Raw genomic sequence first — 72,089 nt, 5'->3', positions numbered from 1 at the left:
ATAAAAGAAATGTTTCAAGGTGGATGAGTGGTAGCGAACTACATGCGACTAGTGGCATCTTGATTTTACACCTGCTACAGCTTTACATTAACAGGCGAAGAAAATCCCGGCTGCCGAATCTAGGTTCATCAAACCTGGAATTGTTTAGCATACGTCGAACGCCTAATATTCTTAAGTGCAGTATGTAAATACCAGGATATCATTATTTATGTACATTTTGTAGCTGACTAGACTGTTTACAAAAACAAGATGTACTTGACCTTTAATAGTATCAATTTTTTATCTGTTTTTCACAGTCTGGCAAGTCTTTTTACCCAAAGAAGTACGAATACGCTAAGTCATGATGACACAGTTTTTGGCGTAAAACAGTTTTGGAGAATCATGTCAATGCGAATTTTTTTGTTCTTTTGGCATTCGTGAATTAATTACAAATGTGTGACTGCGTTTTAACTATAATTTTAGGAGTCGTTTTTGCCAAAATTGCGTGAGAATTTTTGTGTCGGTAATCGGAAGTAAGGAGTATAAAAGTACATAATTGAAGTTCGGACCCGTTTTTCGAATCTTGTCCGTTCAACCCAAATTCCCTGTAATTAGGTACTGTAACTCAGAAAAGTAACATAGCCGATTGTCATATTATTAATAATAAACATTTCAGACAGCAATCGAACTCTCAATTCCAAAATGTTTCTGCTTACTGCGAGGCTAAGCTTAATGGCAATTTAAAAACTGATTACTGGATTGAATATTTTCTAGATATAATTGGTCTAATTACTGACATATCTGTAACAAAAATCAATGTATCATTTGTTTGACGCCAAGGTTATGCGTCATTACTGGTGGTTTTTTAATAGATGGTGTCCGTTCTTATTTCCTTGTGGCACTGTAATAAGTGTTATAATAACTGCAATTTCTGTGTCTAAGACTGTTTATGTTATTGTGTAAATAAATAAAACCTAACAACTCTTGTTTAGGGCTCCTTATTCAAGTTAATAGAGAAAAACGGTATTTTTCCGGTATCTTCATTCATCTTACATTTGGACGATAGGACCCGACAAGCTAGAATCTATAAGGACACCCAACGAACGGTTTACTAACAAAGGCGATATGAGGGTTCCAATAATTGCGCACATATTTTAGTTCTCGCACGCTTGTTGTCTTGAAAACGATCGAACGACCCAAAGGCCCTATGCAGAAACTGATGTTTAATTATTTTGACGTAGACAACAGAACCTTATGGAAGGTTTTAGAAAAATACTCCTCAGGAGTCCGCGCCGGAATAGTTTTTCATTTTCAAAACAAAATTGCTTTAGTATTTCGCGAACCCATTGTCTTCACTTTAGAAGGTTCCATCTACTTCATATGTGTACATACATACTGGTCACCTTTACGTCACGTTTTCAATCTGGTATTGAACTGACCTGTGATGTAATCGCCTGGCAGGTGCGGCTGCGTGCCGAGCCAGTCCCTCAGCTTCTGTATGTCCTGAGGAGTGATCCCTGTCTTCTTCTTCAGCTCATCCTCCAGACTTATCCCCTTGATCGACATGTTTCTGGAAAAGAAAGTTAAATACTTATTATAGTTGCTAGAGCCCTGTGCACACTGCGCCAGTAGATCTGAAGCAACCAAATAATCAATTTTCTGGCCATCTTTTCAACTAGCCAGATCTATCCTAAATATGAATCCTTCCTACTACTAATCGTCCCTCCACCGCTAGCAGCCTAGGAGGCTACCCACTGTTGATGCGGCTGACATGACTCGCCCAATGACTCGCCCAATCCCATTTGAGCCTGGCAGCCATATGCTATGCAGGGAGAATAATAGATAAAAGAATATTATCTAAACAATAAATTTAAAGAAAAAGCTGCCTAAGATGTCTTGGACTTGCTGAGACAAACGTAAAGTATCTATAAGCAAAGGATTTTTAAACGGAAATGGTTTAATGAACTTAAAGTATTTACGATTGTTATCATTGCCTCCATGTATGACGATTAATTATATTTGGGTAAAAAAGGACGTCGTCGACAGTGGGTTTGAATTTATGTTTAAAAAGTACAAACAATGGATAAAAATTTAAAGAATGTTATTATTATTTAAAAAATGCACTTAAATTACATATTTGAATTGTAAGTACAACGTGATAATTGACCCATTTTAAATGTCACTTCTGTACACGTAAACACGTAAATTAACAACTGTTTCTAAGAAAACAGTTGTCTATTCCGAATACAGACCGATTATCTCATAACGCCTACGAGTACGAGGTAAGAACCACTTTTTTACTTTTGTATGGGGTTTCATTCGTTTTTAAGAAAAGTTTATTAGAGCATTTGAAATATGCCTTATTTGCAATATGTTATTTTTTTTATTTTCCTTATATGGTAAAAATTTTTTAGCAGATCGACTTGGGTGAAAGAAATATGAGGGATATTATGTGTAAAAGGCATTTACAAATGCAAAGTACTATAAAAACATATAAACAGGTCTTGACCGACCTTCGATTATAAGCTTAATTATGTTTTTGTTGCATAGAAACAAAAAGCTCGTATTACTTGATTAGAATGTCGAGGTGAGTTAGAGGTGATGCGTTACTGCCGTAGTGCATACATTTTTTTAATGTTTATGTACTTCATGAACGATAAATATATTAAACTTTTAGCATATTACATAATATTTGTTATTACTTTTCTTTTTGGGTCTACAATGAAAATGAAATGAGTAACCGACTATTAGAACCCGCTACGAAATTAAGCAGAAATATGTACTATAATGGCGGAATACTGCAAGCGAGCGGCAAAAAAAAATAGCTAGCTGTAGCATTGAAAAATAATTTATAACTCAACTAGGCCACATTGCCAGGCTACTGAAACTAAAATTTAGCAAACAAAGGAATCATGGCGATTGGTCAATGCTTTTATCTCTACATTTTATAGACTCGAAATCTTCTCTAATCACATCGTTTTGAAAATGAGCCGGTTAGGGCCGTCTTCCAGTCTCAAGGGGAGGTTGACTGACAATCCATGATGTCACTAACAAAAAAATAATGATAGAACAAAAATGTATCGTCGTTAAGTTTGAATAGTTTTATGTAAATATTTATTTTTGCAAAATTATCTACCTACTTGACAAACTCTACTTAATGCAATACAAGACACAATAGGTGTGCCTTGGTTTTCAAAGTGATCATATTTTTTACGTATTTTGATCAGTCAAAACAACAGACTTATGGCACCATGCACACCATGTGAACTCGTTACTAATGCGAGCCACTAACCGACCTTCAGATGCCCTAAACTGGTTGCTTTTGTATGTAATATCTACCGCGGAACGAGAACAAAATATTAATGTTATAAACATAATGTTGTAATGTCTTGCATGTTCGCTTGTAACTTGTCAATCAATGTTAAAGACAAGACGAAGTAATATGAAACGTGGGGGAAATGCCATGATCATACAATTCGGTCAAGTCCATAATGACGGCACAGGTAGCCGAGATGTTGAGATCATCACGTCCAACCCACTGGACGCGATGTGCCTCGGGTTTGATCCCCACGTAGGACAGGCATTCGTGTGATCCACTAAAGCTTGGCCTGAGTTTGGGTGTCTTTGTGTAGTGACTTGAATGTTTGTGAAACCCCCGCGACACAAGGAATAAATTCCTTAATGCTTGTGTTGTTTAAAAAAATAAGTCAGCATCGTGAAATTTTTAAAGGGTGTCTACGCTAGTGGTTCAAGGACGGCTAAAACACTAACACTAGGGTGTATATAAGCCATTCAAAAATAAAAATAATGGAATGAAGTAATAACGAGAATAGTTATGTGTTCATCATAGACTTGTGTGTGTTGAAGGTGTTGAACTAAGTCGCGGTGTAAGGAATTACGCATACAGTAGACAATTAATTATTACTTATCAGAAAATTCAAAGATCTTTAATATTATGTTTATTTTATTAAGATACTCTTTTTCCGTGAGATTTTATGGCTTTGGAATATTTTAACTTTTCTTATCTTTTAATTAGGTATTTCGTACCAAGGTTATTTTTGAATTTGTGCTTCCACTTGTCTTCTGAAGCTGCGACAAGGTTGAAATCATAAATACCTATTAAACAATCTGATTGCGGTAATATAATGTCATACATTTTGCATAAAATGTATGACATTATATTATTTTTTTATTTTATGCATTATAAGTATTATCCTCTATAAAACTAAGTAATTAAGAGTAATAAAACAGCTCCTCCGTGCAGGTGAGTTAAGAGGACTATTAATATATGGACGTAATAAAATTACAAAGTGAACCACGTAAAAGAAATTGATAAATACATCAATTTCTTTTATAAATAATTTCTTATATACTTATAATATAAATATAAATATTAAAAAAGCGCTTTTCTAAAATATTGCATGTAGAGGATAATATTTTTCATCTAATTTATGTGGTATTTATAATTTGGTACTCCTCATTCTTATTGTGTACAGTTTCTACCCTATTAGTCAAGCAATTGGTTACCCGTACTCAGGGACAGGGATTTTACAAAACACATAATTATTCGTCGATATGTGATATCCATCTGGGCCAGATTTTTATTAAACATAGCAAAGAACACTCACTATTAAATTTCCTTTCAAATAAAATGAAAATCCATACTTATGTGGTGTGCAATAAAGAATATCCTATTCTATTCTATCTTTTTGAGATTTACGCAGGCGCGGATAGATACACACACATATACACAAACATCAAACTTTTTTTATAATCATAATTTTTGCTTCGGGGGTTAAAATAAGACAGGAAGCCAAAAAACTGAAGAAAAAAAATAAAAATAGTTGTATGAAATGTGTTCCTCCTACTCTACTGTATGTTAATGTTTGACTTAGAACTTAACATTGACATGTAGAAGATTATGTAATCAATAGACAGATTAGATTTAAACAGCCATGAACTTCTCAATACAAATACAGTAGGAAGCTAGCTCAATTTGATATTTATATTTTGATATTGTTTTTCATTTTAAATTGTTCCTATCTTTCTATTTATAGTGCAGGTTAAAGGAAGTGTTTGTTTAACTTATTAAATATCACATTAAATTACTATTATCTAAATTTTTTGTAATTGATCGTAGAGTCATGTATATTATGTTTCCATTTTTATTTGCTTAAAAGCATAATCTATCTTTATACTAACAAAAACAAAGGTTATAGCCGTAGGTTAAATAATAAATTAACTCTACACTAATCTTTACAGGATAATTAGCACGTGTCACGCATTAATCACTGGTTAATAATATTAATCAAAGTATAAGCTTTACATAAATAATTGCCGCATATAGGATTATCTTGAATCATGCGTCTGTTTAGATCAAGAGGCAATAGCAATACGTAAAACCGGTCTCATCATATTGAGAATCCTGTTGAACAACTCGCGATGTTTCGGCAGGTTATTGATCGATTTTCACTTGCCAACAAAATTATTGTAATTGTAATATTATTTATTAATTAGATAGTAACTTTTGATATGTTTTCTCATTTTTAAATGGTGGTATAACCACTGGATTACTAAGACAATTTCCGTAGGTTTGACCGACATTTACCAATATCTTATTTACTGTATATTTTTCAAGGGTGTGGTTAAAACCATACCTGAGACCTCTCTTTAATAAGTAAAGATAAAATCCTATAATTAAGGGATATTGTAGATACATGTTCCGGCGAAATCAGGTCGAAACCAACTTTCGCCGAAAAGAAAAAAATCCGTAATAAGAAATCAGTTGATGACGATTTCCTGCGAGCAACCCATCTAAATTTTTGAGAATTCTCTCGTTTTCATGAAATATTTTGTCCCTTTCCATTCGACGAAAGTATAATTCAAAATTACATAAATCAGTATATCCTACCTGATACCACAAACTGTTGCTTGAGTCAACTTTTTTAATTTTGTTTATGAACTTGGCTCCTTATGTATATGTTTAAAATAATTAACACAAATATAAATACTCACTAATTACGCACTTGAACTGCTTGTGACATGAACGCGTCTACTCTCTGCGCACGCGCATACGCTACTACAGATTCGTTAAATCGTCGCAAGTAGGCTTATAAGGCTTCGATCACGCACTGGGCGGGAAAAATGCAGCGGTTATATAACGGTTAGCTTGTGGAGTTACGATTTTAATACAATTGTAACAATTACCGAGCAAGTGAACAATTGTATCAATTAGTTGACTGCACGATTAGCCGATTGTCGATGGATGAGTTCACAATGCCTAACACACTGTGCGGGACAATTAAAAGAAATAAGAAATCTTCAGTATACGTTTAAATGAGCGTTTATTTTTTTATATTTCTTTCTCTATTACCTGATAACTGTCTATTACCTGTAACCTGGGGGAAAAGGCTTAGTACCTAAATATCCTCCTTCTAAGATAATAGAAAAATGTTATTTTTCTGCAGGTTGTTGGTCGGTGTCGATTAAAATATAAACTCTAAAGTTTATTTTACCCAGTGCGTTACCAGACATAAGCTTTAGTAAAGTAATTACCATATCATCGAGAATAGCGTTCCGCATTATTTAAATATACCTATTCCATACAAAAATAGCACACAGTTAAAACAACGGGGATTATATTTTATTGACATCATATTGAAGTCCATTGACTCGGCTCAAAATGAAAATACATCCGTCTCTTTTTTTCACATTATAAAAGAGAAGGATAAATAATCCGGTTTGGTTACATACGTTTTAATGGCTGAGTTATTTTTTGGGGTGTATCAACCGGTTTTTAATGACAAGACCTCTTTTTCAGGATTTTTGAGAAAAATCGCTGCCAAAGTTATTTTAATGAAAACATATTTGTTAAAACAAAAGATTAGGTAGGGTGAGGTTTCTTTGTGCTTTCAGATTTATTGGGGAGATAATAAATGTAGGTAAATACATTATTTTTTAGTATTCATTTTTCATGATTTAAGTAATATTTAAGATGTGTTTCGCTTTTCATTGTATAATATTGTTATTTTGGTGCTTAAAATTCATATTTAAAGTGGAGTCAAAACACGCATATTCGTGTGAAAAATCCTTTATGGATATACCTACTTACTATGTTAGTGTGTGTATAGTTACCGGCACGGATCTTGAGCGCTCGGCGAAAGAGTGGGGATCGCTTTGCGCATCGTAAAATAAAACGCCAATCAATTATGCGTGCTCGTCGTCTTGTGATGCATGCAACTGCAGCAAAGAACGAATTTCGACTAATCCCGAGTGACGGTTATGACGCGATGCGCTGGGGGCCAATCACTGCACTTTATCCGCCTCCGCCTCACTTCATACCGCAAAAGGGACCCAAAAAATCACTTTTGCGCAGGTGAAGGTCAGCGCTCAAAATCCGTGCTGGTAACTATACTAGCATTAAATCCTGCATGTCAGGCGGAATCGAATATTTCTTCCGTAGTTTTTGCTACAACATACCTACTTTAAACTATATAAAAAGTAACTTTTTATAAGTTATTTGGACCAGGACTTCAACTGTGACGTCTTTAAGTACCTAATTTGTTTGCTGTTGTGGAAAAGAGATGCCAATCTACGTCGCGTATTGCACTATCACTCTTTCACAACCATAATAATATTGCTAAAAGACGTGGTGGTAGCCCCTCAGCTTTTTAAAGGTTGACGCCATCTACCGCTGCTGTTAGGTAGATTTTAGCACCGCAAACTGCAAACACCAAAGAAAACAATTTAGAGTTTACAACAAAACTGTAGATAACTTCAACTCGAAGAGCTCGTGGCTAAGCTATAACCGCAGAAGTGAAACGATCACAGGTTAAGCTATGCTTGACGCGGTTGGTCCGTAGATGGGTGACCATTTTTGTCATAAGGACTTCCTCCGTGTTTCGGAAGGCATGTTAAATTGTGGGTCCCGGCTGTTATTCTTACATCTTTGACAGTCGTTACTGGTAGTCAGAAGCTTGAAAAGTCTGACAACCAGTCTAACCATCGGGTATCGTGTCGCCCAGGTAACTGAGTTGAGAGGTCAGATAGGCAGTCGCTCCTTGTAAAACACTGGTACTTAGCTGAAACTGGTAAGACTGGTAGCCGACCCCAACATAGTTGGGAAAAGGCTAGGCCAATGATGATGAGATGTAGATAACTTCAGAATACATTTTAGATATTTATCCGGATTTCAAACCGTTGAAGTCTACTACTATAAAAAATACATTCGAATCAGCTCAGCCGTGTGAACCACTGATAGACTGACTGCGGCGGGGATAAAAAACAACTATTTTGACAAATTTGTCCTACTCATACTATAAACGTAAATGTTAGTATGTATGGATGTATTTATAAATACGATGCATGGATGTATACAGTTCCTCTTTCACGCAAAAAAAACTGTACCCAAGAATTAGGACGCCCAATTGGTACCCAGATTTTATGTTCCCATGGGATCATTTTAGGTTCAAAGATGCTTTATTTCTCAAAAGAACATAGTTCACTGGATGAGATACAAAGGTGATAAAACAATAGCTAGAATCCAATGTGTGCTGCTTAATATTAAGAAAAATCGTAATGCTTAACTCATACATTCATAAAAGATTTCGAAAAGTAACGGTCATAACCGCGGGCTACTGCTAAATCATTGATTAAAATCTGCATTATGTTTATTTACCGCATCAGACGCCTGCCAAAATAATAAAAGACGAGACTTGAGAGTAAGTATATTTGCCTACTTATTTGTATCGTCATGGATTTTGTTCACTTAGCTTTCGTATTGATATTTTTGCAATATAGGTAATCGTCATCATCATGATAAAATGCTCTCATTACCTTTTTTATTAAATTAAATAGCTCACCCATTCAGTACTCAATTCTTATCTCATCATTTATGGTTGATTTTATTAAAATAAAACATTTGAAACAGCTAAAGCCAGGCAATATTTTATATTTAAAACAATACTCATACATGTTCAAACTTACACTAGTATCTTAAAATTAGAAGAACTGGTAACCTGCCTAACTGGTAACAAGAATTCAGAATTTTGAAAAACTCGTACTTATAATACAATTACAATATAAACCAATTAAATTTTTAGCTCGCATTCAAATCAAACAGCCGCCTCTAAATTAAGTAGGCGTTTGGTTTGAATGCGGTCTACTAAATTACTCCACCAAACAAACAATACATTAGTTCTAGAACTCCTAGTGGTTCGCAGCACATCAGTCGATATCGAGCTTCTTGAAGGAGCCCTCCACTCCGCCGAAGATGTCGGAGATGGTCTTCGGCTTGCCGGGCCGCTTCGCCTCCACCACTCGCTTCTTATTCTCTTCCACGAAGAACTCCTTTGTACTCGTGAATTTTTCTATTACGTCATCTGGAAAAAAGCGGTCACAGTTCAGGATTACAAGATTTAAAGGACTGACTCGAGTAGACCGTAAAAGGGCTAGTTTGACTTGATAAACCCAAAGATAAAAAGTAAAAACACATCACGATAGGAAGATACAGTGCGTTTTGTAAGTAAAGTAGTCAATAAAAAATTGCATGATTTTTGCCCAAGATTTTGAAACCTACCTCTGCATTGCTGACGGGTTTTATATTGTCCACCGGCGTCCTTGGGCAGAGCTTCAATCGGGAAGAACTTCCCGATGGTGGTGGATCCTATCTGGTGAATGCTCAGCATCTCCAGGAGCTCCTTCTTGAGAAACGGTCGCAGGATCATCATCAGCCGGTCCATGAACGACGGCGCGTTTAAGAAGTGTAAGCTTTTGATCTTTAATAACATAGCTTCCTGAAAAGATAGTATTTTCTTTTTATAAAACGTAAAATTTCCAGAACGTTTTAAATGCGCTGCTCATCGATTTGGTCTTCCTAGCCCTTTTGTTAGTAGGTACATTATTATAAGGTTGTTGACAACTTGCACCATATGCGAGAACCACAAAAAAAATACCACCAAACTTGTTTTGAATTTAAAATTCTCAAAACCTCATTACTAGTCTTCTTCAAATTGAAAATAGCTCCGAATTTTATTACCGATTACCACTAATTGTGCACCAATTTTGTTACCTGTAGGAAGTATAGAAACTGCTGAACGGACTGGACGTCTAGCCTGGTGATGTGCGATATCGTGGCGTGGTCCAGGTCGATGACGATGACGAAGCCGGGCCACGTGCCAGCAGAGTACTGCCACAAGTCTAGCACCATGAGGCATGCCCTGAAAATGTAAAAGGTTCTTCTTTAAACAACTGTCACTGTTAGAAAATTTAACATTTCGGTCACGGGGAGCAAGCGTGATACCGCAAGTTGTGCTCGTCAAGGTCAAAAATAAGATCAAAATCTCTTTTAGCGCAAAGTTTTTTTGTCTAAAGTGAATTCAAAATGATTTAATATTTTGAAGGCCGTTTGGTTTCTAAAGTGGTATTTTGATTCTCAGCGGCAATGTCTCAAGACTAATTAAATTTTGATTAAGAATATACAATTTAATTGAACTATCTCATTTAGGAGAAAATCTTGTTAAGATGTAATACATTTGTTTCGTTATCCTGATATGTGGCTCTGCAGCTAAGACGTTATATGATTGCTCTTGTGGAAAAATAGAAATATTAAAGTATAAAGAGGCGGCGAGGGAACTTGATAAGTATCCTCACGAATACGGGTAGAGAAAAAAAGGAAAGACAAAACCAATTTTCGGGAAAGGCAGAAGTGACAATACACAAAGAAGTAAAAGAGATGAGCCCACGTGTGCCGGCACTTAAATGTGGAAGAATGACGTCACGTACCTAACAGCATCAGCGAAGACAAAGTTCTTAGGGTCGTAGTCCACCAGCCCGCAGTATATGATGGCTGAGTCGTCGTACGCCCTGGTCTCTAGTGGAGTGAGGGCACTGGAAATATAATGCAATTTGTTAGTATTAAGATAAATTTGTGCACTTGAATGAAAATAAGTATGGTGTAGCTACATAGGTTTTGTACGAATTTGAGGATAGGTAGGTACTGACATCATTTTCTTTAGTCAGCGAACGAGACAAGGTTCAAAGATACTCTTTTACATCCTTTAGTTTTGTTGCTGCTTTGTTATTAGTTCTGGGTATTTTTAATGTAACTGTTTATTTTTTTGAGAAACGACTCCCGCATAAAGGAATTTAATCCTTTTGTCGCGGTAGGTTTCACAAACATTCATGCCACATGCACGAATACACCCAGACTCAGGACAAGCTTTCGTGGATCACACATATGCATACCCTACGCGGGGATCAAACCCGCCTCACGACACGCTCAGCGGGTTTGGCGTAGTGACCTCAACCACTCGGGTATACGTGAACTGTTAATAAAAAGCTTCCTTAGTTGTTTCATATCATTTTAGTTACATCCACTGAAAACGTAAGCCCATGGTGTTTCCAAGAACCACAAAATAAAAGAATTGCGAGTCTGAAAATTTACGAAACGTTTCAGTTTGGAAGTAAGTTTTGAGGTGAGCCTAATAAAAGAATTTAATTCACGTTGAATGAAAAGAAACTCACTAAGTGCTCATGGTCTTCAATATCTTGTCATCGACTTTCCTATCTTTAAAGAAGGATGTGAAGAGAGTCTTGAGCGTGTAGTGCAGGTCCAGGACTTGCTTCGCCACTTCTGCGCTCCGGTTCACGCAGTGGAATGTCAGGATGAGGTCCAAATCTGAAAATTAACAAATCCATACTTTATTATAAATATTTCAGGTTTAAGATGGATACGAAAAGCAGTGGAAATTAGAATCGGTAAACTGGAAGACTATGCACAATAGTGTAGGTAGTGTAATATGGTCAAAAGATATTCTGTTTTGACTTTTACCATCCCGTAAATGTAGCTGAAATTGTTTTAAGTACAGTTGTACCTTCATAGCGATTCTAGACATACGATTAACGATGTCATAGCAACAGTGAATCTTGTAGCTTATTATAAAAATACATGTCACGTACCGAAATAAACGTGGTTTCTTTTTTGCTAACCATTACGAAAAACACAACAAGTTACATTCCAAGGTTATGTCATAACAACCATTATAAATAATTATTTAATTATTAGATACGTGTACCTACCATCCTACCACTCTCATGTAATTTCATGTCAGCCAAAATAATGATTTACTGATCCTATCGTGCAAAAATGGAAGGTCATTTATATTGCTACATGGCTTTTAGTGTGTGGTTGAAAATATGGTCCTCAAAAGACTCAAAAGAATTTTAAACGCCTTAATTTTTGGGGTGTATGTTGAACACAAAAGTTTTTGTTTTCGACCCTATAACATATGACTGGTCTCTTTATAAATGACTAAACGCACGAGATTTCAAAATAATGTTTCACATTGTTTTTTTGTAAGAAAAAACATGTATAAAATATTTTTAGTCAAATAATATTCATAAAGACAAGTCATCAAGTAGAGTCCCGCCAAACCCCCAGTGCGCGTCGTATCGCTCGGGTTTCGAATCCACGAATACACGAGACGTGGTGACTCTGTGCATGTGATTGGTATATTTGTGATACTCCCGCGACACAAAGACTAAACTCCATACTGTGGATGTCACTTTTTTTTTATAAAAAAATGCTTAATTATCAATTCACTAAATGGCTATAACTTTTTTCCTACTCGATGTAATTCTTTTACTACATGAATGCAATTCTACAGAAAAACACTTCTCACAAAGAAAAAAATATGTATTTACGTTTACACAAAACACCTACAACACGGCGACCAGTCACAGGTTTAATAGCTGCATGTTATGGCCATTTAATTGTCGTTTAGTGGCGGCACCTTGTTACTCGGATAACCAGCTCTCATTACCTCAAGGACTCTCGTGTCACGTCACGTCACTACCGCGGTGCTCGCGTGCCTCATCTTATTTGAACTTCAAACTGGACTTATAACCCGACTTTGTCTTGCATCACGAATATAATTTTGTCTGTGATCCGATTCTTATCAACCGGCTAATTAATTATAAGACACTCATAATTAATTAACCGCTTAAGGTTTAAATTACTGAATAAGATATTACTGTAAATTTTTGCTTTGACATTTTGTGAACATATTTATCAAACATGTCTAAGAAAACTCTCACATAATATAATTCAACTCAAATAAAAAAAAAAATGAAATCGCTCTATCCGGTCGGGAGCTACGATGCCAATCGTCAAACGTCTTTTGGTGTTGGGACTTGAAAAGATTTACATTACAATATACAATGAGATCATGTATTTGATGGCTTTTAGACTTTATAATAAGCAGGAGCAGGAAATGAATACTAATGTCGTTTAGCTCACCGAGCTTTGCCAAATAAGAACTATAAAAAGAAAGAAAAAGCTTGGTACATGCACAACTAACTCGTGGTTATTACAATCAATGGCGCCATTTTGTCGTAATTGAGGAAGCATCTAATTACTAACAACAACCACTGCGCCATTGACTTCTGTACAACATCTAATTAAACAAATCGTCACCCCGCCATTGTGGGAAATATGAATCACGGTCACGCAATGAAAGAAGATTAGTTCATGTGATTAAATCCAATTAATCGTTGATAATTCTGGATAATTCACTGGATTCGATTTCAGTCTATCGTTGTGTATTGTTTTTGGATTAATTATTTCTAAATATTTAGATAGATAGAGGTTATGGGGCAAGAGATAATCACACATACTTCCAATTATTGTTATTCAGCATAATGGTGAGGTTACACTTGTAGATTTCCTTATAACGTGCAATATCTCGGCAAAGGCTTGCAGCTAGTGAGTGTTTCTCTATATCATTCCGCGGTCTCTATTAAAATACTAGCTATGTCCCGCTATTTCATCCGCGTGGTTACATAGGTCCCGTTCTGAATGCTTTTGGATCGAACAAATTGCTATCGTAACAAAGGTCAGGATTACTTAATATGGTGGTGCAGTATTCTTAAGTTTTCTAATTTTCCGTGCTATTTTTTTTTCTTTCAGAGGACGTTCTCCTGACAATTGCAAATACAAGAAAAAAATAATAAGCGAATTCGGTCGAGTAGTTCGCGCGGGATGCCGTGACCAAGGGAAATAGGTATTTATTTTTATATGTATAGATCAAACGAGTTTGCTTATCGCACCGCCCGCGCTCCGGCGAAATCTCAACGAAATGTTCGGTATTTAAAAGGTATACAAAGAGTGATATGTTACCAGGTGCTGGATTAACTTCTTATAATGCCTCCACATTTTTTGAGATTTTGGACTGTTTTCAATATATTTCTTCAGTTATTTCATAAATGCTAGTTACTAACCAGTGATATGTTCCGCGGGCAGATGCGGTTGCGTGTCCAGCCATTGTCGCAGCTTTCTGATGTCCTCCGGGGTTACTTTGGTGTTCTTCTTGTACTCCTCCTCCAGGGGAAAGGGTTTTACGGGACCTGATGCTGCACTGGGAAGTAAATAGAGGCCAGATTATAACAAGTAGTTACTTTACTGTGTTTCAAATGTTAATTAGTCGATAGGTCAGGTAATGAATAAGGAAGTTTGGTACTAAGGTCCAAATTAAATGGGACAGAGTGACGGTTTGTTACAAATGTACCGGTGTAGAACCTATAGTTTAGTTATTTCTATAAATAAATAGTTCATATTTGGGATTAAATATACAGATTTTTTTGTTAGTGCTATATTACCTACTTATATTACATACACTTGACCTCGAGTTTTTGCTACAATATGATTGTGTGTTGTTGTTAAGATAAATTTTACGAAAAAAAAACGAAACATTAAAATATGCCATTAACATATGTTTTAAATAATCAATCAATTTTAGAGTCCCGTATGCAAAAAAAGGCAAAAACAACCCTAATATTAAAGTTCTGCGGTCTGTTTATCCGTCTATTACCAGACTGTATCTAGCAAGACATATTAGATATCACAGATAACATAATGACGTCGCACCTAGAAAAAAAATAGGTAAAGTAACGGTACAAATATGTTCCTTTTATTAATTTGTTTTCTTCATTTCATTTGTACGGAACCGCACGCTACGGACACGAACTTGACCGGTTTGTTTATTAAGACATAACATTTGTTGGTGTTGCAATGCCATATGTCAGTTAAATAATATGTAAGTTATGTAAATATATTCATCTTGTTAGGATGTCCATATAACATATTATATAACAATTAATAATAAACATTGTGTGGTACTTAGTTGAATAACTTTATTTGAAGAGTTTAGATTTCTTACGATGTTAAAATAACCTTTAGATTTTTATTTATTCTTTAAATAAGTTCGTAGCATCCTATTTTTTATAAGTTTTGTTAACTTTCACCTGTCCCTATGTTTGTAGTCCAATCTTTGTTAAATTTGACTCTCTTCTCGGTTTCCGATTGAGCTTAAGCAAAGAAAAAAACTTGAGTTGATTTTAAATATTATCTTGTTTATGGTTTAATAGCTGATGCCTGTGACTTTGTCCGTCTTGTAAAAATTAACATTATATCATAAAAATACCTCCGAAAATAACCGTTCAAAATCAAAACCATAAAGTTTTTACTTCAAATAGGCCGTTTCTCAGGCACTTTTGAAACGTTAAATTACTGACTCTAGTTGCACGGTTCCAAAGTGTCATTCTTATGGAGAAGAACCGGCAAGAAACTCCATGACTCCAACTCCGTTGTTTTAGAACTAAAAATCTTTATACTAATTTAACCTTTCGCTTTTATAGCGATAAGACTTCCTTTTGTACTCGTCACATTTGTTTGTATTGTGTGCAATAAATAGTATTCTATTCTATTCTAAAGAGAAAGAAACATGGTGTCGCGGACTTTATCGCCCGCACCGCCCGCACCGGTCCGACAAACACCGTTTGCGTCATACATCTTTTTTATTTAACTTAAACCGTGTCATGCACGAAATTAATTATTTCCTCTTATTGATAGCGTGATGGTATATCACCTATGACTTTCCCAGAGAACCAAGCTTTATATTGGATAAAAAAAATCGGTCGACTAGCTTACGAGCTTATTCGTTACAAAAAATATTTTTGTCTTCACAATATTAGTATAGATTATTTGGGTTTCCTATTATATATCCGCATATTGTTATATTTGCCTGTATTCAAATCCTATCTTCACTATTTAAATTAAAACATATTAATAAGTAAAGGGCACACACTTGTTATTTTGACATTCAAATGCATAAAATCGCGAAGTCACCTATTCCACCTATTCGATCTTTTTGCTGGTAGCAAGTTTTGCGTTTGAAGATATGTTTTTTGTGACAATTTAGAGGAACAACTTAATAACCGTTAATGGTACGTAATTTAAACGCTGGCAAATTACTGTAATGCTACCTAAATGACATTCGCATAACTATTTATTTTCATATAATATGTAAGTATATCTATCTTATACATAAAATTCCCGTGTCACGATGTTAGTTACAATAATCCTCCGAAACGGCTTCACCGATTTTTACCAAATTTTATATGCGTGTTCGGTAGGTCTGAGATTCGGCTACTATCTATTTTTAATAACCCTAAGTGATAAGGGTTGTCCACTCCTAATATTTTGTCTCCATCGTAATCATCGACTTTCAAGCGGTACGTAGTTCGCCGGGTCTCTTTGTAATATTTAAATAACCGTTTTTACTGCATGTATATGTTTGAATATATTATATTCGGTAAATACACTAAACTCTTATTTTATCCGTCTGTCTGTTTGTTCTAGCTAACCTCTGAAAAGACTAGACCGATTTTATGGGGCTTTGGTGGGCAGGTGCTGATTTATATTTTAGAAAAATTAAGTATTTTTAATTCATGCAGACGACGTCCGCTGGTCACCTAGTATCTAATAAAATAATTTATGTGTGATCTGTGTTAATATACTCGAACACAGGCAAAAAAGGAATTAAGATAATTAATTATTAGGAAAAAAATAATATAAGTGATTAATTGCGTCTAAAGAAATTAGCATGAAGTGACTTAAAATAAATACAATCTTCGATTAGTAACACGGACCTGCGTCTAGCATTCGGTTAATGAACAGCTTAGTTTTTATGGAATGATGTATTTTTATCGTAACTCTAGTACTTAGCTAAAACCTATCGATGCGAAGTAATCGCATTGCGTAAACTGGCCGGCTGGGCGGCCATGTTACAGATACTTCAACAGTTTTCCTGCAGTGTTTTATACCCGGTGTCTGCGCCTGCGCAGTTGAGGAAGCGGAGGGCGACTTTTTATAATTTTAATGAATCGAGTTCTTTGTAGTATTGTGATAATTACTTTTGCTTAACTAGGTATTTGGGCCTGGTTTTACTGGTTCAGCGGTTTTCGAGGGAATATCTAGGTTACGACATCCCATCCAAACGTCCAAAACAGTTGTTAAATAGTTTATTTTAATGAAATACTTTTCTTATAAATTTGTTTGTTTTCAAAAGTTATTAGTGAATGATAATTAAAAAAAAATGTTGTTGATTTTATGACCAACCTTGCAACTTACAACTCTTTTAAAATACGCATACTAGATTTATTAATTGTTAAAAATTTAATTAAAGCAATAAATGGTATGACTTATTCAATGTACGTATTTGACGTCATTCTTGAATATACAATTTCTAAATTTTTTAACATACTTGCACTATTCGAATATTTCTACATTTCTAAATAATAATAAATACTTACAACATTTTTCTGAATAAAACACAACACCTCACTAATATATTAGATCTTGGTTTAATAAACTGGATATTATATTTTATCTTTATAATGTAAGATTACATATAAAATATAGATAGATATATAAGTATACGTCCGCCTGGTACCGGATCGCAGCACAACTGTCTATGCGACTGGTACAAGCGGTACTCCATGCAGTAGTTGGAATTACATCAAGAAATTATATGAGTGGACTTTACACAGGGTGGAGATTTGCAAACTATACATTATACGAATCTAGTGTTAAATGAAGCAACCCCAAAAAGCATACTTTCCTGAAACTTGGGGTCATACGGTTGATTCTTTAGACGGACAGAAATTATTAAAATCTGAAGCTGTCCTTGCTTTTCTGATTAAATCTCTGTTATTATACAAGTCATAAACATTATGCAATCGTGAGGATAATATATTTTTTCATTGACTGCTACGCCATGTCCCCATGGCGGTTAATGGTTAGAGGAAGGAAGAATTCAAAGCATATTTTTCATATTTAGTAAAACGCAAGCTTAGCTGCTTTGGGCTGGGAAGTAGTGTAATATGACGTAGTAGGTACTCGTTGAGTCTTGTAATGAAAGGGCCAGCGATATCATTGTCAAAATAAAATTTGCACAAAGAAAATAATGAAATTATTACAGCTACCTACTTATACACAGCCAAGCTAAGCTTAACTTTGATCTAGACCGGAACTACGGGTAGGTATCAGGAGGATAGAGGTGAGAGGATAGTTGTGTTGAGCCCATCAGTGAACCGAGAAAAACTGACTTCCATAATTGATCCACTCGTCTATTGCTAATTCTTTTCGCACAAAAGATTAGATTAGATTTTTTTTCATATTATTAGTAAAATACACAACAGACTAGACCGTCTGCTCTTTTTTTCTATTTTCTGGACGGGAAATCACCAAATACTTTTCTCACTTAAGAAGTGGAGGGAATCTCTGACTTCTGACCAAAACCCACCCATATTCCTTCCTTCAACTTTTGTGTACCGGGGCCGCCGTAACCCTTCCGGACAATGCCGCTGGCCTGGCAGTGCCGCAATGAGCCCTGAGCTTGCTGACAACCGTCTTGACCCCTGATCTTGACTTGACCGTAACACAGAACATATATTTTATGTTCCCTGCATACGCCGTGACGTGCAAGCTTGATGATATAAAACAGAGTTAAATAAACACTCGTGTAATACAACAATTGCGTAATATGTTCTCCGCTAAACAGGTTTTCTTGTAACGGTTCTTAGAATTTACATAATTGCCGTCCCTTTAAGAAGCAGGGACAAGTAGCTGACGACTGCCTGACAGGTATGAGATCAAGCAAGTTTGAAGAGCCCTACATTACTTATTAATATTATGACTAAGCCTGGTAAATAAGATACATTTATCGGAGCGCTTATGCGCGTTGTTACTTTTTTATATTTTTTGCTAGTAACATTCTTATATTCAAACAAAAAACCTACAAAAAGCGTCTTACATTGACCTAGATGAAATCGTATTTAAAAGAAAAATATATTTGAAATCGCCTCCTGATAAACAAAACTAGACTTTGTTCAATGCCATTACATACATTACATTTCTATGCAAGGAAAACGGTTTATAATAATACTAAATAGCCAATAACGATTGAGTAAGTAAGCAATTATCACAGATTATAACAACCTGAAGAACTACCACCACCTTATATAGAAAGAGTGCAGCAGCTGTGGAAGCAGGACAGCGCACTCTGCGTTGTAGAGCGGCATCTCACTTACACGATGGCAGACATCTTACTTTGAGAGATATTGTCAAGTCTCCTACACCTGTCCTGTTCAATGACTTCGATCTGTTAAACATTAATAGATAAGTGTGCATCAATACACAATTAGTCATTAACCGTTTTATAGTTATAATTGTCTGTAATCGAAGGTAATGCCTGTAATAATATGTGTTTATGTAAATTGTTTCGGCGAATCCCTGTCAATTGACACAGCTCCTGTACATGCAAATAACATCCTAGATCCAAGTCCTATCAACTGAGTCTGTCTCAGTCTACTGCTAAACATAGGCCTACTCCAAGTCGCAGCACATCACTCGGTCCTCCGCCTTTCGCTCTAAATAGGTATATTTTTAACGAAGAATGCAAGAATTCGAAAATTAATTTTAATTTTCGAAAATTAGTTTACACCGGGCTTAGGTATAACTTTCGTATTTGCGAAAAGAAATTGAAGTTCAGGGCTGGGTTTACGAAGACCCGTAGGCAACATCTAGTTAAGCGAGTAGTGCCGAGCTCGGTAGGTACACTACATACCTATTTTGACAGATTACTATGAACACGCTAATTTATTGAACTTCAGAATACAATAAAGATTTGTCAAAGCTTTGGTTCGTATGATTTATGACTATTTTATTTAAAAACCTATGTCCAAATTATTGGTAAGTTATAGAAAAACTTATGATAACCAATAATAGTTCCACAATAAAATAGAATAATTTATTAGAACTTTTTGGGGATCTTCAAAAGATGTATAGGACCCAGGATTACTTGATTCCAGATTAACAATGATTTACACCGCTATGTGGAAAAATAATATCCAAACTGGTTTGAAGATAAGTCAGCTATGATTTATTAATTGTATAACTTCATACCTGTGCTAACATAAATTTACATAAAAACAATAAAAAGCGTATTAACTCAAACTATCAACACAAACCATAAACTGCACCTTATGCAGTAAATTCGTTAAAATATTAGAGGAAACTGGTTATACCGGCAGATTTCATAGAAGCTTACTTCGTGTAACAATTTATTTAAATTTATAATAGCCCTGCTGTCAACACTCGAGCTGGTTATAATTCACGGAATTTGTATGTCGGTGCTTTTTTGAGAAATTTAGGCAAACAGCGCGCTTGGAAACAGACCTTGAATTTTGAATTACATTTGAGGGTGTAGGTAACATTGTAGGTAACTTACACTTGAAAAGGTAATCTCTTCCATGTAAAACACGTTAAAAAAATCAGATTTATTAGCATTTTGGCCAAAATAGGTTAGTAATAATTTAAAGAGTTCAAGAAAACATTACGCTGAATCAAACAATGTATGTAAGAAAGTGATATCAAGATGTTTAAGCGAAATGTTTAATTTCGTGAAGCATAACAGAACTATTCGACATTTCCTGTTCTCCTGATCCCTCTTCGAGTTACTATCTACTGCTACCACTGTTGTGCTATTGCCAATGTTTATTTTAAAGAATACTAAGACACAAATGAAAAGAATCATACAACTCCATTCGCCATCATAAAAAGTGTCCTACAGAGCAATCCTTCTTACCATGGGAAACTACGCTATTCAGTAAAGTAGGTCGTGTCAATATTTTATAGCTCAGAGCTTTCCAGTGGTTCCACAAAATACGGTGTGAAGCCGGATACATAAGACTACTAATTGTTTCATTGATAAAAAAGGGCGTGAAATCCCGCCACACGGAAGGAAAAACTTCGTAATTAGAGTACCACGCATTCACTCTCGCTCCGCCTCTTTTTATTCCCGCTCCCCATGAACGTTGAATATTTAACGCAACCTTGTTGGAAGTCGCAGAAGAAGTTTCACTTCCAAAGCGTCAATTTCATTACCTACTAGAATTGATGGATACGTACAGATGCGACACTGTTTAACCGGTCGGTCAAAACCGCAGATTGTAATCTCCCGTGTCATTACTGTAATTACATCATTGGTAATGTTAAATTATTGTCAGATAAGTGACGTGGCGAGTCGGGCTTGTTCTGAGGATTCCGCATAAATTGAAATTATGAAATATAACGTCTGCCCCCTGGACGGAGGTGTGTGTCAGTGACTGTCCGGATAGATGAGAGGTAAAGGTCACCACGGTAAACCCACTGTTTGTAACCTGCTGTGATTTTGATCTCCATCTAGGACAAGCGTGCGTGTGATCCACGAATGGTTGATATGAGTTTGGGTGTTTGGGTGTCCACACGATCAGTCCTTCAACAGACCTACCTACTTATCTCTTGAACAGAGATTTCTTAGTGTAGGACAAATTTAATTAGTCTTTATTAGACCAATTATCTTTTAATTATTAACCTTACATGTGTCGGAAAGCACGTAAATTGTTAGCCTCGACTGACATGCGTTGATCTTTGACAGTCGTTAAGTTATTACAATTCTGATATCCAGTCTTAATGAAGGAAACTGGATCACCTAATCAAACGAGTTCTGATGTGGAAGCCTGCTAGATAGCTGTTTAAAACTGGTGTTTAGGTGAATCTAGTTAATCTGGAGGACGACCGCCCAAAATGTTAAAACGAGGAAATGGGAAAGACAAATGTTGTTGTGTGAAAAGTTTTATCAGCTACCATGGATCCCTAATGAGGTATAGGTATTGCGAAATCTATTTCAGACATTTTTTTTACCATTACGTTGTAATTTTAGTTTTTCAGATTCAGCTTAACCTTGAGTTTTTCCGCGATAGCAGCAAATAATATATAAGACTTTGCTTGTTTGTTTGTTTGTTTTGCTCTTTTGCTCCTTTTGCTCTTTCTCAAACTATGTTGAGGTCAGTTTCCAAACTAAAATGAAACAGGATTCTTTTCGGCAGTTTACTCAGAGTGATTGCCTATCTGAAATTCACCACCCATTTCACTGGAAAATCTTGTAGGTATTTCAAAGTAGTACAAATTGATATAACTTAATGTCTGGCTATAATCTAATCTGGCCTAGTTATATAACTATACTGGAATCCTAAACATTTTATGATAGGATGCAAAAACACTGTCCGGTCTTACTTTGAGGCAGACATAATAAAAAACTCGTTTTTCCATTGCACAAGCAAGCGTTTGCATTATTATAAATCCTACTAATATGATAATGGACGGATGTACGATGAATGTTTGTTCTTTTTTCACGCAAAAACAACTGAACAGGTTTAGACGAAACTTGGCACACTGGTAGTTTATAACCAGGATTTACACATAGGGGATTTTATCACGTTTTTTTTTTGTTCCTGTGACATCATATTCGATTTGTAGCGAGCGGGCCCACGGGCATCAGCTAGTGTTTTATTTTTGAGCGTATTATTATTTTATAAATTTTGGTCCAAGCTCTGTGGTAGTTGAATTGCCGGCTTCCAGTCTCGCTGTGATTCAACTGAACAACATTAATGCGACTATCAGTCTGAATGCTAGAACCTACTTTACTTGGTAAAAAATCTTGCTTGGTTGGTTGTCTTATATTACCTAATGGAAAGGCTTCTAATTGAATGACATGAATTAAAATGGTAATCGTAAGCTTTATTATTCTAAAAATAAATACATCTTTATCTTTTATACCAAAATAAAACGCAATTGGACAAATTGTTAATTTTCTTTTCTTAAATTCATTTTTAAAAGAGAATTTTATGTTAGTAAGTCATAAATCAAAGATAAGATCAAACTCATTGTTCTAATTGTTACATTCAGTGTCTCTGCAATATTTAATAGTAATTAAGATGCTTTTTACCTAGGTAATTATTTGATTATTATAAATACAAATAAAAATTAGTTTTTTTCTTTACGTATAACAGTGAATACTAAACCAAGGTTTTGTATTATCCTTCAGCTTCGTCTTTCGAGATTAGAAAACACTTGTAGTATCGCATAGCGATCGCCATTCTGCACTATCTTTTAGTTTAGTTTTTTTTTTTTTTTTTTGTAGGTAGGTTGGTAATTTACCCGATCACTCGCCACACTTTAACGATCATTCGCATTTTAGTGCTCTGCCAGACTGCACTCGTCCATATCGCTCGTGTATTGGCGTTGTATCTTTTACTCGGTAATTAATAGATAAGCTTAAACAATGCCTAAAAGGAAAGGAAGTGATCATAATTATGAAGTTTTGTTGAAAAAGTTAAGGAAGATTGAAAATAAAATACGTCAATGTGATGGACAAACAACACCTGCTCGCCGTTCTAGGCGTGTCAGAGTGCTTTCCAGTTCGTCTTCCTCGTCGCGGGAATCACCAGGTCAACAAGTTGATACCGTTAACAGTGAGTACTTTTTTTCTTTCATAACCTTGAATAAGTGAACTATATCCTCGTAAGAATGGTATTGCGGACAGCTTTTGGGGCTGTCTCGTGCCATTTATAGGTATTAGGTATTGCGGGCAGCTTGTGGGGCTGCTCCGTGCCATTTACCTGTAATTTACACGGTGTTGTAGGCAAACTCGTGCCGCTCTTTGTTCGTGTAATACGGTATTGAGGGCAGTTCGTGTGGCTGTTCCTTACCATTTATATAGTGTTGCGGGTAGCTTATATGGGGCTACCTCCTCACTATTGGCATATACTCTAAATGAGCTTGCAGTGTAAGCACTTCCTCATGGTTATTTATACATAATGTTGCGGGTAGTTTGAAGGGCTACTTCTTCATTATTCACATTCCATGAATTGATATTCAATTCGTCTGCTTACAGACGAGATTTCTCCATGCCACGCCGAATCGGATTTGGAACCAGCGACGACAGACCAGGGCACGGTGGCAGACCAGGGCGCGATGAGTCCGTCAAACATTCCACAAGAAAATGCTCGCCTGGAACCCACCGTATGTTCGGAAGATATCATACCCGAAAATTCCGAAATAGAACTGGATGACGATATACTGCAAATTCTTGGAGTTGATCCCACGCAAGTAATAATTTATGGGAAAGATATACAAAAGGAAGTTGCAGTTCGTTTTGAGCATACAGCAACGGCAGGATTGTCCAAAGATGAGCGTAAAGAAATCAATGAAAAATTTCTTATACCAGGGAACTGTAAGCTTATCGGTGCGCCAGCTTTAAATCTGGAAATCAAAGCCGCTCTTTCTGAGACCATAATAAAACGCGATAAAGCGATAGAAGCAAAACAAATCTGCTGGCATCAGCAATTTCAGGCCTCGGCGAGGCAATTTCGCTCGTCCTCTCCTCGAAAGAAAAGAACACAGATCTCTTACGTATCCTGATGAACACCGGACGTGCCATGTGTGATTGTCAACATAACGATACTATTGCCAGACGTAACTTTATCCTCTACGCAGTCAAGAAGGATATGAAAGAGTCTCTCATTAATACGAAGATTGACGAATTTCTATTCGGACAGAACCTAACTGATACTCTAAAAGCTGCTAAAGCAATTAACAAATCTGGCGCAGAGTTAAAACCTCCTGCCCCTACACCAAAACCTAGTACAAGTAAACCAAATCCGTCAACTTCAAAAAACTGGAAAGGTTCGTATGCAGCGCGCAAGCCGCCTCCGAAGACGACGAACACAACAGCTCCGGCGGAGGGTCGTCGGACGAGGAGCCAGCACGCGAGCTCCTCGAGATCATACAATCAGCGGCCCTCGCGCAACATGACGCGCAGCCGTCGCTGATGCTGGCGCCTACAACATCATCTCCGGTACAGTATGCTGGGAGACTGGCTCAATTCTATCAACAATGGCTGCTTCTCACTAATGATCCAGTAATTCTTTCATATATTGAAGGATACAAAATCCCTTTTTCACGCCCTGTGTTTCAAAATACTATTCCACCATTAAGAAATTATTCTATGCATGAAAAATCTCAGTTTGAAGAAGCCATAAATGATCTGTCAAAGATTGGTGCTATTTCAAAATGTCAGCCATGTGAGGGTCAATTCATATCTAGTATATTCTTAGTACCAAAACCAAATGGAAAAAGGCGATTCATACTAAATTTAAAGAAATTAAACGAATTTATTGACACAGAACATTTCAAACTTGAAGATTTTCGAACTGCAATAAAATTAGTGTCTAAAGACTGTTTCATGGCAAAAATTGACCTTAAAGATGCTTATTTTATGATCAAAATACATCCAGATTTTAAAAAATACTTGCGTTTTCAGTGGAATCTTCTACTTTATGAGTTTAATGTTTTGCCATTCGGTCTTAGTACAGCCCCATACGTGTTTACCAAAATTATAAAGCCAGTGGCTAGACTTCTTCGCTCCACTGGCTATGTATCAACCGTTTATTTGGATGACTGGTTATTGATAGGACAGTCATACAATACATGTCTAAAGAATTTAAATCAAACTAGGTCATTGTTAACCTCGTTAGGTTTTATTTTAAATTACGACAAAAGCATTTTAGTTCCAAGTAAAGACTGCTTATTCCTTGGATATAAAATAGACTCCAAAAAAATCCAAGTCTACTTACCCGAAGAAAAAATTGACCATATTAGTAAACAGATTGATAAGATGTTATCGCTGGAGAGATGTAAGATAAGGGAATTCGCAAGATTTGTAGGTCTGCTTACATCAGCTTGTCCGGCCATTGAATATGGCTGGCTGTACACAAAATTATTTGAAAGAATTAAATACCTCAATTTAAAAACTACTAATGATAATTATGACTGTTACATGAATATTCCCCAATCTTTGTTACCGGATTTGTATTGGTGGAAACATGCTATAAAGCATTCAGTAAATAAGATAAAACATGACAGTTACGACTTGGAGATTTTTTCAGATGCCTCAACTATGGGTTGGGGTGCTGTGCAGGGTTACAATAAGGCTAGCGGTATGTGGAGCGAAAACGAACGGAATATGCACATAAATTATCTTGAAATACTTGCAGCATTTTTTGGGTTAAAAATTTACGCAAAAAGTCTAACTAACTGTCAAATTCTACTAAGAATAGATAACACAACTGCTATCTCTTACATAAACCGCATGGGAGGCATCCAATTCCCACACCTTACAGAGCTAGCCAAGAGGCTTTGGCAGTGGTGTGAAAGCCGTCAGTTGCATGTTTACGCTTCCTACATCAGCTCAGTTGATAATGCGGAAGCAGATGCTGAATCTAGACGCATCCATCCAGATATTGAGTGGGAGTTATCATCCATTGCTTTTCAAAGAATTGCGCAGGCTTTTGGTTATCCAGAGATTGATCTCTTTGCGAGTAGACTGAATAAAAAATGTTGTACTTACGTCTCTTGGCACCGTGATCCGGATGCCTACAAAGTTAATGCCTTCACAATTAATTGGACAAATTTTTATTTTTACGCTTTCCCACCCTTCTCAGTAATACTTAAAACATTACGAAAAATAGTATCAGATAAAGCCAGGGGTATTTTAATTGTTCCCCTGTGGCCCACACAGCCCTGGTACCCTATTTTCAAAAGCCTTGTGATTTCCCAGATTTTATATTTAAAACCGAATGAAAATTTAATAATTTCTCCTCATTCCAGCGGCCGGAATATGCACACTCAAATTACCCTGGCTGCAGCAATATTATCAGGACAGCATTCTTGAAAAGACAGGTCCCTTCATCAACATTAAACCTAATGATGAACTCTTTATCACACAACTCAATTAAACAATATAACGTATACTTAAAGAAATGGCATGATTACTGCATACAAAATAAAGTTGATTTATATTTTGCTACTATCCCCGATATCTTAAATTTTTTAACAATTCTGTATAATACTGGAGCGCGGTACGGGAGTCTTAATACTTGTCGCTCTGCTTTATCATTGGTTATAGGCAAACATGTAGGATTAGATCAAAATGTTAAACGTTTTTTCAAGGGCATATTTCGATCTCGTCCCCCAATGCCTAAATATGATACGTCTTGGGATCCTTCATTAGTATTAAAATTCCTAGAAAAGCTTTATCCAAATGAAACGTTATCGCTAGAAATGATAACCAAGAAACTAGCTACTCTGTTAACTTTAGTTACTGCACACAGAGTACAAATGTTATCAAAAATAAACATAGATAATATATCATTTTCTGAATCTAGAGCATCTATAAAAATAACAGATCTGATCAAAACCTCACGAATTGGTTCTCCTCAACCAACATTAATCTTACCTTTCTTTGTCCAAAAACCGCAAATATGCCCTGGAAAAACATTACGGGATTATTTATGTAAAACGGCAACCTTACGCGGTGATGTCAAATACCTTTTCATCACTCTTAAAAAACCATATCGTGCCGTATCTAGCCAGACACTAAGCCGCTGGATCCGTGCGACGTTGGGCAATGCTGGCGTTCCGGTGGCGACGTTTAGCGTGCACAGCACGCGACACGCCGCCACCTCGTGTGCACATCGCCTCGGTGTGAGCATGGATGCCATTAGAAGGACGGCTGGCTGGAGCGCCACCTCCAATATTTTTTTCAAGTATTATAATAGACCTCTTGATGCAGGCGATAATGAATCATTTGCTCGTACAATTATTGATAATTTCCAAAACAAAAATTAGAATATACATATTATATGTGTGATGTGACTATATTATGTTAGTATGAGTAATGATCTACCTCGTAAGTACTCGATTATTCAAATAAAGGATCAGTTGATTTTCAGAGTTATTGTTTATTATTTATGACCTTCAGGTCATGATGATAGAGAGTTACACATACTTATCATATGGTAAGTATGTGTCATGTACAAATAAGCTTAATGCTCATACACACCTACTTACCTCTGAAATATTTCACTATTGTCTCTAAATATCTACAAGTGTTTTCTAATCTCGAAAGACGAAGCTGAAGGATAATTAATGATTAAACGAACTTACCTGTAAGTGAAGTTCTATCATAATTATACGAAGCTTCGTCTGAAGAGATTAGAAACCCACCCTATCTTTGTGTTGATGTTTACTAACACCATGAGATCCCTTCCCTAATCGTGAAATATTGGTAAGTATCCTTTCTCTAAACTAAATGATCGTTAAAGTGTGGCGAGTGATCGGGTAAATTACCAACCTACCTACAAAAAAAAAAAAAAAAAACTAAACTAAAAGATAGTGCAGAATGGCGATCGCTATGCGATACTACAAGTGTTTTCTAATCTCTTCAGACGAAGCTTCGTATAATTATGATAGAACTTCACTTACAGGTAAGTTCGTTTAATCATTAATTATATTCATGTTGTAAAACATCACAATAAATTATTATTTTTGGAGATTGTTGCCTAGACTAAGTCTGAACCTGGAATGTGGGACACACCAGGTCCTGCTCACTATTAATGTGATAGCAATATTAAAGAGAGATGAGTTTTTTGACGCCACAATGAACATTTAAGGCTGTTGTTATAAACATGATAGGTCTTATCTATAGATAATCAATACAAAATGTAATAACGTGTATTAAATATGGAGTTTGGTTATGTGTGGGAATGTATGTATTAAAGTTCAGTAACTGAATCCTGAAATCTGTCAAAATCATGTTTCACTCTAAGCTTAGAAAAACTTGAATTTATTTGGAATTTGTAAGGTTTTATTTATTTTTAATACGAATTATAAAGATTGAAAGTTGTTAATTTGACTACTGTAAGGTTTTATTTATTTTTAATACGAATTATAAAGATTGAAAGATGTTAATTTGACTACTGTAAGGTTTTATTTATTTTTAATACGAATTATAAAGATTGAAAGATGTTAATTTGACTACTTTCCGATGACGGAACGTTTTTTTGTTGGCTGTTGGCGGGTCAACCAATTTTTGGGCGGGATTGATATTATTTTTGAATAGTGCGGAGAGTTATTAAAAGTACTGTTGATTAATATCACCTAGGTGTTATAACTTGTGTAAAACAATATCGATTGGAAAAATAAACAGTGTAATTTAAGTACAGTGTGGAGTTTGATTCGATATAACCTGTTATATCTCAGAAGTGGTATCACCGGCGTAAAACTGCGTAAGTATCCATAGTCAAAAACTGTAAATAGCAAATAAATAGTGTGATATATATAAAAAAAAATAGATTTGTTGGAATTTGTTTTTATATTATCGAGGATCTACACTAATATTATAAAGCTGAAAAGTTTTTTTGTTTGGTTGATCTAATTAATTTTAAACATAGAACATGATTGTCACCTAATTATATATATATGAGTGGTAGAAGGTCACAATGAATTAAATTAAAATTTTCCAATGTATTCATACCTCACGGGGCGGTTTATCCGGTATAATTAGCAGTAAATTTATCACCTTCTTTCATAATAGTAACCACCCTAGTCCTAATATTAAGGATGGTATGTATAAATTGAAATTTCTCAAACACCTTTAGCATTTATTAGCACAAATTATAAATACAACATGGTGTGGTAAATATAATGGACGAAAATAAAACCGTAAATTGTTGTGAGTTGCAGAAAGGATGGATCTTTCCAAGGGCCGTAAAGATGATCATCGGCGTCTAACAACGCCTCATCGTGAGCAGAGCGGTGTGAGGCGCTCACGCAGCCGTAGCCGTCGTAGTAGCGGAAATCGATCGCTGAGGGAGCGAGAACAAGATTTGGAGCGACAGCGACAGCGACTTCATCGCATGGAACACGTGCTTCAAGGGGAGCGTGACGCAGAACTACGGATGAGTCGTACCAAGCAGCAGCTGCGGATGTCTCATCGCAGTCCGCGTGCCAACTCCGACCATCGTGAACAGCGTGGTGACTCCGAGCGACGCGGATGGCGGCGCGAAGACTCCGTGCGTCGCGAATTGCGCCGCGACGATTACGAGCGTCGTCAGCACGATGCCGACTACGAGCCGCGGCAGAGCGACAGGAGGCCTTCGCGACACCAGCAGCGGGATCAACAAGGCCGCGACGCTAGCGTGGGGCGACGTTCAAGGTCATGTAGCCCTTCCTTCAGTACTAGAGATATTTACAAAATAATTCAGTCATTTAAAAATGATAAATCGTCACAGTCGTTTGAACAGAAAGCACATTTAAACAATAAACTTGACTATAAAAATATTTTACCGGAATTTGATCCTTCCACAAAAAATCAAAGAATGGACGCATGGTTAAAAAAGGTGAATGAATGTGCTTCTGTTTACGGCTGGGACGAAAGAACTACAATCCATTTCTCCATGCAGAAACTGCAAGGACTGGCCAAAACTTGGTACCAAAGTCTAACTACAATTCTTTATTCATGGACAGAGTGGCAAGATAAACTATTGAAAGCTTTCCCGTGCGAACAAAATTATGGCCAGTCCTTGGAGGACATGTTGAGACGGAGGAGTAGGTTTAGTGAACCAATTGAAAATTATTTTTATGAGAAACTTGCCCTACTCAATCAGTGTGAAATCAGTGGTAAACGTGCCGTCGACTGTATCATCCATGGTCTCACAGATAGGACGGCCAAATCTAGTGCCTTAGCTTTGCGATGCTCAGAACCTGACCAACTTCTACAGTTTTTACTAAGCAATAAGGACAACTTCAATCAAAATACTGCTAGAAACAAAACCTCTGACCACTCTAGTTCAGCTGACACTAATCAACAAAATAGAACTAACAGTACGGCAGGCGGTAATAGTTCGTTGTTTTGTTACAATTGTAAGGAGAAAGGGCACCCTTACCTGAAGTGCCCAAGCCAATACTCAAATGTAATACCTGTCACAAAATAGGACACAAAACTGAAAGTTGTCAATCAAAACCCGAAAATTCAACTACAAAACTAAATAATGTACCGAAAACAATGTGCATATCAAATTCGAATCCTAGTGCCAAGTACATAAAACGCGTACTAGTCAATGGCGTTTTTCTGGAAGCGTTCGTAGATTTAGGCAGTGAGGTTTCTTTAATCAGAGAAACTAGTTTTGGCAAATTAGGAGTCGAACATGACGGAATACCATCAATGATGAAAGGTTTCGGAAATGGAATTGTTCAGTCCTTAGGTTCAGTGTTACTTAAGTTATCGATCGATGACGTAGATGCTGTTGTGGTGTGTAAGATTGTGGACGACTGCTTACTCGAAAAACCGATGCTCATTGGCCAAACGTTTTCGGAGCAGCCTCATATTGTGGTATTTAAGGATGCGACTAAGTTGCAGTTCTTTAACCTTGCCACCGAAATACCATCTCATTGTTCCATTGATGATGAAGTTCGTCTAGAACAGGTTAGTTTTGTAGGGCATAGTACATTGTATGGTATCACAAGTGTACGGGCTGCAATGGAGACTAAATTTTGTGGCAACATATTATTGGATACGAAAATTGTAGGGAAACCAAGCGAACAGTATGTCGTACTAGGTGGTGTCTATCAGGCTAGAGACGGTATTTTGAACGCTATGATTATGCCCTGTTCTATCCCTTGTTCGCTGCGGAAAGCTTCTGTATTTGCTCGAGCTGCTAAGGTAAATGTTGTAGATTTTAATGGGGCAGTGTCTTCATCAGATACTCCCGTCGCCGCGGAATTTCATTGCGTTAGAAAAATTGAACAATGTCAAATAAAATGTGGGGATTTAGCGTCTCAGCAAGATCGAACCAAACTTTTAGAGTTACTTCAGCGATATGAACATTGTTTTGCTTTCGACCTTAAGGACTTAGGGTGTACTGATGTCACAGAAATGCAGATCGAACTTAATAGCGATCGTCCCGTGGTATACAGGCCTTACCGGCTCTCACATCACGAACGTGAGCAGGTCCGCGGTATGATAGACGAGATGTTAGATGCGGGAATCATTAGAGAATCTGTATCGAATTATGCCAGCCCCATTATCCTTGTTCGCAAGAGAGACGGCAAGACTCGTATGTGTGTTGACTATAGGATGCTCAACTCGGTGACTGTCAAGGAACGGTATCCATTACCAATCATTGAAGATGAGATGTCTCGTTTATCTGGTCAAGCGTGGTTCATTACGTTAGATTTAATGTCAGGCTATTACCAAGTTCCCATTGCCGAACGGCACAGACACCTCACAGCGTTTGTCACGCCAGACGGACAATACGAGTTTAATCGTGTACCGTTTGGTTTGGCCAACGCGCCGGCCGTCTTCCAGAGAATGATGAACCGCGTATTGGGTCCAGCGAGATTTGACAAAGCTACCGTTTATATTGATGATTTACTAATTTATGGGAGCAATTCTGATGAAGTTCTATTAAGACTTGAAGAAGTGTTACAGCTCTTAACTGATGCCAATCTCAAGTTGAATTTGTCCAAGTGTAGTTTTCTGCAAAATCAAATAGACTACTTAGGTTACGAAATTAGCTCCTCAGGAATGCGACCGGGTGAGGCCAAAATTCGATCTGTATCCAACTTTCCCAGGCCTCAAAACGTTCATGCAGTACGTCAATTCATAGGTCTGGTTAGCTATTTTAGAAAATTCATTCGAGGATTTGCTGAGTTGGCTTTTCCCCTTACCAAGCTACTGAAAAAGGACGCTAAGTGGGAGTGGGAGGTCAATCAAGAAGAGGCTTTCGAGGCACTTAAGGATATGTTAGTTAACAGACCGGTCCTTGCTATTTACGATCGTCATGCGGAGACTGAGCTGCACACGGACGCCAGTAGGATTGGAATCGGGGCAATCTTATTACAGCGTTCAGCTAGTGCAGAAGCGTTGAGACCAGTTGCTTACTACAGTCGACAGACAACTCCGGAGGAAAAGAACTTCCACTCGTATGAGCTTGAAACTCTTGCCGTAGTTTGTGCTCTGAGGAAGTTTCGAGTCTTCTTGATAGGTAAAGAGTTCAAGATTGTCACTGACTGTAGTGCTCTACGTTCCACATTTCTCAAACGTGACCTTGTACCCCGGATAGCTCGATGGTGGCTATCTCTACAAGAATTCGATTGTATCGTAGAGTATCGAGCTGGTGTAAAAATGGCACATGCGGATGCGTTGTCAAGAAACCCGGTAGATGATGCTGTTTTACAAAGTACTGGTCAGTGTCCTTCCATATTAGCAATCACTGATGAGGACTGGCTTCTTACTTTACAGCTAGGTGACACAGAGTTGGCTAGGATACGTGACATTGTTAATAGTGACCTAGATGCGAAGGGACTCGAGTATGTTAAGGACAATTATATCATCCGGGACAATAAGCTCTACAAATACTTGAACGGGGATAAAACGAATATTAGGTGGGTAGTACCAAAGGGTGCGAGGTGGCAGATTTGCAAGATGAACCACGATGACATAGGGCATGTTGGTTATGAAAAGACCTTAGACCGTATGAAAAGTCGATATTGGTTCTCTAAAATGTCGCGGTTCGTAAAAAAATACGTAGGATCTTGTATTGAATGTGCGTATGCGAAGAAAACCGCAACCACTCGCGAGGGGTTATTACACCCCATCATCAAAGTTGCAATCCCTTTTCATACCGTGCATATTGATCATATCGGACCATTCGTAAAGTCCAAAAGGGGCAACACTCATATATTAGTGGTCGTTGACTCTTTTACTAAATTTGTATTCATAAAAGCAGTCCGAAATACCAAAACCTTGAGTGTGATCAAAGTTCTTGAAGACATATTCGATACCTTCAGGTCCCCTGATAGGTTAGTAAGTGATCGTGGAAGTTGTTTTACCGCGCACTCTTTCAAAAGATTCTGTTTAGACAGGGGTATCAAACATATTTTAAACGCGGTGGCGAGCCCTAGAGCTAACGGACAGGTTGAAAGGTACAATCGCACTATATTAGACTCCCTAACCGCACAAAATCTGAAAGACGGTGAGAAAGACTGGGACAATAAGTTAGGAAAGATACAATGGGGCTTAAACAATACATTACAAAAAACAATAGGTAGGTCTCCAGCTGAGGTGATGTTCGGGTTGAAAATGAACAGTGAGAATAATCCTTCACTCAACGAAATAATAGATTTAAGTCAGGAACATTACGATATATCCGACATTCGAGAGGAAGTCAAAAATAGAATCGACCAAGAACAAGAGAAACAAAAGCAATATTATGACAAAGGCCGAAAATCGGCACGTACCTATAATAAAGGTGATTTAGTAAAAATAACCAAAACCAATTTTCAAAATAATGGCAAGAGTTCGAAGCTTTTACCTACATATGAGGGCCCATTCAGAGTTGTGAAAATTCTAGGACACGATCGCTATAAAGTTGCCCCTATTCCTGGATTTGAGGGGATGAGAAGTAAACGTAAGACTACGGTAGCCTCAGATAGGATGCAGCCATGGATACACATTGTTTCGTTAGAGCTTGATGATGACGACAACGAGATGGAGATTATGGATGACAAAAGTGATGATGAAACGCAGAACTCTTCTTAGATTTATCACAGATAGACTTCAACTGTTTAAGATTTTGCTATTGATTTTGCTACAAAATGATAATGAATTGTTTCAGGTCAAGTGCGAGAATGGATGGGTTCGCAACTTGATTCCGATACGATGTTGATTCATGGGTGATCAGAAGCGAGAATGGATGGGTTCGCTACCTGATGCCTGTGGTCAATTTATGATTTTGATTGGTTCATTAAAGGTACTAAGATTTAATTAAGATATTATACCCTCGAGAATGGATGGGTTCGAGGTTATTTTACAATGCATGGATCTATTTTAAATATTGATTGCTTAGAACTCGTTTGTTATTTTATTGTTTAGCTGCCAAGTAATACCTGATTCTATACTAAGTGCAACGTATGTTATGTTTAGAGTGTAATTCACAAAAAAAAGCTAAATCCTCTATATTAGGTTAGTATTGATAGGAAAATACTGTCTTTAAATTTTCCATACGAATGAGACAACCGGCCGTGTGTAAGGTTTTCAACGGTGGCGTGCATGGGACCATACACGTCATCAGGATGGTCGAGTGTAAGGTTTTATTTATTTTTAATACGAATTATAAAGATTGAAAGTTGTTAATTTGACTACTGTAAGGTTTTATTTATTTTTAATACGAATTATAAAGATTGAAAGATGTTAATTTGACTACTGTAAGGTTTTATTTATTTTTAATACGAATTATAAAGATTGAAAGATGTTAATTTGACTACTTTCCGATGACGGAACGTTTTTTTGTTGGCTGTTGGCGGGTCAACCAATTTTTGGGCGGGATTGATATTATTTTTGAATAGTGCGGAGAGTTATTAAAAGTACTGTTGATTAATATCACCTAGGTGTTATAACTTGTGTAAAACAATATCGATTGGAAAAATAAACAGTGTAATTTAAGTACAGTGTGGAGTTTGATTCGATATAACCTGTTATAAATTGAAGCAAATTAATGTCTACAGCTAAGGAAATTGAAACAAAAAATAAAAAAACTATCTTGTCTAATGCAGGAGGTGAAGAATTCTATTGAAGAATTCGCGAAAAAATAGTCATATATTTTATTGTACGCAGTAAGTAACGCCATCTATCTCAATCGGTAGACACTAATGCCCTTATACAACTTGCTGCCGACGTACTGGCCAGATGATTCTTCAAGTCTCCGTGTCCTTCGTTCTCCGCATGGGGGTGACAGTACAGTACTTTGAGGACAAGAAAACAAAATGTATGGAAAGTGGTGCCATCTATGCCACAGGGCAAGTCAACTAAGGCATAATATTCCCTTAAATATTACTAGATGCCGCTACAGTAACTGCTTTCTTCAAAATGTTATTCTTTTAATAATTTAATAAATATTATTTAATAAAAAGTAAACTAAAAAAAATTTAAAAAAAACTGAATCGCCTTTTCGGTCTTCAATTAATCTTATACGCAATTTTTATTTTGCTAATGACATGACAGCACTGATATGTTTTGAAAACTTTTCACTCAACGTTCGTTTCTTGTGCCGTGAGTTTACCAAGTTTTATTTTCGACTTATTTGCCTATTATTGACCATCGCGTGTTTTCTGGACCTCGAAACTGCTTCCTACGTATTTACTTGGCTTCTCGTGAACGGATACCGATGAATATATTTATTTCTCTTGACCCTGGCATCGTTTAATGGACTACGACGTGTGTTTACATTACTTGATTTAAAAATTTGGCTGCGTTTTTTACGGATTACGATGGCGAGATTACCGAAATACTCTCGCACTCATTGCTATTTTGGATGTGAAGAAGGAGGTAAGATGATTATTGATGATAGAATAAGTGATCTTATTGTAGGAACGATCCGATCGAAGTTTGTACTATTATATATCACTATATTTTTAAAACATAAATTTCACAACCTGCAATTAACTCATTCTTTCTAATTTCAGGTACATTACATCATTTTCCTAAGCCAGACTGTTATAAAGAAAGGTTTGAGATCTGGAAACAAGTTTTAGACGATGATATTATAATGAAAGGAGATACATACATCTACAACCAAATAAGACTATAAACATTTTGAGAAATACTACATAGGTAAAGGAACGGTATTAACGAGAAATGCAGTGCCAACCTTTTACACCAGCCTTATCCCATCAGGTAAATAAATATATTTGCATATTATAACATCCAATTTACATGTAAACAAATATGCAATTAACATTTTGGCAGATGTCTATTAAATGTATGAAATAACTGTGAAATCTGCCCCTAAGATGAACCACAGACCAACAAGTGCTGTTTCAATTTTATTTTCTGTCACCTAATCATCGCAAATGAAGTGCATTAACTGTCCTGTTGGTCTAGTGGCTAGTGTCTTTTAGTGCTATGCCAGAGGTTTTTGGTTTGATTCCCAATCAGGAGAAATATTTGTGTGATGAGCATCATCATTTTGTTCTGTGTCTGGGTGTAAATTATTTCTATATTTAGAAAGTATGTTTATCAGCTGTCTAGTATCCATAACACAAGTTCTGCTTAGCTTGGGACGAGACAACATTGTTTGATAGTTGTGAAATGTTATAATTATGTTAAAATACTTCTAAGTAGTCTTTTGTAGAATTGCACAATTATATTAATAGGTTTTAAAGTATGTGCTAAGTCTTTTCTAACAAGATTATTGCTACTTTCTAGATACCACCAGCTCATCTGCAGTTGCAGAAGTATCAGTTGAACCAGTCGCTTCAGTTTCAATGTTGGAGGATAAGGAAAAGGACATGGAGCAAACATTTGTAGAAGGTATGCAACTCATAATGAAAATCAGTTAAATGTTTTGATTATAAGTATTTTTTATCCATATAAATCATACATATATACTTTTTCTTGTGAATACATATATATACATATATATATTTTGAAATTGATTATATATATATTTTGCATAGGAACATAAATAACCACAAACATTAATGATGTATATATATATTTTTTTGTTTCAGAATGCAACATATTACTAGCTGAGTGTGAAGAAACTGTAGATTTATTGCTGATTTTTGATAAATTATTTGATTCATTTAATGGCCACTCACACCGTGATACAGCAAAAATACTCAAGGGATGTCTTAAAAACAAAACACCACATTTCCCATTCTGGGCAGAAATTAAACCTGTTTTTAAATCGAAAAATTCTATGAATTTGAAAAAATTGTAAAAAGTCAAGATGGGTCTCAAACAGTTAAATATGATGATTTATAAAATCTGATGATTTAGATTCTGATTTTGCAGTTGATTCCTTAATTTCAACAATGAGTCAAATTATTTTTAGTAATTTGATTTTGCATTCGGAAGCGAAGAAATATGTACCCTGGATATATAATAAAAAAACTAAATCTAATATATTTAAAAATTGTAATTGTATTGTTGATTTACTTCAACAAGAAATTGATCCTAATGCATTTAATTACATGATTGATTATACAAAAAAATCACATGTGATTCATTTATTAAATTACTTAATGAAATATATTTTATGATTGAGACTTGATCGCCCGAAATAATAAACTTAAAAAAATAATAATTGTGTTTTTTATAAATTGCAGATGTGATTTTTCAATTATTCAATGCGATGAACATAAATTGATTTTAACTAATTATATAATTAATTTGTTCATCAACTTAATTGTAAATAGTTGGTGTACGGGTGTAAATAGAATTTTAACAGGAAAAATTGCTGATTTTGATAATAACGATACTTAAATTACAAGCATACAATTTCTATAAAATTCATAAAAAAAGGAAATAATGTGAATGATATTTAAAACCTTATTGTTAATTAAATGATTTGATTGATTTAAATCATGTGATTTTTGATGGGTGGCCATTTCCAACCATCTACTTTATTTACATCGATAAATAAAATAGAAGGTTCTCAATTATACCCTTAATAATTTAAAAATGGTTTCTATTAATGTGAATTAATTGGTGATTGTAATATACCATAAGTGTATTATGAATGTTAGCCAATGAAATTAAACCATATTACGATTTTATTAGAGAATAATTTTTCTACAGAAAATCATATTACTTAGTAAATTATAATAGTAAAAATGTGTCAAAGTAAAAGTGGTTTAATTTCAATACGTTGTAGACGTTAATTAATAAATTGTATAAATTATCCGTATTTATAAATAAAGAAAAATCTTTATATTTTTGTTGTATTCTTTTTTCTCTTTAGTACATTTTATACACGGCAAAAATGCTGTACTATGCGTAACTACCTATAGCAACCTATAGATATTATGTAGATGAGTGCATACATACATATAGCTATAGATCGCTTCACAGACGCTAGCGCCATCTAGTTTACAGGGCAAGTAGTGAAAAAAAGAACTGATCTGTCAGTGTCTCATCTATACCAGTATTATATGTATTATCTATGGTTCTCCGTGACCAGCGCTGTAGAGCTACATGATCACGATTATTATTTAAAAGGTATAAGCAGAAATGTTTGAACATCATATTTCACGTGTAACATGAAGACCATGGCTCCAAAGGCTTGTCTTCGGAAATTCATTGGATAGTGTAGAATATTCCTCAAATAGTTAAGATTGCTTTACTTTTGGCTCTTCTAAGTTTATTAAAGTTTGTTACTTAGTCAACAATTTTAAGTTTTTGTTTAAGATACAGAGTATAACACAGAATACAAAAAATAAATCTTAATACTTCAATTACAGTATATAGGCACTTCTTTGAGTAAATAACTAGCTACTTTTGGTCAGCTAAATTCCCATCACAGTTTAAGCAGACAACCTTCATAAACTCGATAATCTAAAAACAATTTAAGTACCTACCTCCGATTAGATCATATTTTTCACCGTTCACCAGATTAACCTCAGAAGCCATGACCTTTACCATGCATTCCAGGAAGCTGGTGGCTTCGCACATGGAGATGAGTGGCATGATGCAAGACTCGTGATGGTAGCGGAGCGGGATCGCGCCCGGAGACAAGGCCGCCGAGATGCGTAACACGTCACTGTGACGTAGATGACCACTACTACGAGGAGAGAAGTCACTGGTTTCGCGAACGGTGATATTGAAGTCACTTATTATGGTATTAATGGCTTCATGTGCGTTTGTGTGTTGCTTTGCGTGTCAATTAGGAGGCTAGTATATTTTTTTTAAATAAATGCACACCTAATCATAATTTCATGGGTAAATTAATCTCTACTAAAAAACGAACTACAATAAGCATATAGATTGTATAAAGGTTTATTGTAAGCCTCCGTGGAATTAGTGTAGAGTGCCTTTATTTTAAAAAATTCAATAATATTCCGCTTAAAATGTAAGAATGTCCTTTTAAAGAAAAGCGGTAGCATTGGCTTGCAACTAGTTGAATATTTGGAGGGTATTTTTTTTTAATTAATGTTTTTGTAATACTGCTTGCAAATATGGCAAAATGGCAATATTGGCCAGGCTCTACTCCCTTATGATATCTAATATCAATTCATAAACATTATTTTTTTAAATACTACTGACTAAAACATTCAGATAATAGTGAGAGGTTCCCAAATCATTCTAAACTCGCAATAACAAAAGCATTCAAGTGAGTTTCGCAACCGTAGTACGACTCCAACTCTACAAATTCGAATTTAATATCCATTCCACTCAATGCCATTCACGTAAAGGCTAAATTCCTTTACCTGAGTAACAAAACTTAAGATTGTGAGTAAAACCTTCTCGAACAAGAGCCGTTCATATCGAAGTGAATTGCGTTCACTCGCAGTTCGGTCAGTCAGTTTCGTGCGTTCACTTGAGCGGACCTGTGTGGTTAACGGTCACAGAAATTAAAAAAAAGTGAGTGTTTTTCTATTATTACTATTGTTTTGTTATCTTTTTCAGGTAGGTGTGTTGTTGTATATGTGATGGTTAAGTTAATACCAAGTTGCGGACGTTTTCAATGATTTTCGTATGATAAATGTCAATTAATTTTGAAAAGTTCAGCTTGTTAACTTAAATGTTTTATTAAAATGGTTTTAGTTAATTTGTGTTCATGTTAATACACCTCTAAGTATATTGATGAACATTATTTTTCTTTTTAATTACCTAATACTTTGTTATTTATATACGTTAGTTTTCTTAGATTTTACCTTGTTAGCTGAATTAAATTTATTTCTTGTCATGTGAATAAGGTGATAGTTTGTCATCCCCTTCAATTTCTATAACAGTTAATTGTTATGAACTATGACTTTTTAAATCTGAACTTCAAGAAAACATTGTTGATAATATAATTGAAGTGAAGGATTCATACTTTAAACTTTCGAGATCCTAATTAGAAACATTTTCACATTGAGCAAATGGGAAAAGCTAATCCAGATATTGATCAATTTAATTTACATCAAAAGTAATTGACGTAATCCAATTTCCGCCAATCAATTGATTGATTGGATTCATATTAATTGAATTAATTACCTCCAATTATTTTCATCGCAACGTGTTACAGTCTCTGTCTAACCACACTGACCTTACTCTGTAACTTCGTACCTCAAGGACGGTGATAGCCGCTGTGTCTAACCGCATTGCCACTATCACTATGACATGTGAACATGACACTTTAGCACTTATTCTTTCAAAATAACTGACCTTAAGGTCGTCGTGAACGTTTTTTGTCTCTCTAACAGCTGTCTCTCGCTCGTGTTTCATCATTAGTATTTTGTGTTATTTGTCTTTCTTTAACTGCGTGTAAAGTGATAGACTGGCGTGGATCCGAACGTAGAGATTGATCGAAGTGATGGTCGTTTTCTGTAGTTTATTGTAGAGGTGCAAGTAATTGTTTGTGAGTAAGTAGTTTGTGTGGTAATTAATCCTGTTTGCTTTATTCTCACTATATATATATATATATTTATGCGATCTTCTTGATAGCCGTATGGAATAGGTCACCACGCCAAACCTACTTTTTTATCCCCTTTTAGTGTATGTTTCATGAATACTTATTGTGAGTTGTGCATTTTTTCGTTAGGGCAGGAATCGTTTTTTTTTTCAAAACAACTTCGCTATCGGCTTTATTCCTCACAGTGCTACATTATTCTACATATCTGGCCATCACAACTCCACCCCTTTTACTGGAAGATTGTATCCAGCGAGAGACAACGCGCCTGTTGCCGATGGTGGTACCACGGAATCACAATAGCGTGATTTGTGAGATTACCACCCTCATATACAAGAATGTTAGCCGGTATTGCATAGTCCTAGTGCCTATGTAACGTAATGTCGTACTGACCCTAATGTTCAGTGACCGGATTCATGCGCGACGGTGGTGATTCGAACCAAGCTAATGCCAAAGATACTCTGACATCTGACGTAAATACCAATGTGGTGTTTTCAATGGCACGTGAAGATTCTTAACAGAGTGCTGGTGTAACTGAATTATCACTAATTAGACTTGAGTTTTAAATAGACATTTACCGTTTACAAGCAAATGAATCCAACAATAAATAACCTCATGTTAACACAAAAGTTTTGGCAACCGGCAAAATAGATTGGTTCAAGAAACTATAAGTCAGAGCATGGGTTAAAATTTCGTTAATAAATAAGTCAGTTTAGGTAAAGTCTGAAATAGCGAGACTAGTTTAATATGAGTTGCAACACTTGCAACACATCACATCTGATTTTAATCGGTGATGATATATAGCCACACTTGCTTAAAGTAGACCCTATAAGTTTATAAGATAAGTATGCAATGGGCAGTATTTATTTTATATTACGAGTATGTGTTTACCATAATTTTTATCACACCTATTTCGTTTTGCAGTCGCTCAAATAGAATATATAGCACAAGTATAAAGTTTGGCATTATTTTCTCGTCTTTTTATAAATAACAATTCTTGACAACCCAATCACGTTAATTTTTAATGAACATCAGTATTTATTTTCTAAAGAAATTTGAATGTTTTAAATTATAATAATAACCTTCATCATTTATCAAATACTATACTAGTCACTTGTCGGTAGACCGACTTTAGTTTCTTCGCTAATTTCGGGTACATGACCGACCACGCAAACGCAGCAATGTAGCAATCCTAGATTTTATCTGCTTAATAAATGCCTCGTATAAAAACAGACAGGTTTGTATAAATAATGTGTGATCGAAGAGTGAATATCGCTCATCTGTCAAGGTCGAAAGCACGAGTTTACGTAAAGGTGAGACACGCATCCGGTTTGTTACCACACTGTTCGCATTAGAACAGAGATACTCAAAGTTTGCGAAAATTAAAAATATTGATTATCAATCATGTGTCCAAATTCCACTTGAACAACCAAAACGTTTATCCTTTCTTTCTCGGGGTCCCTCTAAATGCTTGATTTCTTGTCAGGTGTGACTTTTAAACGGTGCCCGGGGTATCCATACCAAAACGTCACACCAAAACTCTTATTCAAACACTTTAATGGCCTATTTCTACTTTTCTGTGCAGTGGAACAGACGGAATGGATAAAGAAAAAGGAGAAGTTTCTCCTTTTCCGTTCCACTGCAAAATAAAGCTTTATCTCCCCCTCCTCTATTTTCTTTCCTATTTTATCATTTTTTTGTTTCAAATTGTGTGCCCGTTTTTACCGAAACGGTCAAAGTAATTGCAACATCTTCCGAATTTGCGATTATTAAAATATTAATGTAGACACCAACCAGACTATTCTTTAACTCAGGTATTCTTAGCATGTAGTAATCCGTGAGTATTTTCCTCAGATGTTCATTCTCGCAGTTCATTTTACAAGCATACTTTTTAAACCGCAGACCTAAACTTATGCAAAGCCATTGCACCGAATTGCACGACTAACCCGTTTCCATAGTGTCGCCTTTCTCAAGATATTGGCGCCTGGAAAATCTTGTCTAACTTAGTATTACTTTCCTCATTCAATCCGGTTCTAGGCAATTAATAATTCTTGGATTGATTTGTATTTTATGATTGTAATCGGTTACGCCATCCACAGGTGTTATTGTCATTCGATTTACTTTCAATTAATGTGCAAAACATCAGCCAGACACGAATCCTAGAACTCAATATAGGAATCAGTTTTAGACATTAAAATATTATAAAAAAACATCTTATTAATATTACCGTTCAAATTATTTTTTTGCATTCAGCTATTTAGGAATTTTCGACTGGTCAAAGCCAAAACTTTAATAAAAATTTGTACTCTTCTGGTAAACTTTAATAAAGACTGGAAGAAACATTTAATTAAGCAAATTTGTTTAGTATATCATCACTGCTATCATATGTTGTATGCGTTTAAATATTTACTAAGAAGATTAGCTGTAGACATAGTATGGAAGTCAAAGCCATACCCAATACGAATAATATGTTTCAGAAAAAAATAATATTATAAAAGATATCATGGTTTAAAATTAATGGTCAAAAACTTGGTCGAATTTGTGTTTACCTGAAAGATATGAGGGTCCGAAACTTCAACATCCAAAATTATTGGTTTTAAAATCATTAACGAGACCGGACTAGGTAATAAGAGGCAAACTCAAATGCCAATTTATGAAGACCTCTAAAGGACTAATATCATAACAGATTCAGAGGTCATTGCTAATATTCTCAAATGTCACCTTAATTTGTAATAACCTGTAAAGGTCTGTCCTGTCAGAGAGCGCTAACCTCAAATATTTTCTATATTTTATGTGAGGTATGCTAATTTTGGCCCAACAACTTGTTTGTGGGGATATATATCTTCAATGATTGGCGGAAGAAATTGAGGAATTTTTATTATTTCATCCATTTTCGTAGAAATCCCATATATAGGAAATTTAAAAACCGGCCTTTTTATTATTTAGCGCGTTTATTGTCCATTTCTTTAAATGTCAAGTCAGTCTTTATTAAAGTCGGTACATGACTATGTAAGTACGTGTGTTAGGATATTATTTATTCAAATAATTATATACATTAGTAAAACGCCCGATCAAGCGAAACATACAGTAAACGTGTAGGTACGAGCAGGCGTGGGAACATTTAGTAACAAGAATGATGTAAAATTAAATAACACTATCGAATAGCAGCGAGGGGCAATTTGTTTTAGTGGTCATAAATATAGGTTCTTGATCATTATTTGTGTAGTAGGGTTGTTAGTCCGGATTTATCTATTTTATTTATTTCTTAAATCCAAAAATGCATAGAATTTGCACTATTTTATTCTTTCTTTGGTTAGTAAATTGATTCTTTTATCTCTGTTCATGGAAATTATACAGCCTATGTCTAGTCTGGTGGGCCAAGCGGTCTGAGACCGACAGTCATGTCTTAATCCTACTTATATTGTAAATGCGAAAGTTTTTACGTGTGGATGTTTGTTTCTCTTATTTTATATATCGTTAAAATTATCATACAAGTTCATACCCAATATACTGAATAGGAGACCATTCGAGCACATGAGCATCTTTGCACCACACAACGGTCTGTACAAGAACTGCTTGATGCAATCGCTATGACAAGTTTCAAGCCATCTTCTGATGGCACGGATAGTCGATTGTTCCGTCGTAGGTTCGATTTGTAAAGCACCCCACGACACAAGGAATAAATTTCTCAGAGCAGTTCTTTATAACTCATACACGATCCACACGATGCGTGATGTCATGATAATCCCCATGAGGATGGTGATGGTGTAACACCATCATGATCTCAAGTTCGTGCGCCACGTGACAGGTGGCGCTCCTGCCATTATCTGCATCTCACAGCACGTGTAATTATAGAAGCACGTGCTCGAACTCACGACTCTCCACAAGGACTTTGATAATGAGTATGGGAAGATTCTTCACAAGTGTGGGATTGAGTAAAGATTAAGATGTTATGAGGTCTTTAGGATTGGAGTCTTTGTGGAAATAAAAGCTGAAGGCACCGTGGAAATATACAACCGGTGGAAGTAGCAGTAATTAATTTACTTGTTCACATTTTGTATCTTATCATTATTAAACCAGTATTTTTTGTTCGAGAACAGTTTCTGTAATACTCAATGATCATCTTCGTTTACGCTCACAATTTTCCTTTTTCTATTATTCCTTTGCACCTGTCGACTACGTTACCGTATACTTTGTATATTCGAAAAGCTTCGATTGCAATACTTTCTCTCGCTCTCAAGGAGAAAACATCATACAAATAGTAATGTGTTTTAATACTGTGTGTTTCCCGGAAACCACCTATAGCCGCAGGTTCCATCTGTCATGTAGATCATGAACTAAATACGCTACTTGAATAGTAAGCTCACTGATATAGACCGCCGACAAAAGTACATTGACAATTACTAGTGATTTATAAACTGCGTAATTTTACATGCATGTTATGAACTTAATATTCTCAGTTTTAATCTTCCAACATCCCTTATTTTCTATTCTACCTAATAACTCCCTAACATGCATATTTAAAATCTAAAGCCTCCGAGAGTTGTCTTTAACATTTTGTCCGAGTTGATGAAAGAGAATTTCCAGTGTCCAATGTTTGCCGAAAAAATATTGTTTTATTTTTTTAAGGACAAAACAACTCATATTTAAAAATTTTCAGCGATCTTTTGTGTTTCTCTGTCTAAGTTCTGCAGTTCTGTTTCTAAAGTTCTGAAAGATTTTGTTCACAACCTAGACTACCTCTTTGACCAAGTCTGTCCATCTTAGATTTCGATCTTCATAGATACATTATCTATGAGCCCTCCACAAATGATGCGCAAAATTGTCTGTCGGAGCGGATCGTTGCCCAACAGCGCGGCGTGAGGCAACGCCACGATAACATCTATACGTGTTGCAACTATATTGTGCGCGCTTTTTTTGCACTGCAGTGTAGCCGGAACTAAGTAACGTTCATTGAATATTATTCATAAGCTAGTTTCTCACACACAAAACGTTTATTGTGTGTTTTTGTGTATGTTAGGTAGTAGCTGTAATGGATTGTTGAATTACCTCAACTTATTTATTGGATACAAATTATATTATTTTATATTTATATATAAAATTAACAGGAGGAGCTCGTGGCTAAGCTATAACCGCATAAGTGATTCGATCACAGGTTAAGCTATGCTTGACGCGGTTGGTCCGTAGATGGGTGACCATCTTTGTCATAACGAGTTCCTCCGTGTTTCGGAAGGCACGTTAAATTGTGGGTCCCGGCTGTTATTCCTATATCTTTGACAGTCGTTACAGATAGTCAGAAGCTGAAAAAGTTTGACAGCCAGTCTAACCAAGGGGTATCGTGTCGCCCAGGTAACTGGGTTGAGGAGGTCGGATAGGCAGTCGCTCCTTGTAAAACACTGGTACTTAGCTGAAACCGGTTGGACTGGTAGCCGACCCCATCATAGTTGGGAAAAGGCTAGGCAGAGGATAACTTTGCTTTATTAAATTCTACTGTTCTTTGTACTATCGATATAGCTCTCCCTTTCTGGGCACAGGCCCCTTTCTGTACGCGATTTGAGATTCCTGCAATTTTGATAAAGGATTCCTAACGATGTTTTCGTTCACCATGGTGTCTGAATACCTTATAAAATACATAAAGGTTTGCAAAAGTCACATGGGTATGAATTGAATGCGTTTGTTTGAGGCACTCTACACGTCGGGTTCGCTATGAATCTATTATTAGTCAACTATTATGTCGAAATAATGTATTTAATTCTAGTAATGCAAATAAAGCTCACGTAGAGCTGATTGTCGCAACTCATAAAACTAGTTTTATGCGATAATCACTCGTCGTTTAATTAAATACATTTAAGAATAGTTGTGTAGTTATCAATTAACATCTTTATAGTTTGCAAGTATGATTAAATTGATTTGTTATCTGAATGCTGTGACCCAACTTGGGGTTGGTATGTGTGTATAGGCATCATGGGTTTGGGTTCTGGGAAGAAACTTCCTGCACTATGTTTTGCTGTAACCAGAAAGAAACCAAGCAGAAGAATGAGGGAATATTAGATTTCTAAGTAATAGATTTCTTAGAATGTCTTGCACACTGCACTACACATAATTCAAAAGTGAAGCCCTCCATTATATGCTGGCGTAGCATGCAGCCTTGTATATTGGAAATTTGCCCACAATACTGTCCTTTTGTCCTCAAAGCTTCGTTCCTTTCTAGGTCATGTGGTTAAGTTATACAAAGTATTTCATTAGTTTCAACTTGAAATGACGACCAACATCTAAAAAGAACTGAGGAATTAAAAATTTTAGAAAACTTTTATTTTTCTTGTTTTTATAGAAGTCGAAAATTTGCGACACCGAAAAGTCTACCAGTTAAATAGGATAGGAAATTGATGTCAAGATACACATGGCCAATTTTCTAGCGTGTTCTCATAGTAAACACTAAAACTAATCATAACAAATCATAGAAAGTGGGCTCGCCCACCTGTCTGTCTGTCAGTATGTATTGTTCCGCCCATCGCGAACAGTAGGATGAGCTATTCATCACCAGTCATGAATAACACATGTTTAACTTGTAGTTAGTCATCGATTTACATACACACGTAATAAGGCCAAATTAACAAATTATAGTTATGAAAATTTTGCTAAAACTTATTCTGATCAAACTCAACACCCACACATGCAGTCATGCACAGTCATGTTGAAATACTCTGCAAGGAGTTGCAGAGTATTGGGCCAGGATGTAATAGTTACCAATGATTACAACTGAGACAGTTACACTGGATTGGTGTTTCGGCAAAACAATTGACTATCGTTAAAAATGAAGCGAAAGTAAATAAAAAACATATTTTAACATATTTCAGCTATTCGTTTTGGGAGTATAGAGAAGGTTTACAAAAATGACACGAGAATGATTTACAGTAGTATCTGAATACCAAAACCAAACCACAATTCATATTTATGATTGATCAAATACTAAGCGCATTCGCGGATATTAGCAATTACTAAAAAAACAAGGAAACTCAATCATAAGTAACACGTTGAACGGGTTTACGATCGTGAGTGCACGTATATCACGTAAATGTTACGATACACACACAATTAACTTATTAAACGATATAAAAACAATATGTCTGCCTAATTAAACGGCTGTCGAAATGCTGAATAATGCCTGAAAATGTATTCGAATCCTGAAGGCTGGAATAATTAGTGCTTTACTTTTTCATTTGAGTTTAGTAATTAAATACAATTTATGATCGTAGCCTCAAGCAGGGTTACTCAAATCGGCTTAATCGATTGGCATTTTATTTTGTCAAAAGAGTGAAATGTTGAGAAAGCAGCAGCAATGTTGGTTTGAAGTAATAGATACAATTTTGACTTCAATACCAGTTAACTCACACGTATTTATCGGGATCGCGCGACTAGTGTCGGCTCCAAAAAATGCCTTTCTCGGGCGAACGGCAAACTGGACTGTATGTCAAATTACACTTGATGCCTTGCCTGAAGTAACCCTGCCACTTATAGCATAGAAACCTTCTCAGAATACCTTTGCATATAATTAAAACAATAAATAACACTCGAATCAATTACCTAGAGAGCGTGACCCTGACTTTGTTTCTCAGAGGTCGCTTTGTTAGGAAACACCGGCGCCAGGCCGCCGTCAGAAAAACTGTCGCGATAAAAACCTACTTATTATAACTACATATGACGAATGTGATTTTTATTTGTAACACTCTACTAATACTTATGATGAAACTGAGAGAGTTTTGATAAAAACAAAAAATGGACAACTTGTTCTGCCATCCCTATTACTAAGCCATGCAGTGATCGTCTTCTCGTTTTACTTGATCCTGGTTTATCAATCAAGTGTTACACTTAACTTATTCGATCCCGGCAATCCATTTATGTGAAAACACAATTCTGTCGAATCGTCTGACGAGTACCTACTTTCATCGCTTAGTAAGGCTGGACAAAATTTTTACGACTCTTCTCAAGACTTGGAGCCAAACTTAACCAAAGATGATGTCCTCATAATAATTTCAAATTTGATTACAATAAGGACCGGCTTAAGCTCCAACTTAAAAGACCTATAAAACTTATTTGGGCTTCAAAACCATAACATTTTCAACATTGTGCAAAAATCCCACGCTCCACATTAAGTACCAAAAAGTTGCTAAATCATAATTTCATAAGGATATCCGTTCTAAATGTGTACCAGAACTGGTTCGTTTCGTAAATTGTGGCAAAGGGTGGGCAGAGCTCTCACCAGCCGACCACTTGACCTGCAATTTTTCTTAATGTCTTTCTTTGGGAGGGAAACCGTCAAATAACTCCTGCTTTGGGTTGAGCGGCAGGGAGTGCCAGACTCCTACTGACTAAAACCCACCCATGTCCGTTGCCTTGCTCATCGTGTACCGGGGCAACGGTAATCGCTTCGGACAATCCCGCTGCCCCAGATTCCTAATGCCTGGCTTTAATTAACCTGGTAGGTTACACAGTGAGGAGGTGGTAGGAAAGACGGCAATTTGCCATAATTTGAATTGAAGACTGTTTTTATTACTTTGGGGTCTTAAAATGTACTTTTCAATTCAATGAACCCATATTGTCTCATTAGTTACATTATTCTCATAGTTCAGGTTGTTCCTTCAAATATTAACCTAAAAAAGGCTGCTAGCGTTTAATTTTGGTAGCTTTGGCAGCATCATTGCCGCCTTCTTTACTTTTTCTGAAATAATTTTACCAAGAGCCATTTATGTATGTCAAACTTAAATGTTTTGTTGTTGTAGCCCTTAGCAGCTGTTTCGAATCTATTAAACAAATCAGATCTTCTATAGAGTTACAAAAGTGAGAGACCAGTCTCAGGTGGTCCTAATCGATTCGCCAACAATTTCAATAGCAAGCGTGTATCTCGGTCGAGTGGCGCAACACAACTGCCTAGACTGCGATCTGTTCCGGATACAAAACACAATTGTTACACACAACCTGCGGATCGATCGGTATAATATTACCAAATTCTATATACATCGCTCTGTTTATTCGTAACTTTATCTAATAGATTATCTGAAGAGAGCAATGGATAGTAAACAACGTTAAGATGTTGTATTATATGGTCTCTGTGAATGATATGGATTTCAACAGTACTAAATCACACCTTCTTTATGGGACTAGAAAGTGTTTATTCAAAGTGTTATCAATTTACATCTATTTGTTTCCAAATTGTAGATTGTATCTCAGTAATTGTTTGTTGGGTAATCACCAATGATTTTCATAAATGGGTTATGTCGGATCGATAATCTAATCTCGGCAATCATAATGAAAGGAATATTGAACTTATCCATAATCACTATTATCATTCTTAATCCCGATTTATGTACTTATATAACCTCTGATTTCCAAACCACCAGCACCTAATTTCGTACAAGCACTCACAACTAAGTTTGGTACTAAGTATTACAAAACTGCGACTCGCATGTTGTCGACTATTATTACTTGGTGTCCAAAACTTGTTAAAATATATTTCAAAGTTATTTTTATATCGGGCTGTGAAGAAAAGTGAGTGCCATGCGTGCGCGCCGGTCAAGGCCGGCCTGGCCGACTGATCTCGATACGGCGCCCAATTGTCAGTAAGATGTACCTCACTCATTCTCAATATTAGGTGCAAGACTTTTTAATACCACCTGCAAAAAGGGCAAATGTCCTCAAAAGTCGTAGAATCTGATATGAATTGAGTCAATTTAACGCAATTTATTACGCAGTAAATATATATGAAAATCGGGTTTTCTGTGGAACTGGTCGAGCCTCCAGTCGATTTTTATTTTTATAATAAATGTCACTCGTTGCACATTATTCCTATAAAGTACTATATTGTTTTAAACGCAATGTCCTTAAAACAATAAAAAGCAACGTGTTTGGAATGTCTCTGGCGCCAGCGGAATGGAGGAAATCCCCGCGTTAAGGTTACAACTGTCAAAATGTTTACCACATCGAAGGCTGCCCACTATCAATCGAGTTTGAGAAACTATTTTAATTTAATATACCTAATATGTGATATAGTGTGAGAGGATATACACTTGATAATAGCTTATTAAACTTTACAAGCCAACTACATGGATCAAGTTCTAAGTATTGTTTTATACATAAATTCAGAACGACACAAAATCTGGTTATTGGTTATCTCATTGAATTAACATAAGATACACGAGAAAATCTAGAATTACGTGAAGAACCAAAACATGTTTACTTTAGTAAACTACTCATTAATTACGCATAAAATAACATCCGTCAAAATAATGATCACTTAAAGAAACCTTTAAGTATCAAACACATGAAGACACAAACAAGCTAACAATTAATTATATTTATTAGGCTCTAAATCTGACGATGACTACATACCGCGCAGTTCCTGCAACATTACCATAATACCGAGAAACCATTAAAATGATCATCAATTAATAAATGATGGTGGAAACACAAAGGTATAAGGATATGCATTAAAACTAAGATAAGGGTATGCATGGAGGTTCTAGCCGGTTCTTCTACATAGGAGTGACAGTCTGGAACCATGCACCTTAAGTCATTTATGACGTTTTAAAAGTGCCTGGAAAACGACCTTTTGTAATAAACACTTTTGTTTTTAATTTTGATTTTTAATTTGATTTTGAAGTGATGAAGAACTCTTGGAATTGATGAGAGAAAACAGTTTTTTTTTCTGACATAGATATGATGTCTTGCTAGATAGACCAATTTATTGTCTGGAAAGTTGCTATCTTATGTGGATCTGGTCACAATTGTCTTTTTATAAAATGTAAGTGTAAAAAGACAATTCGGACCAGACCAAAACGCACTTACAAAACTAGTATGACATAGATTAGTTTATAATACTGAAGTAACGCCTCATCTTACTATTACCCCAATCACAGAACGCCACGCTTGTCATATTATGAACGAACTCAGTCAAACAAGTAAATAACACAATAAATCCAAATTTTTCGCGCCTCTCCGCTCTGTGCATGCATCGCGCCGCAAAGGTCAGGGGAACTGGTTTCCAACTCGCCTATACTGGCGAGATTCCTCTAATGTTGCTTACCTCATTTGTGTATTAGAGAGATGATTTTTGAAGGATTTGAGGATAAATATTTTGGGTGGTAAAACCTTAAACTGAAGATATATCACACATCAGATGTATCACCGTCAAACTTTGTCTGGCCTGGGCAAATTTGTTAATCTAAACCAGCCAGGGCGCCACCTAAACGTGACATACTACAATTATATAGGTACGTAAAGAGTCGCAAGGATCTGATAAAAACGAATTCTTATCAACGAATAAAAATTAATAACTAACATAATCGTAATCACCATCTCAGCTGATGTCAGCCAAAGCAGTTTCGGATGTTTGTACGTTACTTAGCGTATGATTATAAATGATCAACAGAGACCGTTTAGCTCAGCAAAAAAACTTCAAGATAATGATTACGATATTCAATAACTACTCAATGTTTAACAAGTTTTGGAACCAAAACATTATTTTGACTGCTTGGACAGCCAATAGTATGAGGTCACCACGCGAAAACCAATGTGCGCGACGTGACGTAGGTCCAATCACTGCGTAGGATGAGCGTTTGTGTGATCCACGATTGCTTGTCCCGAATCTTTGTGCATGTGAGTTGAATGTTTGTGAATCCCACCGCAAACAAGAATAACATTACTTAGCGCGGGAGAAAAATAAAGAAAAATAAATCTGTAGGATCTATCAAAATGCCTTAAAACCACAACACATACCAACATCTCACCAGCTCCTTATATTTCCAGATGCTGTGCCCCACGCTGTTCCTGGCTACCCTGGCGCTGGCCAGCTGCGACGTGTCCCACCTGAGCAGCGGCAGCAGCACTCCGGAGCCGCCGCCGCACCCCTACGTGTTCTCGTATACCGCCGGCCGGTACCCCGGACACGCCGACAGGCAGCACACCGAGGTCAGCGATGGAAGTGGAGTCGTTAAAGGTGAGGGGAGATACGTAGATAACGGGAGAGAGAAGATATTTGAAAGAATTTTTATATACTAATGAGCATGCTTTGAATAGAATTTGCATTAAAAATATGAGTAATTACAGTAATGCTGTTTAAAAACATCAAATATATAAGAATAATGGTACCTAAAAATATCGAAAACACCTGAATTTATGAAAAAATACGCTTGACCACCAAATAGTTATAGTTCTTATCTAATTATTTAAATTTATTCATACGTTCCTTACTTCAGATATATGCGTGCTGTAAATAATGAAATCTCTTCTTTTTATCGATTGGATAGCAACAATTTATTTATACTTATAAATAAATTTATATCTGAACCACAAAAATTTAAAGTAATTTTGATCTTGATACAAATTCACCACACATTTAATTCTTGCATAAATTATGAATGTTCTAATCAATTTTTTGTCTGTGTGACCTTTGCAAATAAGATAGAAACCAGTTTTACAACAGGTCAATATAATTCATTACTCGGATATACAAAAATGTTAACAAGCGTGAAAATGTTGCAGACATCACAACAAAATATCTTATTATGGGCAATAAGGAAAGATTAATAATAAGTAATTAAACTATTTGAATTTACATACTGTTTCTACTTAGTCTGAAGATCAGCTAGCTTCAGGAATGGAAGCTGACGGAATCGCTTACACTTCTTTAATAATAGTTTCATTTAGCATTACTTAATGAGAGACAACAGTTATTTTCTGCTAAAAAGTAAAAATGTAAGAACCACTTGGTAGGAATTTCTTTTAAAATAGCAGCACTCTAGATCCTCTTTTATGATTTGTGTTTACTGCTTTGTGTGTACAAAAATATCAAATACATTTATAAAAAACTGATAAACAAGCAACGTAATTATTAGTAAAAAGCAATCACACTCGTAATATTATATTAAAACGGATTAAATAGCCCAACAGGTACCGCCCAACGACAATAGATACCATCTATACATTGTTGCAATAACAAATTAAGTAACACTACTTTCAAACGAGATATTAACAAGGAATTTGCGTAAATACTCCTGCTCTAATATACTAATCTGATCTGTCTCCACCCATAAGGAAGAGAAATCTCAGCTTTTTCTTACCATAACCTCTTAAATTGGGCTGTTATAACCGTGTAAGTGGGATAGCGCGATACACGTGGTAGAGTCTCGTCTCGCTTTCTCAGAAACAAAAGTAATACTTCAAGAGGTCGTGGTAGTGTGCACCTGTCTTTTAATCTAGATTTTATTAACGCATAATTCTGTTCACGTACGTAAAGTCGAGACATGTTCTGACAAAAGACCAATTAGCTTTATTTATAGTAGAGTATATAATTGCCATTCAAGACCCGTTTGTTTGATATTCGCCGTAGTGTTAGTAAGCTGTATGAATAGATTTCGTATTCTTAGACAGATTTTTTTCTATTTACTAAACGGATCAGGTATTTTTACATATGTTTATTTTTAAAACCCGAAATGTATGTATTTACGTCACAAGTAAATAATATTTAATGGTTGGTGCTTCGATCCACAAAAAACAATTGAGAACGTATTTTATTGTTTTGTCCATTTACCACTTGGTTTTCGGTAAAATATATTCTTCCTATTTACAATAAAATCAATATATAAGGACCAAAGTACAAAATTAAGTAAAAAAATCGGAACCTTTTCTTTCTTTTTAATGATTAATTCGATCTTTTTTAACTTTTCAGGGTCGTACTCCTACGTAGACCCGTCGCACAAAGTCCGCACGGTGGACTACGTGGCGGACCAGCAGGGCTTCCACCCGGTGCTGAGCGACGCGCCCCCGGACCACCCGAGCGACTCCGAGTCCGTGGCGCGCGCCAAGGACCGCCACTTCCAGCTCTACGCCAAGATCGCTGAAGAACACGCCAACCCACACCCTGAACGTGAGCAATGTTGAACTTTTAACATTTACTAGAATTTATTCCTGGTTACCATTTATTTCGTGTTTTCTGGATCTTTCTGCCCCATTATCTGCCCAGTATAAAGTTTCGTTTATTAAATTCAGGGATTCGCAATGCATTTATCAAGCAGAGACCTAAGTCAAAAGGATGCATCTCAACCTGCAAGCTATTATATTCTTTACAAAAGATTTACAGTTAGAACTGCTTACTTTTTGGGGCTGTTTGGATCTTTAAGACCATCGCTTGTGCTCCTTTTATGAGATTATTTATACTTTAGTATGAGTGCAACTAATTTCTTCATGCATTAATACCTTGCTTTTTTTCTTAAAAAAAACTACTCCCGCAGTAAGGAATTTAATCCTTGTGTCGCGGGGGGTTTACAAACATACAACTCACATGCACAGAGACACCCAGACTCAGAACAAGCATTCGTGGATCACACAAATGCTTCTCTTACGCGGGACACGACGCGCACATTGGGTTTGGCGTCATGACCTCAAGCACTCGGCTATCCATGCAGTCTGTACTTTACACCATGATTCCTCTCTTCCAGTGATCTCGTCTCCCCGCGAGACGCAAGCAGTGGCCGCGGCTCGCGTGAAGCACGCCGAGCTGTTCCGAGTGATCGCGGAGCAGCACGCGCGCATCGCCGCCGAGAGAGAGGCTCTGCTCAGGGAGGAGGAGGAAAAACAACACCTGCAGGAACTCGGACAGTAGGACTTCAGCCGGTACATCCACAGACTTTCCCAGCCTTTGTTCTGACACCAGATGCATAGAAAGCTAGAAATTATCACATTTGCATCATTTGTTGTTGTATCAAGTTCAGCTCAGCTCTTAAGACTCAATAATATCACTAACTTCTCGAACTATAAACTAATCTAAGCGCTTGTGAAAATGGCCATATTTTGAAGAGTTGCGTGATTTTGACTTGTTATTTTAAAGTACACGAGTAATACACTTGTCTAGACGACTTTATTGCAACCGTTTCTAGCAAGCCATTTCAAGCTACAAAGCAGAATCTAGATTAACTTATTTATTTAAAAAAGTTGTTAATGCCGTGCTTAACATGGACACAGAGCCACTATACAATCTGAGCACTTTTTCTAGCTTTCTATAGTGTTTGAACAGGCAGAAAAATGACTTCATGATCATCAAATATGGAATAGCTTTAAACTTAGGACAATTCTCAATGTCTTGAATGTGATTGGTTGTAATTACCGCAACTTGGAATTGCATTTATTGGTATTTGAAAACGATGAAAGATGATGATATTTATAAGTGTTTTGCTTCTGTGATAAGTATCTTCAAATTTGCTCAATTTTACCACATACCTATACTTGAAATTTTATCTAAAGCATATCTTCTTCAATCTCTGTGACAATTAAAACTAAAATATACATTCAGGCTTTGCTTCGGCAATTAGTACTTAATTATAATAATTCTTGAACGCTTTCCATATTTGATAAAACGACTGCAGTGATACTCTAATACAAAATTGTTACATATTTTTAATTATTTATATAAGTACCTACACTTTTCGATATTTTTTTAGTTACTAAATACTCTTTTTACACATCATTTTAAATCTTTATGTTTGGAGTGGGTCCTAAATCGATGTTAACGCCATCTGTTGTTAAAACGAGAAAAGATATACTGTATAGTTACCCGTCATTGTGAATAATACCAACTATATGTAAGATTGTATATAAAATATTAAATATAAGTATTTTAATAATACTCTCGCTCGAATTGCCATATTAAAAAACCAATTTGATATTATTTCTAGTACTCGTATGTATTAAGAATAAATTTTGTATTTTTGTAATGTTTTTTTGTACGAAAACATCTCAATATAAAAAAGGAATAGTTTTAATTTTTCTCGCTTTGTTTTAATTTCCTTTCGTCCCCATAATAAAATCTTGCTTTTCAGAATCTAAAAATATCACTTTGAGACATGTTAGAAAAAAATTTGGTCCTTTGAGTCGACTAGTTGCAGAATACTCAACAACAAGTGAGATCTAAACTCATCAGCAGTTTATAACCACAATATTTAGGACAAAGCACCAAGTAAATAGTTTTAAAACTAAATACATAAATATAAATCAATAAAACATTTAATATGTGAGAGTGCAAATATTTATTAGTGTAATTTTAGACCGTTAGCCAAAGTCAGGAGTCAGGTTTTAATCTGCTTTATCCAGTCGCGTCTGAAAGAAAACAATGAGGTTAATTTCCTTTTAACTAGTAAACATTATTAGTATAATTTGACAGTTTCTGTGGATAAAAAAAAATCGATTTAATGAATAAATTTTCAACGGTTTTTTTAATTCATGAACATAGAGTCGAATGCAAGAACGCAATTAGGTCCAAAAGGAACTTGAACATGTAGAGATAATTTAAAATTTTAAACTATAACTTAACATCGTTTTGTTCTGAATACGACTGTCAATTTAAGTTACGTCCTTTAGTTACTTACTGGTTGGTGGGGGGCCGGGAGGCATGCCACTAGGAGGAGGGCCGGGAGGCTGACCTCCGTTGCAGCCAGCCGGCTTTGGGACGGTACTCATACCGCTCTGGGAAATGAAAATTATTGATAACCATTTTAAATCAAGTGATCAGCTATTCAATTTATGATGGTTCAAGTGGCACTAAAAGTGTATTTTGTAAATATCCCACATTAATATCATGTTGTTGGGTTTCGTAACACATTTCCTGGGGTACAATGGAACTCTAAACGATTTGAGAAATACAGGGAAGCCTATGTTCAGCAGTCTTTCGGCTGAAAGATGATGATGATGCAGGTGTATAGCAAGTTCTATAAAATATGAACAAAGGGCTGATGCGAAAATCATGAAAAAAAAGATAACTGATCAATACTCACCACCGCAGCAAAGGCAATAGCCATAATAGCGAAGAGGAAAGCAAAAATCTTCATGTTTGTAGTATCCAGATGACACTGACGACCCACAGACACCCACCACTATATATACGGAGAAGCTGTAAAATGGTGCACATGTTACAATTGTTCACTTGTTCAGCCAGTGTCAATGATAATTATTATAAGTATAGCCTTCGAAGTCGTTACAATAACATACTTCACGCACCGACGCGGGAAATTATACAACTTATCTAAATTATACATTATTGTGAAAAATATGATGATGTGTATGTAAGTGGTATTATTTTATTGCGTGTTGGTTCTGGTAGGAGCTAGTGCGGAGGAAGAGCGGCTGTAGTGGGTCACCAAATCCTGATCCAGTAAGCAAAGGAAACAGAAAGAGGACTTGTATCTTAATTATTGCTGCTCCTTTAATAATTTTAGGGATAGTCGAGTCGTTATGGTAATATCCCCCCATAGGACAAGCGCTTGTGTGATCCACCAAAGCTTGCTTGGTTGTCTTTTAGCGTGTGGCTTGGATGTTTGTAAAACCGGATTAAATTTCCTAATGCAGAAGTAGTTTTTGAAAGAAAATTTAGTTAAAAAAACGACAAAGGGTTTCGAATTTGACATAACTCAAAAGGAATCCGTTGCAGAAACTAACTCTTGCCGACACCGATGTCAAAAAGCAATTCACGTTGATTGTCTCTATTTTACAACAGTAGTGGTTTTCCTAAATGTAGTGTCCCCAGCCAGACCTTGAATCCACTTCTGAATGGGTATCAGCAAAAGAAATTCATTTGCTTAAGTTATCTTTCGGTAGACTGACAACATAGAGGGTGAATTATAGAAGAATCAGCATAGTGAAAATTTAAAATCCTTATCTTAAAGAAAAATTGTATTACAAAACATAACTGTTAAGCTTGAATGCGTCTTACGACATTATAATTATAAAACCTCACATTTTATTGTTGATTCTGTTATTGCCGATGGGAAATTAAATTTCCATAAAACACATAAAAGCAATTCATATAGAAACTCAAACAAATATGTAAGAATCTTGTTTTAAGTATATAATCATTAATATTGGTTAACGTGATCCATACTAATATTATAATGCTAAAGAGTTTGTTTGTTTCAACGCGCTAATCTCAGGAACTACTGATTTAAATTGAAAAAATAGACCATTCATCGAGGAAGGTTTTAGGCTATATAACATCACGCTGCAACTAATAGGAGCGAAGATACAATGGAAAATGTGGCAAAAACGGGGAAAATATTCATCTTCGAAGGCTTCCGTTCAAAAATTCCTAACTTATATGCTTAGCTTATATCTTCTAACCAGGCGGACGAAGTCGCGAGCAACAGCTAGTCTATACTAATATATAAAGCTGAAGAGGTTGTTCGTTTGTTTGTTTGAACGCGCTTATCTCAGAAACTACTGGTCCAAATTGAAAAATTCTTTTTGTGTTGAATAGACCATTCATCGAGGAAGGCTTAGGCTATAAACCATCACGCTGCGACTAATAGAAGCGAAGAAACAATGGAAAATGTGAAAAAAACAGGGCAGGTATAAATCATAACTTATTATCTTCTACCCACGGGTACGAAGTCGCGGGCAACAGCTAGTAATGAATAATGCTCAAATAGAATGTGTCTTCTAAATATGTGATCATTTTCATGATTTCATAAATTCAGTGTATATTTTTCTTAACATCTACATTAGCTCTCCATACTTTTATAGCATTTTTTATAAGGATGATGATTCATACTGAAATGATACACCTACTGTCTCATGCGTATTTATTGAAATCGCTCGACCTGTTTCGGACCCAGCAGCAACCATTCATGTTTATGTATCGTATGGAGGGCTAAGTATAACTATCCATAATTTTATAAGCCTTACCTCTCATATACTTTCACCACGTCCGTCTAGCAAAGTGTTAATAGGATAAATGCTTTCGTAGTGTGATAACATAGTGACAAATCTATGTTACATTATTCAAGAAAGGCAGAATTGCAACTAGTCAACATGCCATGCAGCGGAATGCAGCAGCTGCTGAAATCGGTTAAAAAGGTACATGGTAAAAACATTAAATCTGGTGCAATGTCCAACAAAACTACCTTTAACTACATACTTGTCCTACTTGATAAGAATATCTTATATCTTAGTTTAATGCTGTTTGTAAATGTTGGAAATAATAAAAAAAATACTAAAGTTTTTTTAATCGTTTATTTCAAATTATCATAACTGGATTTCCAAGTCTATACTCTAACCAGCCGTGGTGGTATCTGTAAGAGAAAAAAAGGGCTTTATAAAAGAAACACTTACATGCACACAAAATTCAAAGTTCTGAATAACCAATTCTAAACATAATAACATACAGTCATCAACATCCTCAGTTAATATGAGTTCAGAACCTTCAAATATTATCTATACTTTCTATTGACGTTGACTCGGAGAGAATGAATTATTTCCTCAAACAATTATTGACACCCCAAACTCATAAACTTACCTATCTTTTTATAAAACAATCTCACACAACTAAGTAACTTATTTACTTGAACAGAAACACATAAAAACAATGATCTTACTGGTCGTAGCTGTGGGCGCCGGCGCTGGTGCGGGCGCGATAGGTATGGGGTACGGATTGGGGTACGGGTACGGGTACGGCGGGGGCCGGGGGTACGGGTAGCCCCCGTTGCCGTAACAGCCGGCCTTCTCCACTGCCTTGCCGCTCTGGAAACAGAAGTTAAGCGTCAATTTGAAAGATTACGTTATAACTTCTGAAGATGTCTTTTACTCGGCTAAGGCTTCCTTTCGATCAAGACACCTTGCAAATATCTAGATAAAGCTATGAAATTATAATTTGGCGTATTTTCATTTAAACCTTCTCACATCCAATCCATCTTTACGTTTTATCTTGCTACAATAAACCCTGATTCACCGCACCTCCTTTAAGAGTACCATAGCACCTTAGTTCAGGCGCCGAGTCCTACCATGACTTTTCTAATTTCTAGAATTGTATTCGTACTCACCGCCACAGCAAAGGCAAGAGCCAAAACGGCTAATAGTGTGAGAAAGCTCTTCATGATAAATACTGATCCTTCCCGCACCCAAAATACTTATATAGACATTAAAGAATGACAAAATAATTGAACAGTTTATATAATGTAAATTTAAGCTTCCGGTGAGTTTCAGGAAATTGTGACGAAAACTATGAAAGTAAAATATGGGCTGTCGGTTTGGTTGTCATAGGTCTATGTGCGTATGTCACAGGAAAATAATACTTTAAAATATTTAGCCTAACCCAAAGTGGTCCAAAGATAAAAAACAAAGTAATGAGAGGCTAGTAAACCCCATAGTCAGACAGCTCTGCCCAAAGCCTTCTTAGGGTCATATCCTTGAATAGAAATCAGCGATTTTCTTTACGAAAGCGAAAAAAATATATTTTGAAATGCCTGGACAAACATACAGGACTGCTTGTGTTGAGTCTGGGGGTCTTGACACTCCCGAGTTATTACGGGACTCTTGTCTTTCAAACGAAATGCATTCATATTTATGTAAGCAAAGAAACAGAGGTAGCCCGAATGCAAAGCTAGTTTCATCATATTTTGCAGTAATTGAGTGAGATGTTCAACATTTAACAAATAATTGTAACATGAAAAAACACATTATATTATGTGTTGAGTATATGTAATGAGTTTGTAAATACTTCGCACTGTTATTCCACAATTTTGTGAGATGGCAGCTAATTTTGAACACTCAAAATGTATTTAAAGTCGTTGCTCTGGAAAATGTTCCATTAAAGTTCTATGATTTGTTACGAGTGGAGTTCCTATTTCATAGTTCACGGCGAGTTTTTGGTGTAGTTAGGAGTCTGACGTAGAGATTGCTTTTGAACAGGAGATAATTTCCTAATAATTGGTCTGTCTTTGAAATCATTTTCGATGTTATAAAATCACAAGCCATGTTTGTAACCAAGCATGCAAGGTAGAACTTATCGTGTTTTCATTTGTGTTTCAGACAGCCCTAATATTTGTTATCAGTATTCAAATTCCAACAGACTATTTTTTCAAGATGTTATTGAAATAATAAAAAAAAAATGCAATAGATATTTTCCAAAGTTTAAAAGTTTAGCATGAATAAATATTTTTACGTTAGTCAGAATACTGTAAGGATTATTTTCTTAATTAAGGACGTGCACAACATAAAAATATCAGTGTTCAGGTAAACTTTTGAACAAAAATTTCAAACACAGCTCGTATTCATAGGCTCATAAGGTTAATATAAATGGTGTGTATATTTATATCAGACCAATAATAGCTATATTTGTTTGAAAAATTGTCGAAATGGTCATCAATTTTTATTTTTCTTGTTTTAAAAACGGACATTAAAAAACACCAGTAAATGTCTACAAACTAACAATATCACCAAACATAATCAGTTTTGTGATTTTCAAGGATAAATTTCGGCAATAAATTCAAATAAACATTCAAAAGCATTTATTTTAATTTCAAACCATGTTCATAGCAGTTTATAACTTCCTGAATAGGAGCACTGTATTAGTCGGGTTCCTGGGTCGAGTAGACTAGCCGGTATCGGTAGCATCTGTAAAATTAATAATTTTAATATTTAACCGAGAATGTACATTTTTATGAAAAAAATCGCACTTGCACTCACATGCAACTTGCACATCAAAATGGTTTGTTGTCAGAGTGGTTTTCTTACTCGTATTTATCGGGAATGCCGACTAGTTTCATGACTGCAGTTGGGTGCCAAACTAATCGGTCAACCCCGATAAACACGCATGAGTAAACCATTGCATCATTTAAGTAATATCAGTTTGTTAATTCATGTCCTGCATATGAACTTTCCAGATGTTTGTCTTTGTTCTACTCACTGGTAGGAGCAGCTGTAGTCGCTGCCGGTGGTGGACGCGAGGGTCTTGGTCTGTTATAGCAGCTCGCAGGCTCTGGACCTGCACTCCTGGCACCCTGCAAACATTAACAATGCTGAATGCTGTACTTTACACATGGTTTAATAGATAGAGGATGATTTTTGGTCTGTTTAACTCTTCCACTGACTCAATTTCTTAGATACAGTATTTTTTGTTCTTCATCTCGATGTCCAATTAAAGAACAATGTAAAGGTTTTTTTGTAATTACTTATCAAGTTTGTCTTACATTTTGCCCCGTTATTCTAAACTCACTTTTCTTTTTTGTCGCCCGGTTGGATTTTTATAACTCAATTTTGAGGCACTTCCTGGAATTTTCGGGCTAGCTTCAAACCCGATGACAATGCAATTTAAAACTATAAAAACGGCTGAACCAACTTTGATAAAATTTGAACGATGCGGCATTTAAAAACGATTGTTTTTAGATTTTATAAATCTATTAATTATTATTTCTCAACCCTTTCTCAGTAAAGAATTTTACGTTCGACCTGGTTCCCCTTTCCCATTTCCCTTAGTTTAGACATTTTTCCGCAGAATACCCGTTCAGACTTACCACAAGAGCTAGCACTAGAGCTACTACAACGAGAATAATTCCAAAGACCTTCATTTTTGGAGCTTTGATTACCTTCGGACTAACACGCGCCATCGCCCGCATCCTATATATGCGGATATACGCAGGAAACACATAAAGGCGCTAATTCCACATCCGGTGTACAACTGTAATTACGGACACAATAGTATGAATACTAATAATTTCAGTCGTTTGGTGCCTGAAAAATGATTTTTTACCTTTTTTTATGTTGAGAACATTTGGTGTTAAGATCAGTGGATTGAATCCAGTATAATTGCTGTGCAGGATAGTGGCTGGTGGGGAAACAAGACGCTTCTCAAAAATTGTTCAGTGTATAATTGCTGTAATTATAATGACAAGTAAAAGGATAGTCACGACACGAGATTCGACGAGGGTCTAAAAATATTCCTAGTGCTAGTTGGATTCCTAGTTGGATTTGGGACACTAACAATTAGGTAGAAATACTCTAGAAGTAAACAAGTTTGCAGATACAAATAGTCAAAAAATTTTACCGGAAAATAATTTGCTGAAGCAAGATTTGCTGAACTTTACCATTTCCTCCAGTTTACTTTTTACCCGGCCTTAATAGTTGTCCGGACCTCACCTTTTACCCGTTATTTACCATAAGGCCTTAGCGTTTCCCCGGACCTTGTCATTTTCCAAGTATATCGTTTGCCCAGACAGTGACGTTTAGATATATTTGGTTTTACATTTTCCCTAGAATCTGCTATTAACCAGACTTAAGTTTCCATACTTACTCCTGAGGAGATCACATTATGTTGGTATTCGATTAGTCCGTATAATGGATCCCACGACTGGGCACTGCGGTGCAAAATGTTTTCCTACACGTAAAGTTAATGAAAATTCAAATATCTAAAGAGCTTATACATACTTAGATTCATTTTAATGTTTGGAAAGACCCTGAAAAAGGCCAACTTGAATAATGCTTTTTGAATTGATCTGCACGTCGTGCATAGAAATCTACACATGGAAACACGCAAGGAAAACATTAAAACGAACACATTTATTTTACAATATATTTAATTCTATCACAACCATTCCCAATTAATCTAGATCTAATTTCTTGAAGCTGCCTTGTAGTCCGAACTCCTTCTCTGCCGGGGAAGGCTTGCCTGCCGACCGGAGCGACTCGTTCACACGGCGCTTGGCCTCTGCGCGGAAGAACTCCGAGTTCGCTTGCAGCCGCTGGTAGAGCTCATCTGCAAAGGAATTGTGGGTGAGATACTGTTTTTGGCAGTAAAAGTGAAAATCACCAGAACACGTGAAACTTTAATTTTTCCTTTTAAAATCAGAGATTTTTAACGTTAAGGATAACAAAACATAGAAGTAAGTATTATAAGATATTCTATATTTAGCAGATTAAATTAATGTTTGAAAAATATCTTTCTTATTCGCCTTCAAATCAATAAGCGCAGGTATCAAACCGGAAACGACGATAATTTTGAGCCATACAAAACAAAATTGTAGAAAAGAAGTACAACTTGAAATTGAGCTTTACCGAAAATAACCTATAGTCAGTAGTGTCAGTACAAAATGAGATGATAATAGCAACCTTCATGTACGTAAGTTATAGTAACAAAAAATAAACAATGCCGTCAATATTAAATAATGCAACGGAGCGTCATTAAGGACCCCGGTTTTGTCCGAAACTAGTCGGGAAATCCCGGTTAACCATTGCAACATTTAATAATGGACCTAATGATAAAATGCTGTATTAAATAAAAAAATAAAAATTAGATACCGTTAATAGTTTTTCTGTCCTTATAGTTCCCTCCGTCCTCCTTCGGGAAGGCCTCCTTTGGTATGAGCGAGTAGATGCTGTCGGTGCCTGCTGGGTGAATGTTGACCACGTGCACCAGCTCCTTCTTCAAGAATGGCTTCAGAACCATCATCAGTTTATCCATGAAGTACGGCGCGTTCATGAAGTGCACGCCTTTTAGCTTCGTGAACATACATTCCTGGGAAAAATAATCAATTATCGACTCTGTAGCCAAACCCGGATCATGCTTACATCTAGAGTTCGTAATCTTCATTATCAATCATATTTCATCCATTATTTTGCATCCATCAGTCGATTTTTCATTCTGTAGACATTACGGTCATATCACCCAGTTGTTACCAACAAAGATACCAGGTAATAAAATTATACAATGTTTTTAACTTACTTGTAGAAAGTAGAGGACCTTCTTCAGCGACATAACTTCGAGCCTCGTGACGTGGCTGAGGCATGTTTGATCCATGTCGATAATCAAGACGAAACTGAAGCGAAAGATTTATATACTTAAAGAAGTGTCTATACATACATACATGGTCGTCGAGGAGTAAAACTTGAATGAATTAACTTATCAAAGAAAAAGTGTATTATCCTAAGTCTTATCTAGTCAACTTTTAGTGATTGAGTGAGTGCTTAGAAGGACGAATAAGTGCCAAACTTGAAGTAACATCGATTAACAGTATGAAAGTAAAGCCACGTGTGTCTGCTAGTACCGCCAATATTTGTTCATGGTCAGTAATTAATTAGTATCCATTGACAAGGATGGTTTTATTGGTAGCTGAAAGATCATAATCTCAAAGCATATTGCTGGAACCTACCCTGGCCAGGTCCCTTCCTCATACTGGCACAGGTCGAACATCATCATGAACAACTTGACGCCCTCCACGAGGTTGAAGCTCCGAGGGTCTGGATCCAGGAGCCGGACGTACACCACTCGGTGGCCCTCCGCTGTTGGTGTCGGCAGAGGAGCGAATAATCTGCAAAACATTTAAAAAAGTATTAAGTAAAAGATTTTTGGAAACACTTTTTTTGAGTTTTATACCTAAAGGATGGAAATGAACCCTGTTAATAAGTCTCTGCAGTGTAACCGCCGGTTTGGCATTAAGTTGTATGTCACGAACCGTGATAGGTGGATAGTTGAAGTTTTTCATAAATGATAGATTCTTGATGCCGCTCGAATCACTATGTACTCGTAATATAAAATCGAGCAAAAGCAACAATAGGGGTCGTGCATTTATTGTGTGATAATTAGCTGTCTATGAAGCTAGACATTAAGATTCTGTGTGTTTAGGATAACTTACATAGTGTTTAGAACTGCATCCATTTTCTTATCCAGTATTCGGTCCTTGAAGAATGGCACGAAGAGTGTCCTCAGCGTGAAGTGCAGGTCCAGGACCTGCTTGGTCACCTCTATGCTCTTCTCGCAGCAGTGGAACACTATCAGTAAATCCACATCTGAAAAACAATGATCATCTTGGATTAGGAGTATTCAAATAAGACAATGCAATCTCATAGTCTTTTGATTTCTGTTCTCAGGAAAAATCGGTGTATTTGCTACCATTTGCTACTGCAAAAACATTAATTCTCTGTTAAAATTAATAAAACGAAATTAAGGTACTACACATAGTTTTATTATCACAATGATTATTCCCGAATGAACTCTGATTCACTCTCCCTTCACCGCTTCCTAAGTGCCCTGGTGGTAAAGCAAAATGGCGCAACAAACTTCACATCAGAAAAGTATAAGAACTCATTACTTAATACGATTTATGAGACCCAATTACTTACAACTGCAATCAGTATTATGGTACTTGGTATCAATTTGCATAAAAAAATCCTACATAATTTCCGTAGGACAATCACAGACGATTCTAATTACAAGTCGGATACTTCAATTGATATTTACGAACGATCAGACAGATAGCATCAGACAATCAGCCAATCATTCTACATAAACAGTTTACTAGAAACAAGCAAATTAATGACGGCGTCATTATCTGTTGATACTGAATCTTCTGTAACTATTACTATAAATATAACTAATTAGGTTAATTTAAGCGGGAATAAGTTGAAATTGAAATTAAAATTAACACCTTAGTTCGAACCTTTCATTGTAAAACTAAAAGTATTGGAGACTGAAGATGAGGACTTATCGTCGTGTAGATTGGTGAATTTGCACTAGCCCCGAGGGTTTGGTTTTTTGAATATTATTTGTCATAAAATCCTTCTAATTTCAGTGGAGTAGTACAATAAAGACCTGATGTTCAGTATGTTGGACTGCATGGATGCATTGAGGTCACCATTTCAAACCTACTGTGCGCGACATGTTGCGGATTCATCCCAGCGTAGGACCAACTTTGCACCCACGAGTGCTTATCCAGGGTGTCCGTGTGCATGTGTCTTAAACGTTTGCGAAATCCACTGCGATACAAAGGTTCTTATACCTTAGTGCGAAAGTCGTAAATAAAAGAAAAATGCAAAAAAAATATATTATATATTCGCATTTTTACTCTAAACTTGTATCCAGCTAGATAATAGGTGTGATAAAAAAGGATGGCGACGGAGGAATGATTCATGAGCTCACTCTTCACGTTATTACGATCTTTAGCCTGTCAAAGATCGTTTATGTAATTTGATGTATGCATGCAAATTATATGGTGTATAAACATTACAATCGTAAACAATAGATGCCGATGATAAAAAACATGAGTACTCACGTGCGGTCGTGCCGGCAGCGAGTTGTGAAGGGTGTCAATAGCTGCTTAATGATAAAGCTGACTTTTATGAAGACATAATAATATAATAATAATTTATATTACAAGAGAATAGCCGCTCTATCTAAGTGACATTTCTACAATCGTCAACGTTCATAGAAAAGGCTCGTTTGTATGGAGATGACATTTTGTTTTGACACATGACATTTTGACATGGTATCTTCATTCAACATTCAAACGTTTTCTATTGGATTCTAGAACGGTCACTTGGCTAGAGCAGCTGGGGCGCCACAAACACGTCTTCAAGTATTTTGGCAGTTGCAGAGACGTGACAGCGCAATAAAAGGCGAGTAGCACTATCTCTTTTCTACAAAAGCAATAGTTACCATTCCTCTCTTACTAAGTTTCAATATAATTCTAGTATATTGATAAGCAGCTTGTTGCTGGGGAGTTCGTAACACCGTAGTTTCGTGAACTATAATCGCTAGATAGTTAACAGTTTCACAGGTGATGTATTGCTGTTGCCGCTATAACAACAAATGCTAAAGATAAAGACTGATAGATCCTTATGTGGCTCGACAAACTTCCGATATATTTTCTTTAGTTTTATTTGTACGCAACCCTCGTTAACGCGACTCGCTCTATATTTTTAAATTTAAAGCACTTAGATCGTAAGATGCAATGATGAACAGGTGAATCAGTTCCTTTTTTTTTCAGTGTATTGTAAATAACAGTACCTAACTGGTGTTTGTCGACAGCCGTAATCTGCGACTTAATAAAATAATGTTAAAGTTTACCTGATATATGTTCTCCCGGTAGATGCGGTTGTGTTTTCAGCCATTCCCGAAGTTTCCTCACGTCGTCCGGGGTTATGTCCGGGTTCTTCTCGTACTCTTTCTCTATAGATATCGGCTTCACTAACGCCATTTTGTTTCTGTAAATTTAAAGAATATAAATCTTATTAATTGTCACAGATATTTTATAGAAGTTTTTGTCATTATTTGCAATGTTTTGGAGATTAACCATAATTGGAAAATTCTAAAGTTTTAACAAAACAAAAATTCTTAAGTAAATAACCGGATGCAGTAGTTTATCCTAAATTAGCTATAATAATTGCAAATTACGGAATAATGTGTTAGATAATATTATGTAAGTTCTACTATTTTATGTAGTTAAAAATGTTGGACTGTTGAACTCAGTTAGAGCTACGACCAGGCTAATCAAATAAGCACGTGTGGTAAACGACTTTTACCAAATATCTGGACGTCCTTGAAAAGAGTAATTTTGAAAACAAGTTTTAAATAGATTTATAATAAATTTTCAACGGCTTTCGAAGACCAGCATATTATAATTGTAGATTAAAATTAAAATACGGTGTACATCAGATTTTATCTCAAAAATTAAAGCCTATAGAAGTTGGTCAGTGGTCTGTGAAACTATTAAAATATTTATGGTTTTGAAGGTCAAAGTATGCCTACTGCGAAGATGGAAATGTATGGTGACGACGGAGATGTAAACCCCGAGGCTGTTACTGTAGTATTATAACAGATAAAAGTAATTTTGGAACAAGTCATCAAATAAATCTGTCTTTCATTAAACATAGATGTGAAAGACAAATTATGACACTTGGCAACAAATTAAAACTGAATTTTATCTAGTAGACCAATTCTGAATACATAACAAATTAGGAGCGATATAAAGTTAAATTTAAAAACTTGTCTGATACTCTAACATTTGGTACGATCATTGTATATTTAATAATAGAGATAAATAAGTTTCACTAAGGCCGAAGCAAACTTCAATTAAACCTCATGGATCATCAAAATTGAAACAGGCATTCTGAAGTTATATGAAGAGAAACCTAACAGATATAAGTACTTACACGTGAGTCTAAGTATTTGTTTTTTTACTTTGCCCAAAAATTACCTTAATTTTTCAGGGTCCGTAATTATGAATCGTAGTTATGCTATTATGAACCCTGAAAACATTATAAGCACTACGTTTTTGGATGTCGTAAAAAATCTAATTGCTTAATTATTTCTTTAGAGTTCCGCATCGGCTATAAACCGTAACCTTATTACTAAAGACTCTACCTCGACGTTTCAAGATATGCTTAACAACATAAAATTTTCGCACATCATATATTTGTTTTGCAGCTAAAACAATAAATCAAATAAATCGCAGCGAAGCAACCGTCGTTCATCGGTCACAAATACGATTGGTAATTGTTTTGTTTTTTAGTCTATTTGAAAGAAACTTGAATGTCGCAAAACCGACTCGCACTTGACCGGTTTTCATTCAAACATGCAATCTCTTTTGTCACATCCTCATTCAAGTCATCCTTATTTGACAAAAACATGATAAATTATTTAGAGACGATGAAAAGATAAATATAGGCCCAATTGACACATAGGTTCAAGACAGAAGAAAAACTTGAAACATAATAGATTCATCCGTCAATATTGGGCTAGGTCGTAAAATTAACAATGAGTTTATATTCATAGGCAAATGATGATGCTAAAACTATGATAAGATTACAAAAATCTATCAAATAATCAAGTTTAAAAGCGCTAAACAGAGAGTAAATAACCTGATTCACCAACCATGGTAGCAAACGTCGTAGCAAGTATTTGCAAGAATCAAGATTTGAAATTAATTAAACAGGTGTTTGTAGTTAATATACACTACTAGGAAATTAAAAGTTTTAATTTTAAAATATAGTTTATAGAAAAACTACTCCCGCATTTAGGAAAAAATCCCTTTTGGCACGGATTTCACAAAACTCAAGTCAAATTAGATCACACAAGCATTATTAGTTCACAGAAATGTTCTCCTAAGCGGGAATCGAATGCACGATGCGCCGCGATCTGGTATGACGAGCTGACCACTCAGCTATCCAAACACACATTTGGTTTTTCTTTATTAATATGCGTATCGCCTACCTGAACGATCACTTAAGCTAAGGGTCATTAAATTAGTCAAAGCTACTGAACACTTGAAGTGGTTGCCACTTCAATTCACTCCAAGAACTTGTAGATGTACAAGATGTAAATAATAAACCTTATTAAAGTTCTCTTATCACCAAGTCACTTGACATTCAACGTAATAAATGTTATTTGCATAAATCCTCTATTATGAATACCTCGTCCACTAAGCAATAACAAATAACTATAGTTTACGAGTCCGTTTTAATTATAATTCTTGATACTTAACAAGACGGTTAACGACTTAATGGACAAAGTTCTTCATAAATATCTTTAATTATATTGTTAAAAGACGGAAAAAATAAAGAAAATCTAAATATAAAAATCCTGTGTAAATTTTTGAACATTTTTTTGTAAATTAGCAGTGCCATTTGACTTCCTCAAATATTTTAAATATATTATAATGTTAATTAAGATAATAATTATTCAATTATACATGATAATACACTAAATAAAGTTCATTATTAAGTTAGTTATTTGCGGTTTAATAATAACTACCCATAGCAATAATGTAATAAGCAATCTGGTTTTTGAGGAGTGCCTCAAGGGCTGGTCTTGGGTCCTCTTGTAGTATTAAAAGATTTTAACTAATTTATATAATGCGATGCTTCCTTTTTATAGAACCACAAACTTAACAAGTGTCGGTTGCTCTTCAGATAACAAATCACCAGGATATCTGATACAACAGCCACTTGATCTGCATTACAACGCAATCTTAAATAATATTTGTCAAATTTTGATTCATGTTCAAGAAAGT

General features: G+C 35.9%; 4 protein-coding genes, 1 long non-coding RNA gene and 1 pseudogene across 5 annotated transcripts; 2 read left to right on the top strand and 4 right to left on the bottom strand.

Moving 5' to 3' along the window:
• LOC113502982 overlaps positions 1–5,965 on the bottom strand; it is a 10,675-nt pseudogene extending 4,710 nt beyond the window's left edge.
• A 2,948-nt stretch (positions 5,966–8,913) lies between these two features.
• Positions 8,914–18,171, bottom strand: LOC113503067 (clavesin-1-like). The gene is made up of 7 exons (XM_026884873.1): positions 17,629–18,171; positions 14,257–14,393; positions 11,503–11,656; positions 10,762–10,866; positions 10,049–10,196; positions 9,557–9,773; positions 8,914–9,359 (listed from the first exon to the last, which is right to left on the bottom strand). Exons 1-7 carry the CDS (start codon positions 17,631–17,633, stop codon positions 9,205–9,207), a joined length of 921 nt encoding a protein of 306 aa, XP_026740674.1. The 5' UTR covers positions 17,634–18,171; the 3' UTR covers positions 8,914–9,204.
• Positions 18,172–23,237: 5,066 nt separating this feature from the next.
• On the top strand, positions 23,238–26,994 carry LOC113503123. Its single transcript, XM_026884942.1, has 4 exons — positions 23,238–23,670; positions 24,093–24,561; positions 24,672–24,847; positions 26,867–26,994. The coding sequence occupies exons 1-4, from the start codon at positions 23,481–23,483 to the stop codon at positions 26,992–26,994; spliced, it is 963 nt and encodes a 320-aa protein (XP_026740743.1). The 5' UTR covers positions 23,238–23,480.
• A 13,391-nt stretch (positions 26,995–40,385) lies between these two features.
• Positions 40,386–57,310, top strand: LOC113502950 (cuticle protein 16.8-like). Its single transcript, XM_026884712.1, has 4 exons — positions 40,386–40,463; positions 53,296–53,485; positions 55,217–55,414; positions 55,986–57,310. Exons 2-4 carry the CDS (start codon positions 53,296–53,298, stop codon positions 56,147–56,149), a joined length of 552 nt encoding a protein of 183 aa, XP_026740513.1. The 5' UTR covers positions 40,386–40,463; the 3' UTR covers positions 56,150–57,310.
• A 240-nt stretch (positions 57,311–57,550) lies between these two features.
• LOC113503056 lies at positions 57,551–58,243 on the bottom strand. The gene is made up of 2 exons (XR_003401402.1): positions 57,909–58,243; positions 57,551–57,639 (listed from the first exon to the last, which is right to left on the bottom strand). It is a non-coding gene; the product is annotated as an uncharacterized LOC113503056 (long non-coding RNA).
• A 6,619-nt stretch (positions 58,244–64,862) lies between these two features.
• Positions 64,863–69,282, bottom strand: LOC113503095 (alpha-tocopherol transfer protein-like). The gene is made up of 6 exons (XM_026884907.1): positions 69,146–69,282; positions 66,936–67,089; positions 66,453–66,611; positions 66,026–66,119; positions 65,602–65,818; positions 64,863–65,059 (listed from the first exon to the last, which is right to left on the bottom strand). Exons 1-6 carry the CDS (start codon positions 69,273–69,275, stop codon positions 64,905–64,907), a joined length of 909 nt encoding a protein of 302 aa, XP_026740708.1. The 5' UTR covers positions 69,276–69,282; the 3' UTR covers positions 64,863–64,904.
• Between the last annotated feature and the right edge of the window lie 2,807 nt (positions 69,283–72,089).

Source organism: Trichoplusia ni, chromosome 18, assembly GCF_003590095.1.
Source record: "Trichoplusia ni isolate ovarian cell line Hi5 chromosome 18, tn1, whole genome shotgun sequence".
Taxonomy (NCBI): domain Eukaryota; kingdom Metazoa; phylum Arthropoda; class Insecta; order Lepidoptera; family Noctuidae; genus Trichoplusia; species Trichoplusia ni.
The sequence above is the reverse complement of the archived record's forward strand: the minus strand, read 5'-3'. Positions and strand labels throughout refer to the sequence as shown.

What these genes read in the sequence shown, in the direction of transcription:
- LOC113503095 (XM_026884907.1), bottom strand. Translation starts at nt 69,275, where the DNA reads ATGGCGTTAGTGAAGCCGATATCTATAGAGAAAGAGTACGAGAAGAAC. An exon ending in ACCGGGAGAACATATATCAG is followed by an intron (nt 67,090 to 69,145) that starts GTAAACTTTAAC and finishes ATTGTTTTTCAG; the next exon opens with ATGTGGATTTACTGATAGTG. An exon ending in AGGTCCTCTACTTTCTACAA is followed by an intron (nt 65,819 to 66,025) that starts GTAAGTTAAAAA and finishes TATTTTTCCCAG; the next exon opens with GAATGTATGTTCACGAAGCT.
- LOC113503123 (XM_026884942.1), top strand. Translation starts at nt 23,481, where the DNA reads ATGCCTAAAAGGAAAGGAAGTGATCATAATTATGAAGTTTTGTTGAAA. An exon ending in CAATTTCAGGCCTCGGCGAG is followed by an intron (nt 24,562 to 24,671) that starts GCAATTTCGCTC and finishes TACTATTGCCAG; the next exon opens with ACGTAACTTTATCCTCTACG. An exon ending in TACACCAAAACCTAGTACAA is followed by an intron (nt 24,848 to 26,866) that starts GTAAACCAAATC and finishes TCCTCATTCCAG; the next exon opens with CGGCCGGAATATGCACACTC.
- LOC113503067 (XM_026884873.1), bottom strand. An exon ending in GCCCGCGGAACATATCACTG is followed by an intron (nt 11,657 to 14,256) that starts GTTAGTAACTAG and finishes GTTAATTTTCAG; the next exon opens with ATTTGGACCTCATCCTGACA. An exon ending in TTGAAGACCATGAGCACTTA is followed by an intron (nt 10,867 to 11,502) that starts GTGAGTTTCTTT and finishes TTATATTTCCAG; the next exon opens with TGCCCTCACTCCACTAGAGA.
- LOC113502950 (XM_026884712.1), top strand. Translation starts at nt 53,296, where the DNA reads ATGCTGTGCCCCACGCTGTTCCTGGCTACCCTGGCGCTGGCCAGCTGC. An exon ending in TGGAAGTGGAGTCGTTAAAG is followed by an intron (nt 53,486 to 55,216) that starts GTGAGGGGAGAT and finishes TTAACTTTTCAG; the next exon opens with GGTCGTACTCCTACGTAGAC. An exon ending in CGCCAACCCACACCCTGAAC is followed by an intron (nt 55,415 to 55,985) that starts GTGAGCAATGTT and finishes CCTCTCTTCCAG; the next exon opens with TGATCTCGTCTCCCCGCGAG.